This window comes from Panthera leo, chromosome A2 (assembly GCF_018350215.1).
Source record: "Panthera leo isolate Ple1 chromosome A2, P.leo_Ple1_pat1.1, whole genome shotgun sequence".
Classification (NCBI taxonomy): Eukaryota; Metazoa; Chordata; class Mammalia; order Carnivora; family Felidae; genus Panthera; species Panthera leo.
Window position 1 is genome coordinate 161,533,416 of NC_056680.1, and position 70,680 is coordinate 161,604,095.

The 70,680-nt window shown below is 45.6% G+C and overlaps 3 protein-coding genes across 23 annotated transcripts in view; 2 read left to right on the forward strand and 1 right to left on the reverse strand.

The window, feature by feature from the left end:
• Window positions 1-23,402: 23,402 nt before the first annotated feature.
• Window positions 23,403-45,709, reverse strand: TMEM176B (transmembrane protein 176B). Of its 18 annotated transcripts, none has more exons than XM_042927066.1 (9): window positions 31,018-31,080; window positions 30,383-30,423; window positions 28,183-28,251; window positions 27,802-28,010; window positions 25,967-26,077; window positions 25,552-25,608; window positions 25,099-25,329; window positions 24,075-24,194; window positions 23,403-23,740 (listed from the first exon to the last, which is right to left on the reverse strand). In XM_042927066.1, the coding sequence occupies exons 4-9, from the start codon at window positions 28,003-28,005 to the stop codon at window positions 23,648-23,650; spliced, it is 816 nt and encodes a 271-aa protein (XP_042783000.1). In that variant the 5' UTR covers window positions 28,006-28,010; window positions 28,183-28,251; window positions 30,383-30,423; window positions 31,018-31,080; the 3' UTR covers window positions 23,403-23,647. The 18 variants fall into 18 exon arrangements, with proteins under 18 accessions (XP_042783000.1, XP_042782999.1, XP_042783001.1 ...); XM_042927065.1 differs by having other exon boundaries at window positions 27,802-28,013; XM_042927067.1 differs by having other exon boundaries at window positions 28,149-28,251.
• Window positions 31,515-36,009, forward strand: TMEM176A (transmembrane protein 176A). 4 transcript variants are annotated; one of them, XM_042927086.1, is made up of 7 exons: window positions 31,515-31,622; window positions 32,379-32,580; window positions 33,045-33,155; window positions 34,252-34,308; window positions 34,480-34,701; window positions 35,240-35,347; window positions 35,712-36,009. In XM_042927086.1, exons 2-7 carry the CDS (start codon window positions 32,383-32,385, stop codon window positions 35,751-35,753), a joined length of 738 nt encoding a protein of 245 aa, XP_042783020.1. In that variant the 5' UTR covers window positions 31,515-31,622; window positions 32,379-32,382; the 3' UTR covers window positions 35,754-36,009. The 4 variants fall into 4 exon arrangements, with proteins under 4 accessions (XP_042783020.1, XP_042783021.1, XP_042783019.1 ...); XM_042927087.1 differs by having other exon boundaries at window positions 32,383-32,580; XM_042927085.1 differs by lacking the exon at window positions 31,515-31,622 and adding an exon at window positions 31,651-31,797.
• Window positions 45,710-69,065: 23,356 nt separating the features above from the next.
• AOC1 (amine oxidase copper containing 1) overlaps window positions 69,066-70,680 on the forward strand; it is a 6,061-nt gene continuing 4,446 nt past the window's right edge. Inside the window, exon 1 of the mRNA XM_042927667.1 lies at window positions 69,066-69,082. The gene's annotated coding sequence lies outside the window, so the exon portion shown is untranslated. The remainder of the gene's footprint in view (window positions 69,083-70,680) is intronic.

Here is a 70,680-nt window from a genome sequence, read left to right on the forward strand (position 1 = left end):
GAGCCTCCCTCCAGGCGTGCGGCTGGTCCATCCCCAGACTCCCGGTCCAGCCCCGGGCTCACACAAGGGGTCTGTGTCATTGCCCAGTAATCCAGACTGCATCCCACCTCTGTTGCTCTACAGGGGGAATAAAGCTGGAGAGCTGGCCCAAAGGTATTTTATAGCAGAGATGAAGAAAGGGTTTTGTTAAACATTTACTCACATGGAAATGTTTGCCAAAGAAATTCCTTGGAAAGTGTTCAAAGGTAAGCTCTGTTTCTCCCAAAAACTGTAAAGGAAACACACAGAAGACTTGCCAAGAGAGGCTCATATTTCCCCTACTCTCTCCCATTTTATCAAAATCATCCAACTAAATGGAGTTTTCACGTTACTCAGGATTCGCTGAATGTCTACTATGGATCAGACACGTTAGTAGTAGAGGGAGGCCTTTCCCAATTCTAGGAATAAGAAAAGAGAAACCAGTTCATCTGTTCTCAGTGCCCTGTCCTCAGAAGAAGCATGGTAACAGGAAAGATCTGAGAGATTTAAAGATTTTTTAAAAAGGAATATGGAGAATTCTTCATTAGTTCAAATATTTCCAAGTGTAGTTCCAAAAGAATTGAAGCATCAGGAAATTTGTAGGTTGACATTTCTGAAATCCAGAGATAGGGTGGGCTTCAGGACTGGCTGGTTCAAGGCTCAGGTTTGTTCCATCTCTCTGTCTGCTTGGAAGTGTTGCCTTCAAGATCAGGATGGATGCAAGATGGCTGCTGGGGTTCCAAGCATCACGCTTACATCCAACAACGCCTAAAAGAAAAGCAGCGATGTTCTGAAGAGGGCTCTGCACTGACAGGCTAACAGCAGTGAGTCCAATGTGGGGCTTGAACTCACACACTGCAAGATCATGATCTGAGCCAAAGTCAGACGCTCAACCGACTGAGCCACCCAGGTGCCCCTGAATGTCCAGTTTGAATAAGAGTTATCCAGATTGAACCACAGTACTGGGTATTCAAGTCAGGCCCTGCTTTTATGTCAAAGCAAGTGTGGGTCTGCTGGATGGAGATCAGCCCCAAGAATTTTCTGTCATCCTGCCATCCATGAAGGGGCCTGTCTAATCAAGTGTGATGGTTAATCTTAGGTGTCAGCTTGGCTAAGCCATAGCACCCAGTGATTTAATCAAACACTGATCTAGGTATTGCTGTGAGAGTATTCTTTGGATGTCCTTAAGATTGCCTGCCAACGTGGGTGGGCCTCGTGCAATCAGTTGAAGGCCTTAAGAACAAAAAGCAAAGTTTCCCAGAGAAGAAAGAATCCTGCCTCAAGACTTTAATTTCCTCTCCTGCCTGAGTTTCCAGATTGCCAACCTGCCCTACAAATTTTGGACGTACCAGCCCCCATAATTACATGAGTCAATTCCTTACAGTATATGTATTCATATATATGTTCTATTGGTTCTGTCTTCTGGAGAACACTGACTAATACATCAGTCTAGCCCAGTTCCCCCTATTGAAAGTTGGAGAAGGAACAAACCTGAACATAATTCTCATCTTTGTCTGGTTCTTTTCAAGGATGGAGTTTGAAAGATGGAGTTTTTCTTTTGTTTTGTTTTTTTGTTTTTGTTTTTGTTTTTGTTTTTGTTTTTTTGGAAGACGTGATTGCATGGGTGGTGGCAATGCTGGAAGCTGATGTTTTTGAGATAACAGCTTATTTTCGATGTTGAGGATTTTGAAACCAAGGTGCTCTGTTTTCCCACATACTGACTGCCCTTGGATCGTCTTCGGTGGTGGTCTCCAGAGGGGGAGCACGGCCAGGAAGGGGGCTGGTGTGCATAGACTCGCAGAGAGAGAACCTTGGAGTCAGGTGACATCATCAGTTCTTTTACCTGTGGGGGGGGGGGGGGGGGGGGTGGGGAGGAGGGACAATGCACTGCGGGGTCCCTAACACGGCAGAGACATGAAGCCCTCTTTGCCCAGGACCGCAGGATGGAGGGACGGTGGGACTCAAGGGGCTGCACCTGCCTGGACCCCTCGGTGATTCTTGCCCCGTGCGGGGGGGGGGGGGGGGGGGGGGGGGGGGGGGGGGGGGGGTGACCGCCCTCGGCCCCTAGCCCGGAAGCCAGACTGAACGGAAGAGAAGTGAAAAAAAGAGTCCCTCTCCAGGCCATCTCAGGCTTTCTCAGCTTCCTCAATTGTTTAGGCGGAGCGGGGGAGGGCGGATTTTTCCTTCCCCAGTCACAGTGCTACTCCTCCAGTCCAGCTGCCATCTGGGGCCACACGGCTGTTGCCTCTCCTCCCCACTCCGTCCCCGCCCGTCGCTGTGCCCTGGGGGCCACTCAGTCCCCTCCAGACATCAGGCTTCCCCCCTGCTCAAAACCGTACTCAGGGCTGCCCATCCAGCCGCCACTCATCTCCAGCCATCCGTCCTCCCATCAATCCGTTAATAAATGTTATTAAGCACCTCATCCGCTTGGTGGACGGCGGGGGGGGGGGGAGTGGGGGGGGTTACACCAGAGCTCCTTCCTGCCAGGAAAGCACCTCTAAGAGAAGGAGAGTGGAAGGGGGTCCCCTGCATCCCCCTTGGGGAGCCCTGCGTCCTGCAACACTCCAGCTAGTGGTCAGAGAGAGCGCAGGGAGAGGAAAGGTGGAGCCACCTCTGGGGGAAGTGCAAAGTGATCTGAAACTCACTGTGGTTTACCCAGAGTAACAGTAATGTCATCCCTCCTTCCCCCACTGGAAGGGCTGGAGACCGTCCGCGCTGATGTGGGAGCAGAAGCAGGTGCATTTGTAGGAAACCGCCAGTGAGAGGGTAGAGGCTGGTCATCTCCCAGGAATAGAACCCTGCTGCTTATAACTACATTCTGGCTAACGATGAGGTTTAAATAAATTTTTAAACAATAGCCTGTGTTTATCAGAAAAAAAAAAAAAGTTTTACCTGAGCAGATCACTTTGAGCCATACCCCCTGAAATCTTTTTCCCTCGCTTTAGAATGGAAACTGTTTCCACCAAGTTGGGTGGTGTATTCAACAAAAACAAGTGATGGAAAGGAAGATTAAAATCAAAAGACAAGTTTTCAGGGGTGCCTGGGTGGCTCAGTTGATTAAGCATCCAACTCTTGGTTTCTGCTCAGGTCATGATTCCACAATTTGTGGGTTCGAGCCCCACATCAAGTTCTGTGCTGACGGTGCAGAGCCTGCTTGGGATTCTCTCTTCCTCTCTCTCTGTCCCTCCCCCCACTCAAAATAAGTAAATAACCTTTTTTTTAAAAGGCAAGTTTTCAGCCTGTTTTTCAAAGGGCATCCTATGAGTTCCAGGGGAAAAGTAGGGGAGGAAGTTCAAGCATCTTTCCTTGCCCAGCAGCGGGGAGGGCACCCTACATGTGCACCCAGGTATGGGTGCAGCAGGGGCTGTGTGTATATGTGGAAACGCTTTTGCACAAACACAGGAAATAAGCTTGTATCACCAAAGGGCTTTTCATTGCTCTGAGCTCATTCTGTTCAAAATTTTAGGTTCTGAAAAATATAATATCAGTAATATTTTCAGTTTGCTCTTATTGAGGGCTTTAGGGTATATAATCCTTGACCCTAATTATTTAAGAATAAAGATAAGGTTTAGAAAGATCAAATGTCCAGATTGACACAGATGTTACTGGTGGACCTGGGACAAGAGGGACAGGGATAGACAGAGACAGAGGACAGAGATAGAGGGAAATGGGGAGAGACAGAGATAGGGAGAACCCTGTTATCTGGTGGGCCCTGGGATATTTTGCAAGTTCTACAGAGGGTGTCTGAGCAATCTTCCCCTCCCTCCTCTCCTGTGCAGCTCTCTCATTGGCTTCTGGTCTCTTCAAACACACACACACACACACACACACACACACACACACACATGCGCACACACACACGCAGTGAGAGAAGAAAAAACTGGCCGCCACAAATTCTGTCTGGTGAGGGCAGGTGTTAGACCGTGTCCCTGGGAACAGGAAAAGAACAACAGGTGTGTTTCCTCAAAAAGCCATTCTCCAAGTGACCCAGAAGCCCTCGGAGACTCCAGAGGAGAAGAGTTTTCTGTTTTGTTCTGCTTTTAGTAACGGCTGCATTCCTTTCTCCCCACCACAGCTTCACAATGCTTCTGTGCAAAACAAGTTCTCTACCCAAGTTAGTCAGGAGAATGGAGACCCAGAGAAGCCTATCAACCTCTGAGTCACCCCAAACCAAGCCAGCCGCTGCCTTTCACTGGATCCCAAATGTAGTGGTTCTGGGAGAAATAAAACGTTCAGACTGGATATGCATCTCCCTATCCCTGCCACATACCTCTCTGGGATAAAGATAGTTTCTTATACGTAATTCGGGATGGCAGTGAAGGCTGAGCTCAAGGCCAGCATCTTGCTGAGATGGTCTCTGGCTCTGCCCTCTCTCTTATTTCTCTGCCAAATGCCCTGCACTTGGGTTGCCGGTGCTCTGACCTGAGGGGTAAACAAGGTTTAGTAGGTTTCTTCCCACACAGGTGGATTCGTACATGCACAGAAACCAGGGCGACATCCGGTCCCACCCCACGGTGTGATTGAGGCAAAGCGACAAGCACTGAAGGGGTCAGGGGTGCTCTGGGCCCCTCACGCTGCCCTGGGCAATGCTCCACCTCTCCCTGTGCCCACTGGCCCTGCTGCAGAGCACCTGAGTCCTGGGTAGTTTAAACGCCCTTCTGGAGACATCCTTAGGTTGCGTGGGGCAGAGTTCCACTGGTGGCTTGCACGTTTGAGTTCAGACTGCTTCTTGAAGAGCACCTAGAAGCAGGAAAATGAGACACAGGTAACTCTTGGTTCTTGGCTTAGTTTAGAGAGAAGGGCAATCATAATGCAGATAAACACAATTCACATTTTGTGATGAAAGCCATGCGTGACTTACAAAATATTCTCCCATAATAATATTGTAGTCTTCACTTCCCAAATAATAATGGCTATTACACTGAATGGGGTGGGTATTTGCCCTCTTGCTATGGAGGACAGAAAGGCATGTGTCTAATGCATAGAAGATATCATTTTCTTTCACCAGCTAGAAATACCTCTGATATCTCATTTTTGCCAAGATTAAAAAAAAAGAAAAACAAGGCTCCTCCAAAACAAAAATAATTATTAGTTTTTAAAGGTTTATTTTTTTTAGAGAGAGAGAGAGAGAACAGGGGAGGGGAAGAGAGAGAGGGAGACAGAGGATCCAAAGCGGGCTCCACGTTGATAGCAGAGAGCCCCATGTGGGGCTTGGACTCACAAAACACGAGATCATGACCTGAGCCAGAGTCAGATGCTTAACCGACTGAGCCACCCAGGTGCCCAATAATTATTTTGAATAGAACTTTATCAGCTCTAAACTGCTTTATCACGAATTTTATTTTATTTTTATGACTGAAGCCAACTCATTTAGTTGCCTCAGCATATATTTTGTAAATAGTTAACATGCAAGAAAGGGACCTTGCTCAAAGGTATCAAATGCATGGTTTTCATGGTTGAGGTGAACATGTAAACTACCCAGGCTAATACTCCTGTGTCTCCACCAGAGACAGAAGACTGGATCTCAATCAGCTACTTTCTGTGCCTCAGAGAAAATACAAATTAACCATTGAGGGAAAAAAAGAATCTTGATTCTGTATTTAGGCATTTCCTCAGCTACTCTGTAGACTGAGGTGGGATGGCCTTCTATTTGGGACGGTTTCCTTTTCCTCTACACATTCTCTTCAAAGACTTGGTTGATTTTTTTTTTCTGTTAAATTATATGTATTTTTCTAGTTGATTCAAGAAAGGCCTTTATTTCTGATTCAAGAAAGCAAAATATCAGCCACTCTCTGTTACACCTGCTAAACAATCTTTTTTTGCCCATTTCTTTTCTGCATTCAGAGTTTATAGCCATTCGGTCTCTTCTTTTCTCTCAACATTAATTCATGGAATTGCAGTGACAGCACTTCAAACACTGGTGAGAGAAATGTCAGCAATAAAGAGGGGGGGAAATTGTTCCTTTCCTCCTACAGCTACAGAGAAAAACAGCAAATATTTGGTCCTACAAAGAAGTCTGTGAGCTCGTCATTGTTTGAAAATTGTAGCTCTGTCCTGGGCGTCACCTCCAAAAGTCTGGAGAATTATGGTTGTTCTTCTTAATAATAGTTTCCCTATCAGTGAGATGTATACTGAAATCTAGTGATTCCTGAGAGATCTAAATACTTAACAAAATTTCTTGGACAGATCCAAAAGAGATCGCTGATATTTCCCTCTTCTATCACAGGCACGCAGGTAATACAATAAAACAAAATAGAATAATCAGAGTTTGGAAATCTTAATGTGGTTTAAATTCACTGTGTGCTAAGTAAAACAGAACTGTCAATGGTTGTCAAATGTCTTGCAAATACCACCCCCTGCTGTTTGTCATAAGTTAGTTATGGTGCATTTTTAACTAAGTCCAGAATACAACTGTTTTCTTTACGGTTTCTGTCACTCTTAGAAAGTCCTCCCACTCCCACTTCCTCCCTTTATTTAAAAATATATTACTGGGCACCCAATGGACTAAACAGGTGATGGGCATTAAGGAGGGCACTTGTTGGGATGAGCACTGGGTGTTATATGTAAGTGATGAATCACTAAATTCTACTGAAATCATTGTTACACCATATGTTAACTGACTGGGATTTAAATAAAATTTTAAAAATAAAAATTAAAAAAAGGATCAGGAAAAAAGAACGAATATAAGCTAAAATAAACAAATAAATAAATAAATAAATAAATAAATAAAATAAAAATATACTACTGGGCACCTGGGTGGCTCAGTCAGTTAAGCGTTCAACTCTTGATTTCAGCTCAGGTCATGATCTCATGGTTCCTGAGATCAAGCCCCCCATTGGGCTCCCCACAGTCAGCTTGGGATTGTCTCTCTCTCTCCCTCTCTCCGTGCCCTTCTCCTGCTCATTGCGCATTTTCTCTCTCTAAATAAATAAATAAATAAACTTTAAAAATATATATATTACTTATGTCCATGTAAAAATCTACATGGACATAAGTAATATATATATATATATATATATATATATATATATATATATATATATTTTATGGCATCTTTATATTTATAGCTGCTTTATTCATAATTTCCAAAATGTGGAAAAAAACAAGAGATCTTTCAATAAGTTTCACTTAATACACTGTGGTACATCAGATAATGTAATATTGTTCTGTTTTAAAAAGAAACGAGCTATCAAGCTATGAAAAGACGTGGAGGAAACTTAAACGCAGATTACTAAATGAAAGAAGCCAATATGCAAAGACTACATACCATATGCTTCCAACTTTATGACATTCTGGAAAAGGCAAAACTATGGAGACAGTAAAAATCACTTGGTTGCCAGGGTTTGGGGGATTGGATTAATAGGTGGGGCTAGAGGATTTTTAAGGCAGTGAAACTACCTTGTATGATATGATATGGTGATGGTGGATACGTGTCATTATGCATTTGTCAAAACCTATACAATGTACAACACTAAGAGGAAACCCTCATGTAAACTGTGGACTTTCATTAATAATAATGTATCAACACTGGCTCATCTATTAAAACAAATGTACCACACTAATGATAAGCATATGAATATGTGGGAACACCAGCATTCAGGCCATAGAAAGCATAAATTGCCTCTGTCAGAAAAGAAGAAAGTTCTCAGAAAAGTAATTTTGCATGCACCTTAAGAAACTAGAGGAATGAAAACAAAACAAACCCAAAGCAAGCAAAAAGGCCAAAAAAGGATAAAGATGAGAGCAGAAATCATGAAATTAAAAACAGAAGAAACAATAGGGAAAAATCAATGAACCCAAAAGCTGATTCTTTGAAAAAAGCAATAAATTAATAAAGCTCTAAAAAATATTTGCCAAGGGGAAAAAGGGAGAAGACACAAACTACCAATATCTCCAGTAAAAGAGGAGACATCACTACTGATCCCACCGAAATTAAATAGTCATTAGGGATATACTATGAACACCCCTATACCCATAGATTTGACATCTTAGAAAAAATACACTTTCAACAGTCTTCACTTCTTTGAAAGACACAAACCACCAAAACTCAGTCAAGAAAAAATAGCCTAAATAGTTATATATCTCTCAAGGAAATTAAATCCATACTTTGAAACATTCCGAAAAAGAAAAAGAAAAAGAAACTCCAGGCTCAGATTATTTCACCATCTAATTCTATCAAATACTTAAGGAAAAATAATATCAACTCTACACAACCCTTTCTAGAAGTGGAAAAGAAGGGAATACTCCCCAACTCGTTTAGGAGGCCAGCATTATCTTCATACCAAAATCAAAGAAAGACATTACAAGAAAAGAAAATCCTCATTTATGTCTCATAAACATAGATGCAAAAATCCTAAACAAAATGTTAGCAGGTGAAACCCAGCAATATCTCAAAAGGATGAAAATGTGTTTCATCACAGAAATGCTAGGCTGAATCAATCAGCATTCAAAAATCAATCAATGCAATTCACCATGTATATAGACTGATGAAGAAAAATCATGTCATCATCTCATTAGATGCAGAAAAGAATTTGACAAAATTCAAGAAACATATTAAAACTCTCTTACACTAAGAAAAGAATTTCTACATTCTGATAAAGGGCATCTACCAAAAATATTATATTATAGTACCATGCTAATATATTAATATATTATAATGTATATATTATATTACATTGCATCGCATTACATTATATATAATAGTGAAACACTGAATGATTTAGCCCTAAGATGGGAAACTCAGCAATTTTGAAATTGTAGAATACTATGGTCCAACCAATTAGCAAATATACTGCAGCTAACAAGAGCCAAGTTTCTCACTGTCAAAGCAAGAAATTACAAATGAACAAAGGAAGAATGCTAGAATAAACCCTCTTGCTGGACTGGAGTCAGAAATACCAATATGAATTAGTGACTGTTATTTTTTAATAGAGAAACAAATATATGTGTGTGTGTGTGTGTATGGATCAGTAACACAAACATCCCAGGAGGAACAAGAACAGTCAACACACAGATCTCAGTTTCCAAAACCATTCTCCAGTGAAAAGGAACCAGGACTCCTTAGAGAAGTAGCTGATTCCAGGGCTGGGACAGGGAAAATACAAGATGAGCCTGAAGTGTCTTATAGTGTCAAGAAGTTAAGGAAGTGAGCTATTTTCAGAAAGAGTTGTGTTGTGTAGAGTTGATGTTTTTTCCTTAAATATTTTATAGAACTGAACAGTGAAATAATCTGGGCCTGGAGTTTCCTTTTTTTTGGAATGTTTAAAGTATAGATTTTATTTATTTCCTTGAGAGATATAGGACTCTATGAGGTCATATCAAAAGGATACAACAGGCAACCTGAAGAGTTCCCAGTGGCCAAGGCCTTCTTTTTATAGATAGAGTATAGCTAATAAACACAGAGGCATGATAAAGTATTATTATTTTGCAACACCAATAAATAAATTAATGGATCTAGGCAATGATCATCGATGATTATAGGTATCACTAAAAGAGATACAAGTGGACATCACATGCCTCCAGGAGGAAGTGTACACATTACTCATAAGTTGCAACGCATGGACCTTATGTGGTCCATAGACTATAAACCAAATATATACTTTGAATATCGATTCAAATAAAATGCAAAATAAAAATCATGACAATTGGGGAAGACTGAACACTGCCTAGAAATTTAATATTCCATATTCACTTCTTAGATGTGATATTAATAAAAAGAAGAGTCCTACTGCTTTAGAGTGATGTGCTGAAATGTTCACAGATGAAATGATAATATCTAGTATTGGTTTTCAAATAATCGGGAGAGGAAGGGATAGGGTTTAGATGAAACAGGATTGCCATGTATGGTAGTAGTTGACGTTTAATGATGGATACTTGGATGGATACTATTTTTTCAACTTTTCTCTATATAGAATTTTCCACTCAAAATATATTGACAAAGTTTTGTCAAAGTTCACAAAATTTCCATTTACCCAAACATTTTAGATATATTGGGCTAAACAGGATAACTTCCAGTCTCTCAGTGAGAAAGTAAGAGAGACAGTACAGTAATTTGATACATCTTGGTAAAGCTTTTTTGGTATACTTCCCAGAGACTGCGAAATCTCATGTCTCCAATGACTGGCTGATAAATCCTTTTGCAAGTCAAGCAGTTTACACTATTTTGTGTTCAACAAAAAGGAAGGCAGATGTATCCATTAACAGACAATTAAAAATTAATGGCAGATCGCTATTGTAGTTTTGGCATTCATCTTGGAAGGAGTACTAAAATTGAGTGGCATTGCCATAACGAAATTGTTTCCATTCCTATTTATTTATTTATTTATTTATGTGACTGAGGTTTCTCAATGCCTGCATTGGTTAAAACAAAATATTGGAATAGAATTAATCTGAACATTGCCCCCATTCCTGCAAAGAATAATAGTCATGCACATATACATATGAAAGAAATGGGGGGAAATGTCATTCATCCCATTGAGAGATGCATTTCCAAAATAGAATTCTGGGGTTTGTTTTCTATAAATGTGGTACGTTTGTGTTGCTTTGATCAATTGTGTACAGATAACAGCTAAGAAATAACCAAATACAGAAGACATACTTCTGTATTTCTAGCTACATAAGCTATTCAAACTTAAAGCTCTATGGTCACATCATTTTCTTCAATTTTCATATATATTTTTATAGCAGAAATGTAGGTGACTAGGGTGATCAGAATTTCCCAGCATAAAAATCTATTATAATGAAATACAGTTCAGTGGGGCAGGTAAGTGAACAGTGAAGGAGAAAAAGGAAGAGTGTAAATTTTCTGACTATTAAAAAAGAGTTTGCACATGTATTATGTATTTTTTATTTTTTTAAATGCTTCTTTCTTTATTAAGAGAGAGAGAGAGAAAGAGTGTGTGTGTGTGTGTGTGTGTGTGTGTGTGTGTGTGTGTGCGCATGAGTGGGGGAGGAACAGAGAGAGGGGGAGAGAGAATCCCAAGCGAGCTCCACGCTTCACAGAGCCTGACATGGGACTCGATCTCACATATTTTTTCATGTATTTTTTAAATAGTTTATAGGTATTCAATTTCTGTGTTTTTATATTTTTTTAAAGAAGTAGTAATATTATTTTAAAATGTTAATATCCACAATGTGCTAGAAATTGCATTCTTTGCAAGCACTCAGGATGAAAAAATTTTAGAAGTTCAGTTTAAAATGCTCAAGAGAACACTTAGAGTTTTAAAATCCTTTCAGTGAAGGAGCGTCTGGGTGGCTCAGTGGGTTATGTGTCTGACTCTTGATTTCGGCTCAAGTCATGATCTTGCAATTTGTGAGATCCAGCCCCACACTGAGCTCTGTGCTGACTGTGTGGAGCCTGCTTGGGATTTTCTCTCTCTCCCTCTCTGTCCCTCTGCAACTCATGCTGTCTCAGTCCCTCTCAAAAACTTAAATAAATAAATAAATAAATTTCCTTCAATGAATAGAAAAGCAAAAATGTTAGAAGACCATTGCCCTAGATAAACTCTTACATAAACACATGATGATATATTTTTATAAAAAAGCTCATTAAGGTTAGAACCTAGAAGCAACCCAAATATCCATCAACAGTAGACTGGATGAACAAATCACAGAAGACACATACAATGGAAAAATACACAGCAGTAAAAATGAACAAAGTACAGCTATCAGCATCAACCTGAAAAAAATCTCATATACATTATGTTGAACAAAAGAAGCACTTCCCAGAAGAATATGGAGTCTGATTCTATTTTTGTCAAGGTTAAAAATGGACAACGCTAAAAATATGTATTACAGCAACAGACATAAATTTTACAGTAAAACTCTAAATAAAATCAAGGAATGATGGTCACAAAGGACAGGGTAGTGATTACATCAGGGTGAGAGGGAGGAAGAGCTATGTGACCAAGAAGGAAGAAATTGGGATGAAGAGCCTCAAAGTCAATGCTCTATTTCTTACACTGGATTCATTGATATTCTTTACATTATACATACACTCACATACATGACATACTTAACTACAAAAATTCAACCAGATTGAAAAGCACAAAACAAGATCTGAACTAATAGAAAAATGTACTATCTTCTTGAATTAAAATACTATATTATAAAAGTATACATTCTTCCAAAATGGATAGATATTTAATGTAATTCCAACTGAAATCCCAACTTTTCGTGTGCAGAATCACACAATACTTTAAGGCCCCCACGGGATGAAAAATGCCTAAGTATAATGAAATCAGTCTGATATTGACATAAGAACAAACAAATAATTCAATATAATAATATACATAGGACAGAGTGAACCCCAGTTAATAATGGAATTTAATATATGACAAAGGCAGGGAAGTAACAGTTTATGTAGTCAGAGTTGCTGACCTGAATGGTTTTCTAACTAGAAGACAATAAAGCTGAGCTCCTACCTCACACTATATATAAATCTAAGAAAGATTAAATTCTCATGTATAAAAAAAAGCAAAAATATTAAAATAAAAACAGGAAACTGTACAATCCAAGTTGGGTATACTTTCTTAACCAAGACATGGAAACAGAAGTTATCCAATAAATAAATAAATAAATAAATAAATAAATAAATAAAAGATAGCTTTAAATATTTTATTATGACAAAGATGCCATAAATAAAGTTAAATGAGAAAAATAAAACCACCATATTTGAAAAAAGATGAAAATCTGGGCTCTGTGCTGACAGCTTAGAGCCTGGAGCCTGCCTTGGATTCTGTGCCTCCCTCTCTCTCTGCCCCTCCCCTGCTCCTGCTCTGTCTCTCTCTCTCTCTCAAAAATAAATAAACGTTTTTAAAAAATGAAAATTTAAAATCTGTTCTAAAAAGAGCTCACAAAAATCCAGGAAGTGTGCACCATATGTGTGGGCTGTTCCAAGGCACACAATAAACACCCGATCCACATATGAAAACATACTCAACTTTGTAAACTGTAAAGGAGGTGAAAGTTAAAATATCAACTTGCAAACACTGGAAAGGGTAATAATATCCACGACGGGCACAAATTAGTGGTGAGGTTAAGGAGAAGTACAAAGGATGCTTTAATGGACTGCCAGTGAAATGTAAATTATTACAGCCTTTCTGGAAAGCTTTCTGATGATATTGATTGCATTTTGAAATATTTATGCCCTTCAACGAGCAATCTTATCCAAATACTTCCTCTAAGAGCAATAAAAGCTCTGGTCAGGGCCTTCTAGCAATGCAGCAGTGTTTCCAGAGACAAAAATACAGGATGCGGAGTCAAAGTTCACCAGTGGGGAGATGAGGGGTATATTACGCAGCCATTAAAAAGGATGCTACATATGCTATTTGGATGTTCTTCATTTCCCTTCTGCTTCTCTTAGAGCCTGCTTTTCTCTCAGCTCATTTAGCCTTCTACTTTCCTCAGGTACCTGGTCAACCCTGGGTTTCTCTTTCCAGGGCTTCCTCCCCACAGCAGCAGTCCAGTCAGGGACTCCCAACCCCCAAAACAGCTCAAGAAAGGGGACCACTTGAAATCTCAGCTCTCCCAAGAGACTCAGTCATTCTAGAGAAGGGCTTTTCATGGCTTATGAGTTTTTGTGCTCTTTGGCCAGCCCTCTGGGTCCTTCTCTGTGCACGCTGGGTCAGCCCACAGATTGTAGGATGCCATGCTGTTGTCTCGCTTTAAAGAAGTAAAATGACACAAGCAGATGGGTTTAGTGAGAAAGCCAGATGGCTCGGGGAGCAGAAAGAGGATGTAGGGGAAGTCTTCCTCCAGTTTTTAGAAGCTTTTATAATATTTAATTCAAATTACTTTTTTGATTGGAGAATGTCCAAAACATAGGAACAGGTATACAATAAAAATCTCCCTCCTACATGCTCAGTTTCTCCCCCTTGAGGCAGCCAATGTCACCAGTTTTGGTGTTTCTTCCCCAAACCATCCTGTGCATATGTACATAAATATCCATACATTTACATATATATGCATGTGTATATTTGCCTACATTGTAAAGAATATATACAATCTGTTATGCTACACATATGGTTTTGTAACCCAAATTTGCTCATCAGGGAGTGGTAACTTAGGGGAATGGTGTCAGTATAATGTGACAGTCACGTTGGTGCATATGTGATTTTCTCCCTGGTGTTACATAATGTTTTATCCCACCAAGTAACAACAATCAAGCAAGTGCCCGATTCACTCCCAGAAATAGTACCCAGCTCAGGACTCTTTGAGGGCACCACCCAGCATCTGGGAGCTAGAGACTCCTGGGCACCAACTTAAATGTCAGTTACTTATCTCTGTCTCTCTGCCTATTTTTTTTAAAGTTTATTTATTTATTTTTGAAAGAGAAAGAGGGAGTGCAAGCAGGGAAGGGACAGAGAAAGAGGGAGAGAGAGAATCCCAAGCCCACTTGGCATTATCAGTGCAGAGCCTGACAAAGTGGGGCTTGAAGTCACAAACCGTGAGGTGATGACCTAGCCGAAATCAAGAGTTGGACACTTAACTGACTGATCCACCCAGGCGTCCCTATCCACCTGTTAATTGGACCTGTTTCAACAGCAAGTGGCTTTTAGGGAAAAGATTACTTACTTGGTCACATACTAAAATGATCAAGAGTCACTCTGGCTTCAGGCACTGCTGAATTCAGGCCCAAGCAATATCGTCTGGAGTGGGTTTTTTTTCCACCTCAGCTCTGACTCCACAGCTTGTCTTCATTCTTAAGTTCCTAGGGTGGACCGCCCATGGTGACAGTATGGCCACCACAGCTCCAACTCTACATCCTTCCAGGTTCAAGTTCAGCATAAAGAGCAAAAGTCTTTTCTGGTAGCCCTAAGACTTACCCTGATGTGGCCAGTTTAGGTGTGCCCACTCGTGAAACAATCACCATGGTCTCAAGGAAATGATCTGTGGCCTAATTTGGGGTCTAAGTTTGGGTTACATACTTCATCCCTGGAACTGAAGATAAAGCCCCACCATGAACACATAGCCAGACAATGAGGAAAAGGAGGATCCCCAAATGGAAATCCAGGGCCGTCCTTAGGAAAAGGGAGAATGAATGCTGAGGCCACCTGATTCTGAGATTCCATACTAACACTCACCCATTGGTTCCCAAAAAGTATTTTCCCCACCTCAATGTTTCAACCAAGAAAAGGTGGATAATTTGAGAAAGCCTCCAGATGGTTCTGATGTATCTCCTAGTAGGAATGTTCTTCTAACCCCACACTGGAAATCGCAACCCTACTCAATTACCACCCAAACATGTCCCACTAATCCCAATGCAAATTGAATGTAAGTGGCTCAAAAGCATTAGAGACTGTTAAAAAACTGAGAACAAACTGAGGGTTGATGGGGGGTGGGAGGGAGGGCAGGGTGGGAGGGAGGACAGGGTGGGTGATGGGTATTGAGGAGGGCACCTTTTGGGATGAGCACTGGGTGTTGTATGGAAACCAATTTGACAGTAAATTTCATATATTAAAAAAATAAAATAAAATTAAATTAAATTAAAAAAAAAATGAATGTAAGTGGCTCAAACAAACTCTATGCACAGCTAGAAAAAATAATCCATTCCATTTATTGATCCATCCAACAAATATTTAGAAGCTGTCCTCCCAACTCTCCCTACTATCACTCTTGTATATACAAAACAGGAAGGTTTGTTTACCGTTACAATTCACTGCTGACTTCCAAATTTACATTTACAGACCAAACTGTCCATCCACAGGAGAGTGGCTGAACTAAATGTGTTATATGCATACAAATGAATATTATTCATGGTTAAACAGGAAGGGAACTCTGACACATGTTACAACATAAATGAACTTTGAAACAAGCAGTCACAAAGAATAAATATTGTGTGATTCCGCTTATATAAGGCACCTAGAGCATAAAATTCATAGAGGCAGAAAGTAGAATGGTGGTTTCCAGGGGCTGGAAACCAGGGGGCAGGGGGTGTGGGGGTTGGGGGGAGTTAGTGGCTCATGGGGACAGAGTTTCCTTTGGGGAAGATGAGACATTCCAGAGACAGAGGGTGGGGATGGTCACACAACAATGTGAATGTACTTAATGCCATCAAACTGTATACACTTAATACTGATTAAAATGGTAAAAAAAAAAAAAAAAAGTTGTATATAAAAATAAATTAGATATCGTTAGTGAGAGTAGGTTAGGAGAAAACAACAAAGACTTCAAACCTTCAAACTTTGGTATTATTTCCTACAGACAATAAAATAAATAATGCAGTAAGCTTTTAAAGAAATATAAGACATCCTCAGTGGCATGGCTGAGGAACAAGAGAGGATCAGGAGAGCCAGAAGATTTGGGGCACCTGGGTGGCTCAGTCGGTTGACTTCGACTCAGGTCATGATCTCATGGTTCATGAGTTCGAGCCCTGCGTCGGGCTGTCTGCTGTCAGTGCAGAGCCCGCTTCGGATCCTCTGCCCTCCTGCTCTCTCTGCCCCTCCCCAGCTCATTCTCTCTCCCTCTCTCTCTCTCTCTCTCTCAAAAATAAACATTAAAAAAACAGAAAAGAGGAAGATTTGAAAAAGAAGTGAATATAATGTCTAGAGATATTTAATAAGAATTTTAAATGTAATAGAATAGTTAAAAGCCGATTGTTACAAGGACGCCTGAGTGGCTCAGTAGGTTGAGCAAGACTCTTGATTTCCGCTCAGGTCATGATCTCACAGTTCATGAGATCCAGCTCCCCTCTGTGCTGTCAGAGCAGAGCCTCCTTGGGATTGTCTTTTTCCCTCTCTCTCTCTCTCTGCTCCTCCTCTGTTTTCATGAGTGCGCTCTCTTCCCCCTCCCCCTTTCTCTTTCTCTCAAAAATAAAGCAGACTGTTATAACTTAGGCGGTAATGAGTGAACGTGATAAATAATTATGAAGAATTTATCCGGAATGAAACAAGTAGAAACAAAGAGATGAAAAATGGAAATCAGGAAGGGAACAAGGAGATCAGGGGCTGGAGTGTGAAGGTCTAATGCATGTCTCATTTTGATTTCAGAAGGAATTACAGGGGAGAACCCGAGAAAAGGACTGATCAAAGACATAATTCAGAGGTTCCCAGGTTTTAAAAATAAAAGTGTGGGGGCACCTGGGTGACTCAGGTTAGTTAGTTAAGCATTGGACTTCAGCTCGGGTCATGATCTTACAGTTCAGTTCATGAGTTTGAGCCCTGAGTTGTGCTCTGTGCTGACAGCTGGGAGCCTGGATCCTGCTTCAGAATCTGTGTCTCCCTCTCTCTCTGCCCCTCCCCCCCAAAAAAATAAACATTTAAAAAAGTTAAAATAAAAAAATAATATAAAAAGAAAAGTGTGAATTCCAAGATTCAGAATTCTTTAAAATAATTCCTCAGGAAGGCTTTTTCAAGGGAAAACAAATTCATATGCACCAACACATTTTGAAGAAAATCTTGAAAACACCAAAGAAAGGGAAAAGATTTTAAGGAGCAACCAGAATCAGTTGCATTTAGCAAAAGCTAGAATTGTATGTCCAGTGAAACTGTTTATCTTGAGCTGGGTATAATAAAGAATATTCTGATAAATACAAACTAAAAAGGTTTACCACCAAGAGACCTTTACTTTTTTTTTCTGTTTTAGTATTTTATGCATCTTTTTTTTTAATTTAAATCCAATTTAGTTAACATATAGTATAATAATGATTTCAGGAATAGAATTTAGTGATTCATCACTTACATATAACACCCAGTGCTCATCCCAAGTGCCCTCCTTAATGCTAATCGCCCATTTAGCCTGCCCCCCCAACACCCTGCCAGCAACCCTCAGTTTGTTCTCTGTATTTAAGAATCTCTTATGGTTTGCCTCCCTCTCTGTTTTTATCTTATTTTTCCTTCCCTTCCCTTCCCCTATGTTCATCTGTTGTGTTTTTAAATTCCATATAGGAGTGAAATCATATGATATTTCTCTTTCTTTGACTGACTTATTTCACTTAGCATATTACACTCTAGTTTCATCCACATAGTTGCAAAGATTTCATTCTTCCTGATCACCGAGAAATACTCCATTGTATGTGTATGTATATATATATATATATATATATATATATATATATATATATATCTCACATCTTCTTTACCCATTCATCAGTTAATGGACATTTGGGCTCTTTCCATACTTTGGCTATTGTTTTTTTTTGTTTTGTTTTGTTTTTGTGTGTTTTTTTTTAATTTTTTTTTTAACGTTTATTTATTTTTGAGACAGAGAGAGACAGAGCATGAACGGGGGAGGGGCAGAGACAGAGGGAAACACAGAATCAGAAGCAGGCTCCAGGCTCCGAGCCATCAGCCCAGAGCCCGACGCGGGCCTCGAACTCACCCACCGCGAGATCGTGACCTGAGTCGAAGTCGGACACTTAACCGACTTAGCCACCCAGGCGCCCCTTGGCTATTGTTGGCAGTGCTGCTATAAACAGGAGAGTGCATGGGCCCCTTCAGATCAGCATTTTTGTATCCTTCAGGTAAATACCTAATAGTGCAATTGCTGGGTCGTAGGGTAGCTGTATTTTTAATCTCTGAGAAACCTCCATACTGTTTTCCAGAGTGGCCGCACCAGTTTACATTCCCACCAGCAGTGCAAAAGTGTTCCCTTTCTCATCCTCGCCAATATCTTTTGTTGCATGAGTTGTTAATTTTAGCCATTCTGACAGATGTGAGGTGAGACCTTTACTTTTAAAGAAACTTAGAAAGGATGTAACTTAAGAAGAAAACCAGTATCAGAAAGAAGGCCTGAATTACAAGAAGAAAAGGAGAGCGTTCTGTTCTTAGTAAAAAAATAAGCAAATCTGAACAAACATTGAGCACACCAAAAAAATAAGATATCCAATTTGTGAGATTAAAATAAATCAAGATAGAACTTAAAATTCAAGACAAGAATGGCATGTAGCAAGGAATCCTCTAAAGGCATTGTATTTTTCAGATAGAGGATAGGATATTGATCACCTTTTGGTCAAGTGCGCAAGTTTGTTGTTGTTGTTATTTGGGGTTTTTTTTAAGATGTCAAGGGAATCCACTAAAAACAAAAACAAACAAAAACAAAACATGAAATCCTCATGAATGAGGAGGGGGCGCCTCAAGAGGGGAGAGAGAGAAATGAACTCAGCCAGAAAATACTGACGACGGCCACAGCAGCCCCTAGCGGTGAAAACGAACAGTTGTCATATCTCCTTCCTACTTTCAGAAGGAATGTTTAAAATAAAGTCCACGGTTTTTCCTAAACTTTCATGGCACATTTCGTGTGTGTGTGTGTGTGTGTGTGTGTGTGTGTGTGTGTGTGTGTGTGTGAGAGAGAGAGAGAGAGAGAGAGAGAGAGAGAGAGAGAAAGTTCTTTGGACATGAGGCTCCAGGGCTTTCTTTGTGCGATTTGAGACAATGGGGTTTGACCTTGTTCTCAGAAATGTATCTGAAAAGACTGTGTTTTGTAAGGGCCAGAAATAGTTAAGGAAGATTCCCATTGCCAGAAAGCCTTCCCCTTCCCACCGTCTCGGCGCTCTGTCTTTTGGACATACTTTTCCAGGAAGTTTTCCCATTTGCAGCAAATGGAGCAGAGGGTGGGGGAATTGCCTGGTGCCTCCCAGAGTGGGGTACAGTTCCTTCCGGTCCCTCCCAGTCTAGCATCCTGGTCTACACTGGAGCAGGGGAGCCAAGCTCTGACCAGTGAAGTTTTAAATAATGGACGGTGGGGAGCCTGGGTGGCTCAGTCGGTTAAGCATCCAACTTCAGCTCAGATCACGAAGTCACCGGTCATGGGTTCCAGCCCCCGTACCCGGCTCTGTGCTAAAAGTGCAGAGCCTCCTTGGGATTCTCTCTCTCTCTCTCTCTCTCTCTCTCTCCCTCACTCTCTGTCCCTCCCTTGCTCAAACTCTCACACACACACTCTCTCTCAAAATAAATAAACATTTAAAAATAAACAATAAATGGGTGGTTCAGTCGGTTAAGCGTCGGACTTCAGCTCAGGCCACGATCTCGCAGTCCGTGAGTTCGAGCCCCGCGTCAGGCTCTGGGCTGATGGCTCAGAGCCTGGAGCCTGCTTCCGATTCTGTGTCTCCCTCTCTCTCTGCCCCTCCCTCATTCATGCTCTGTCTCTGTCCCCAAAATAAATAAATGTTAAAAAAAATTTTTTTTTAAATAAACAATAAAAAACTAATGAAAATGAATAGGACTGGGTCTTGAACACCAAATGTGAGACCATGTGCAGGTTTTGGAATCTGGAACCTGGCCCTGATGCTGAAGGACCTCATATCCAATGAGGAAATGACGAGTTGACAAAACACAGTTAAAAGCAGTGATTAGGAAATAAAAATAGAACAATTTCCTGTTTATACTCTGGTTTTAAATCCTTCAATAAATGTAAATAAAGCTTAGGATTACTTGCCTCACCCATGTCAGGGTCATGAGGTCATTTCCATCTATATATACAGTTTCACCACCAAGACCAAGCTGTGCAAATAGACGAATAGCTGTTGGTTTTTCTAAGTAAACAAAAGCAAGGGGAGAGGGGTTTCACATCTGATTCCCTACAGAAAAGAAAAAGATTCAGAAACATCCAGGGCTAGTCACAGAGTGAGGAGAGGGAGGGCAGGGGAGGCAGGAATAGAGGAAATGGGGGAGGGGAGAGAGATGAGATGGAGGGAGCTCCACCCTCAGAGACTTAGCAACTTCCGGGGGAAGTTGCCAGACTCCGACAGTAAGAGACCATTTCATGCAACAACATCCAAAAAACCCCCCAAAAAACCGCCTCATCAAGTTGACATTTATTTACCAGAATGAAAAATGAAAACCACTTCTATCTGATCTGGCCATAAATGGACTGGTTTAGAAACACTGATGCACAGAAACTAATAGCATCTGACAAGCTCATACAAAGAACTAAAACAAAAAGATTTAATTCAAGGGGCCATGTTCCGTATCTGAATTCTCCCCAGCAAGGTGTCATTATCTATCCCTATGCTTCTCAAAATGTGTTCAGCACATGAAACACCACCTGTACATCTTGTGAAAATACAAATTTTTATCCAGCAGGTCTGGGGTGGGGCAGGGTTTGTATCTCTAGCAATCTCCCTGAGTTGCCTATGACACAGGCCAGTGCATCTGGGGGCAGATTGACACTTGAGGCAGCAAGAATATAGGCTCCTGGGGCTCCTGGGTGGCTTAGTTGGTTAAGTGTCCGACTTCAGCTCAGGTCATGATCTCACAGTTCATGAGTCCGAGCCCCGCATTGGGCCCTGTGCTGACAGCTCAGAGCTTGGAGCCTGCTTCTGGTTCTGTGACTCCCTCTCTCTCTGGCCCTCTGGCTTGTGCTCTGTCTCTGTCTCTGTCTCTCTCTCTCTCTCTCTCTCTCTCAAAAATAAATAAAAACATTAAAAAATTAAACAAACCAAAAAAAGAATATAGGCTGCCGTCAATCACCCAGTAGAACTAGCCACTCTCCCCACTGTGGTCCCCTACACCAGGGGATGGCAAACTTTTTCTGTAAAAGGTCTGCTAGTAAATATGTTAGGCTTTGTGGGCCATTCAGTCTCTGTTGAGGCCACTCCACTCTGCCTTTGAAGCAATGTGTAAACAAATGGGTGTGGTTATGTTTCAATAAAACTTTATTGACAAAAACAGGTGACAGATGGGACTTGACCCTCAGGGTGAAATTTGCCAACCCCTGTTCAGTACTCTGAACATATTTCTGTCTCATCTCTGTGACCTTTTCTTCCACAAGCTTATTTACACCCTCTATCAAAGATGAGGTGGTAAGGGGCCCTGGGGTGACAGGCACAGACCTTCCATTCTGAACCCCCATGTGCAGGGCCATCCTTCACTCATGTTAGCAGCTCTACATCTGTTCAGCACAACCCAGTGAGGCAGCACTGTGTGGTGGGTGAAGGTTGAGGCTCTGAGCCAGTCTGCCTGGATTTGAAGACCAGTTCTTCCCGTGGTCTGCTAAGGAGTGATAAATCCCACTTCACAGAGATTTCATAAAGCCACATGGAGGTACAAGGCCGCTGGCTACGTTGGAATCAGATAGCCAGACTCACTATGACTTGTTAACTCTACAGACCATAACCTGCTTTCTTACCCTTCAGAAATGCTTACACCTATATATTTATAATATATTTTTATAGGTGTATAAAGAAAGTGAAAAAAGGGTCTCCTGGGTGGCTCAGTCAGTTGAGCATCTGACTTCGGCTCAGGTCATGACCTCGCGGTCTGTGAGTTCAAGCCCCGCGTCGGGCTCTGTGCTGACAGCTTGGAGCCTGGAGCCTGCTTTGGATTCTGTGTCTCCTTCTCTCTCTGCCCCTCCCTTGCTCATGCTCTGTCTCTCTCTCTCTCTCTCTCTCTCTCTCTCTGTCAAAAATAAATAAAACATTAAAAAAAATTTTAAGTGAAAAAAAATTTTAGCTATTTTCCTTTCTTTTTATTTTTATTTTTATTTTAGAAAGAGAAAGGAAAAATGCACAAGAGGAGAGAGAGGCAGAGCGAGAGAGAGAGAGAATCTTAAGCGGGCTCCACACTCAGTGAGGAACCCAATGCAGGGCTTAATCCCACAACCCTGAGCTGAAATCAAGAGTCAGATGCTCAACCGACTGAGTCACTCGGGCACCCTGAAAATGAAAAAAGTTGTAAAAATTCCTCATATCATTTAAAATGAAAGTGAAAAATAATAGGTATGTGTATGTGTGTGTGTGTGTAAAGGGAAAGAACTAACAAATTACTGCAGAAAGAAGAGAAAGAGAGGCGGAAGGAAGGAAGGAAGGAAGGAAGGAAGGAAGGAAGGAAGGAAGGAAGAGGAAGGAAGAAGGAAAGAAGGGAGGGAGGAAAATGTCTTGTTCCAGGGGCACCTGAGTGGCTCAGTCAGAGCTTGGAGCCATCAGTTAAGCATCTGATATAGGCTCAGGTCATTATCTAGCGGTCCGTGGGTTCCAGCCCCAAGTCAGGCTCTGTGCTGGCAGCTCAGAGCCCGGAGCCTGCTTTGGATTCTGTGTCTCCGTCTCTCTCTAACCATCCCCCACTCGTGCTCTGTCTCTCTCTCAAAAATAAATAATAAAAAACATTAAAAAAAAAGTCTTGCTCCATGCCTCACATAGTCCCATAAATCCCAAAGAAAGTTATAGTCAAAATTACAGATGCTTAAAGACACATTCAATAGGTAAAAAGATTCTAAGTACAGTATATGAGAATTATTTTCACTTTACACTGAATAGAAGGAAATCGAAAAAAGGAAGTTTGCCACTTGGGATATAGAGCAGAACATAATTAAATTTAGTCTTAGTGGGACTTTGTTTCCATGTCACAAACTGGCCCTCATTTAATTCAATATGTATCAACACAGAGTAAGTCGCTTCACAGCACACTGTGTGCATAAACAAAGGGAGACCACATCTTTTCCGGGCAAAATGATTTTTCCTGTTGTTTCTGTTTAATTAGCGCTGGAGAAAATGCGACAACACCTGTTCAATGACTTGAGGCCACTGCAATGGGAACAGTGGGGAGAGGAGGAGGGCCGGGACAGTGGCCTAAAGAGAGGCAAGTGTGAAGGGCAGGTCAGCAAGGAGTCCTGGGGAGTGGGTGCTGTCCTCCCCAGTAGCGCTGGGCTACTCCCATCAGGGACATGTGGGAGCCCAGGCAGGGTCTTTGGCGGCTCACAGGATGATGGCATCCATGGTCTTCTCCTTGGAGGGAGAGGGAGGCACTGAATTCTCTCCCAGTAGCTCCTTCTCTGCCCCTTCCTCATCCTGAAAAAACCAGGGAGAAGTCAATAATTGTGGGAGAAAAGACAGGACCTTGTTCATAGAACTTGAAATTGGGAAAGGAAAGAGGAGGGGAAGGAAAAGATACAGAGGAGGGTGAGCTAGCCAGAGATCTGGGACAGAAAGGGGCAAAGGAGGGCCTGGAGAGGCAGAGGGCAGAGGCCAACCCAGACACGGTGCTGGCACATGCTCCTCGCACAGCAAAGGGCTCAGCCAAGTTCCAGAAAGCAGCTGAGCTGTGCTCCCTGATGACCCTCCATGTTCCCAGAGCTTCACCAAATAGACCCATTCTTTCCTCAGTGCATCCTCGAAAACTCACCAGGGGCTGAGAGCTCTGGCCACACAAGCTTCGAAGACCCACGCTCAGGGAAGCCAAGGATACAATGACCTGCAGGACACAGACAGCCAGGAGCAGAGCACGGATTCCTAGGAACAAGTTCTAGAGATGAAGGAAGAAAAAGAGATAGTCAGGAGTCTGCTCCTCTGATTCTGCTCTTACAACCATCTTATCAACCCAGCCAGGTATCAGACTCTGTCCAACCAACTACTTCCCACAAAAACGGAGTGCATTTTCCAACTACTGGACAGCGACAGCTCTACGCCATAGTGGTCTGCAATGTGACCTTACCACACCTTATGAAGAGGCAGGTCTATTTCTCTACCCCTTGAATCTGGAACAGCCTATAATTGTTTTTGAACAATAAAATACAGTGGAGGGTGACACTATGCCTGGCAGTTTCCATTTCCTGCCTCTTAAAATATGCACAGTGAGATACTTCCTGTTGGAACCTAGTTGCCATGCCATGAGAAGCCCAAGCCCAAGCCGCATGCAGGAGCCATTGTAGGCTCTCTGGTTGATGGCTTCAGCTGGGCTCCCAGCCATGTGAGAGCCATCTTGGAGATCCAGCCCAAATGAGCTCTCAGACGACTTCACCCCCAACTGACATCCGACTACAACTGCATGAAAAAAAACCCAAGTGAAGACTGCCTGAGTCCAGCCAACCCACAGAATGTAAAAAGTAATAACAAGTTAGTTTTAAGCCACAACATGTTGGGTGTTGTGTTATACAACAATAGGTAACTGGGACAGGGGCACACCAGGAAATCTAGAAGGGTATTCCATGATGTCCTCTCTTCAGTGTCTCCTCTTTGCTCCTCATTCCCTTTGATTCAGGGAATTCTCATGCTATGAGGGTCTGAAATATGTCTCCAGCTAAGTTAAAACCTCCTGAACCACAGACCTAGGTCCACGCTCAAAAAGCCTACATCTTTGCCCTCCGGTGCCTTAGCTCCTTGGGAATAGAGCCTTGTGATGGATCTCTGGAAGACTGGACTCTTCTCACCATCAGTATTTGCATGTAGGTTTTACATCTATCCTCTGTCCAATGTGACTTGTGACTTCTTTGCCATGTCTCTTGGTACCCAGTGGTTGTGGCAGCAGGTTCTGGGTAATCACACACATAGTTGATGTCATAGAAGCCATCACTTTGCCAGGTTAAGCTATTCACACAAAGGACAACAGCAGCCATGGCTGTGGCGACACCAGCCAGCATGAGCAGACCTGATATGCAGCCCTAAAAGGGAGAAGTGCAGGGGCTCAGACCCTCCTTATTAAGGATAGAGCCATAAGGTCCTGGCTCCAAACTTGTCTCTTCTTCTTCACTTCCTGGCCCAGAAATCCCTCCCCATCCCCCCAGTAGCAAAGATCCCAAGGTATCAGGGACCAAAGGGAAGAAGACCGAAAACTAGGGCAGAAAAACAGACATAGGAGGGGGCAGAGGACACCCAAGACTCACTGAAAGTTTTCCCCGGTGCTTCTCATAGACAATGGCCCCAGCTCCTGCTACAATAGCCTGGAAAGACAAGACACAGGAAAAGGCCTCCAGTTTACCCTCCTGAAATGACCCCTCATTCATTCCCAGGACTGCTGATTTGAAGCAGGATCCGAAGGACTGACAAAGAAAGTAAGCATATGGACACTTGTGATGGGCTCCATTACAGCTGCCCCATCCTTCCCAGCCTGGCCTTAGGGAGGGATGTAGAGAGTAAAAGGGTTTTGCTTGTCCCTTAAGGCACCTTCCTCATGGCAAAGGGCATTTGGATCCGGGTGTTTGGTTTCTTCCCCAAATCCCTGACCCAGATCCAAAGGAACTTTCTCCTCACCCATAACCACTTGCCTCCCACTGAGCTTACAGCCCCTTCCTTACTCACCACAGACCCTGCCCAGAAGGCGCAGCCTGAGGCACACAGCTCTATCCAGGGCCCTAAGCACAGCAACACTCCAAGGGCACAGCTCACAGCCCCCAGCAATATCTGGGTCACCTGAAAGACAAGGTGAAAAGCCAGGTCCCTTTCCACCAGTCCACAGGCCCCAGGAATGGCCACCCAGCTCCTACCTAGCTGTCTTTCCTCTCCTTTTCCTGTCTTGACCTCTCTGCAGCTCTGATTCTAGAAGGTTCTGGCCCCTTTACATCCATGAACCAGCAAGCATATCATGGCTCTTCACCATCCCTATGATGTGAATTCTTATCATTACATTTTCCTAAATATCACACTTTGTCATCCTACCTGATGATTCTCACTTTTTTCTCCTCATTGTCCCTTGGGAATCCCATCATCCCATCCAAGATGGGATGAAAGGACTCCCTTCAAGAGAAAAAAAGAGTTGTGTTGGCTGATAGCTTTCAGTGGTCAGCATTTTCAGGGTCCCCTCATCTTTCAAGCCATGGGCACACTCTTTGGGGATGGCCAACTGGCCACTGGTGAAGCAGGGCAGTGGTATGAGGGCCACTTTCATCCAACATGGCATCCGATAATGGGCAGTCCTTGCTCTGGAGCCCCGTACTGGGCTGGCAGAGACCTTATCGGGACTGCATCATGCTCTGGTGGCTCCCTTTGCCAATCTTGCTCCCTCCTTTTTCATTCCATAGCTGTCACACTGTGACATTGCACATTGAACTCTTGACTCAGCACCTGCTTCCTGGAGAACCCAACAGTCTCTTGGACGTCAACACCTACACATCCCGGCAGCATTTCAGATCTGTCATGTCCAAGTTCCACACCTCACTTGCACCCCCAGTGTCTTATTCTCCTGACTTCCAGGACCTCACTGCCCTGGTCACCCACACTCCAAACCTCAGCATGTTCTTGGATTCCTTTCCTCCTTTGTACCCCAAGCCCACCCACTCCCAAGTAACAGAGACATCATTTACAGATAATGTTGACTCCTCTGTTTCTTTGTCATTTCTACTGTGACCCAGGCAGGTGCAGACCCTCCACCCTTCCTATCTGGACAATTCCCAGCTGTGAGGCAGCCCAGAGTCCAGGTTCCTGCTCAGAAGCCACCCACAGCCTTCCCACCACTGATGCTGATTCAGGACAACTTCTCACCTTGTCACTCAGGGCTCTCAGCAATAGGGCCCTAGGCTGCATTTCCAGTCTGATCTGCCAGAAACCTCATTCTCTTTACTCTGACGGGACTTGCCCGATGCATACTCTCTTCTCCCTCCTTGCTCCTGCCATTCTCCTGACATGGGATTTTTTTTCTTCCATCTTTCACCTCTGTCTACATGCACTCTTCCTCCATTCAAGGTCTGGCTCACATGCCAACTCCTGCAGGTCAATTCCCAAGGATCTCACCTGCTTTACCTTTAATTCTAGTTATGCGTATAGTGATCTGATCCCCTCTGATGGATGTTGAGCACTTTTAAGTTACAGCCTAGGGATTCTCTGTAATTCTCCCTGAAGTGCTTATCATATTGCCTCACATCTGCAGGCCCTCAGTTCACATGGGTTCCATTCAACTGAGCTAACAGCCCCCAGGGATTCTTCCACCTATCCCCCACCTCCAGCTGGGACAGCCCGTGCTGTACCAAAGAAGAGGCCCATCATTCTTTTCCATCTAAGTGTGTGGGGAACCTGCTAAAACTTTCTTTTCCCAAAAAAGATGGGATACAATTAGTAAGTTCTCAAGAGGAGTCAACCCACTTTTTTTTCCATCCTATGGAAGGAGAGTTACCAACCTCTGCAGTACCTGCCACTCTTACCCCCAGTGCCAGCTGCCCATAGCTCATCCTGGCCTTGAAAGGGCTAGTGTCCAGAGGATGAGAAAAAAGCTCCTTCAGGGAGGCCCCAGCTTTGAACAATTGTGCCAAAGATGATTCCTGGTAGATGTGGATGTTGATGTGAGTGGGCTGAGACAGCGTAGAGGCCACATCGACTCCATTCACAGTCACCATATTTTGGGTCATCCTTCCTGCTGGGAAGAAGATGTATGGAAGTGAGGTCTGGGAACCAAGTAAGATAAAAAGGAATATGTCACCTGAGTGAAAGGAGAGAAAACGGTCCCTTGTCAACATCCAAAGGGTCTTTCCAGAGCAAGTATCAATGTCACCGTGGCCTTAATCTGCGATGCAAATCCAAATCACCTCTAGAGTTCTTCACCACGTATATTCTTGGGTCTCTCCCCAGAATTGTCTGATATGGTTTGTCTGGGTCTTGGGTTGGACAAAGAAAGGAATCTGAATTATTTACTTAGTATACATATTTACACATGACACTTCCATATGGTGAAAAAATTCAAAAGATATAAAAGGGTATACTTTTAAAACCCTCCCTCTCCTCTTGCTCTCCCACCACCTAGTTGCCTTCTAGTCAGAAACTAATATTATCATTTTCTTCTATATCCTACAATGACATTTTTTTGCACACAAAAACATATAAAAATATTCTCTTCCCCCTTTGTCCACAAATGGCAGGATACTACATACACTGTCTGCACAATGATTTGTTCACAGAACTGTATTCAGAAATGATCCTTTCTCACTCATTTGTCCAGCTGCAAAGTATTCTGTTGTAGGAACGCATCATGAATTTTAAGCAGTCTTCTATTGATAGACATTTATTTTCTCTTGCAAACAATAATTGTCTCTTACAAACCAGTGAATAATTGGTTACAAACAATTGGCAGGTAAATGGGATAAGCATTTGTCACTTGAATAGATACTGCCCTCTATGGAGCTACCCCATGAAATTCACACTTAGGAGCAAGATGGAAGAAGCTCCACTGCCCCTCTCCATGACCAGAGGAAGGTGTCAGCAAATCTTTAAGTCTTTTTCGAATGCATATCAGGAAAATTACATTTCATTTTAGATTTTAATTAGTTTTATGTAATATACTGCCCCCTTCCAGTGTATATCTCAGCGACATTGGACAAATTCATACATTTGTACAACCCCAACTACAATCAAGATAGAGAACATTTCTATGTTGCAAAAGGTTCTGCAATGTTCCCTGCCCAGTAAGCCCCCCAACCCCTGGCCTGAGGCAACCACTGATCTGCTTTCTGTGACTATTCCAGTATAATTTCAATCCATAATTCTCTTATTATGAATGATATTGGTCATTGTTTCCTATGTCTAAGAGCCATTTTTTTCTCTTCTTCTGTGAGCTCTCTGTTCATATCCTATGTCCTTCTCATTTTTACTGTTTTGTTTTGTGTAGGAGTTCTTTGCGTATTCAAAAAATTGCCATCTGTGATATGATTTCCAAATATTTCTTTACAATTTCACGTTTAAATGTCAATCCATCTGGGATTTATCTTGTAAGTTGGAATGTATGGGTCCAAGTTGTTATGGGGTTTTTTCCCCCAGATGGTTAACTTCTGAAGGATAAGGTCTGTTTGAAGAATATATTATCTTTGTCCTACTGGTTCAAAATGTTCCCTTGAGCAAAAATGAAATTTTCATTGGAATTCAGGGCTATTCTAGTCTTTATACTCCACCCATTGGTGTTTCTGATGAGTCGGGTACCATTGCCACAATTTTACTTATGAGTATAGGGTTTATGGAGTGCCTGGGTGGCTCAGTCAGCTGAGTGTCTGACTCTTGATTTCGGCTCAGGTCATGATCCCAGGGTCATGGGATGGAGCCCTGTGGGCTCCGCGCTGAGCATGGAGATTGCTTGAGATTCTCTCTCTCCCTCTGCCCCCTTCCCTGCTCCTCTCCCTTCTCTCTCCAAAAAAAATTTAAAAAATTTTTAATGAGTATGGAGTAAATTTATTTTAAAAAATTAAATGAGGAGCACCTGGGTGGCTCAGTCGGTTAAGTGTCCGACTTCAGCTCAGGTCATGATCTCACCGTTTGTGGGTGCGAGCCCCACATCGGGCTGTATGCTGAACGCTTGCTCAGAGACTGGAGCCTGCTTCAGATTCTGTGTCTCCTTCTCTCTCTGCCCCTCCTCCACTCGTGCTCTTTCCCACTCTGTCTCTCAAAAAACAAATAAATGTAAGAAATTTTTAATTAAATGAATATGGAGTAAATCTTTAAAAAGAGTATGGAGTAAAAATGAGGATATTTAATTGAGTCATTTCATAACCCTTCATGTTATTTTTTTCTTTCATGGCCATTTTTGCTAGGTTACTTCTCCATATGCACTTTGGAATCAACTTGCCCACCTCCAAAAGCAACCCTCCATAGTAGTAATTCTAATGGGCATCCTACTTCAGCATCAATGATGGAAATCATAATCATATCAGTAACAATTCTAACAACAACAATGATGGCAATCCTAAAGTCTTCCCTTTGTATTCTATGTTCTTTTCAGAGAAGTGCCATACTTGCACCTACCTGGTCTTTTTGGAGGTAAAAAGGACAGGTGTTTGACAGTTCTGCAGACACACAAGGAGGTTCAGACTTATTGATAGACATACATAAGGACGTCTGGCTGGATTCCAGCCAGATCTCCCCTGCGGTCCCAGGAGCCAGCATCACAGAACAGCCCTCTCTGAGCCTCCTGGGAACCACCACTTCCCCCAACACATTACAATCCCAGCTCAGCTGAGCCCCCTGCTCTACCTCTGGACCAGGCCAATCCCATGAGAACTCCCCTCCCACACCACCAGACCCCTGCCACATCAGGGCCCTCCACTTTCCAGCTTCACTCTGAAGGACTTCTCACCACCAAACCACCTGAGTCTCAGCCACTGCACTGGCAATGAAGGTAGGGTGAGGTCTGGTGAGGTGATAGAGAGCCAGGCTGCTGCAGCCAGTACATGTCCCTCCCTTCCCCAGGTCACATTCTGTCTAGGGCATCCCGCCACCCCCAAGCAGGTCCTATAGGAACTGGGAATGGGGGCAAGCAGCATCCCGTGAGATAGGATGGGGGCTTTGGGAACTGGCTTTGGAGACTCTGCAAGAGAAAAATGTCCTGTGGTGAGAGTCTCCAGGGAAGGGGCCACCTGGCATGTGGGGGCCCTGCTCACCTGCTGTCCTCTGGGAGCCCCTGCCAGCGGGTAGGAAGGAGAAGAAGAGCAGAAGCCAGGGGTAGAGGGAGGAGGGCCTGACCTTCAGCACCGCAACTTCCCAGAAAAAGGCTGAGGCAAAGGGGCCCCTCTGGGGGGGGTCCAGTCTTGAGTAGATAACCAGGCTGGTGAGGGGTGGAGGAAAGAGACTGCGCGCATGGGAGTGCACACACATACACACACACACACACACACACTCACAGCACTGGCAGATCTGTGTTCAGAAAGCACCTGCCCAGGTGGCCATTAGGGAGAGGAAAGCTTCCCAGGGTTTCCCTGGGCTGATCACCTCTATGGACTCCCAGGCCACCCACCTTGCCCCCATGCTCTCCAAGCTGGAGCCCAAGGATGTACTGGCAGCTGGAAACCCCCCACACAGGGGCCCTTCTGCCTGGGCTGTCTTCCAGAGAGGCTGCGGCTAAAATTCAGCCTGCCCCTCCTCCACCCTGCCCCTCTGGTGTTCTATCAACCTCTTCCTCCATCCTCCTGGTGCCCAGCTCCAGCTCAGCCCTCCCTGTTGGCACACTCCCTGCCGTCCCCCATCCGGAAACCCAAAGAGAGAGCAGGTGAGGCAAGCCCACAGCCAGGCAGCCCTTTCCCAGGACCCCTCCCCACCGGACTCCCATCCGCCCCCTCACAAGCCTCCAAAGCCTGGTCCAGAACTTGCTGAGGATGGTGGGAGGGAGAGACCAACTGCCTGTGGAGAATGGACTCCAGGAAGTTGGCAGGAGCAGAAGGCAGGTGTGTCTCTGTTTGATACCAAGTCAGTCTGGCCTTGACCCCCACCTCCACAGGCACACAACTTGGTCCTTCCTTGTGTGTGATGTGTGTGGGAGTGGGGAGCGCAGCTTGAAAAGGCTGTGCAGAGCTGAATGGCTGTTGGTAGAGAGGGAGGTGTTTAGGGGCTGAGGGGGGTCCCCGGGCCCTCTGTGGAGCACCTGCGGCAACAGAAGTTCACCTGGCAGCCGGTCACTTGGGTTCTTCCCAGGAGCCCAAGGGCTCTGGGTGGGGACCGCGATGGCACATGCAGGTTGGGAAAAGAGTCTGGAGAGGTGAGGAATCCAGGGCACTGCTTGGTCCAGACCTCAAGGCCATGGGAGGATGGGGGGACAGCAGGTTGAGGGTGAAAGGGGAGGCTCCAGCGGGCTCAGCATTTGCCACAGCACCAGGAGAGTTAGGCTCTGCTGACAGGACACCTCTCAAGAAAGGGCCAGGGATGTTGCTCTGTGATCAGGGACCTCCACCAATCCCAAAGGCCAGTGAAATCTTTGGAAACATTCTGCCAATGCTCTCCATGACACTACCTTCCTCCTCCCTCCCAGAAAGATGTCCACGGGCATGGGGACAGTAGAGAGTGATGAGGTGGCCCCTGGAGCCCTGCAGCCCACCCACATTGATGTGCACATCCACCAGGAGTCAGCTCTGGCCAAACTCCTGATAAGTGGATGCTCCTTGCTTCGTTCCCCCATCTCCAGCGCCGTCTCCCAGACCAGGAGCAGGAGCCGGATACTGGTGGCCTCCTGGGTGAGTAGGGGCCCAGAGGGGTGCCCATGCTCCCCACATCAGGAAAAGAAGAACTTTCTTTTGCTGTGCACACTCCTTACCAGCCTCTCTGAATCAGATGCTGAGCCAGTTTTATCTTATTAGAAATCAAGATCTCCTGTGCTCCATTTCTGACTTTTTTATGTACTTACTGGCCTTCTCCATAAAAGCTGTAGGCAGAGTGGGCTTTGGGCTAAAAGGGTGCGGGAGAGACATGGCCATTTAAAGTCCCACGTGGTGGAGCCCTGAGCCATCCTCTCCCCTCCTCCAGACCCAGCGTGGGCTGGCTCTCCCTCCTCTCTTCTCCCTTCTCCATTTCTTTTCCATGGGGGGTTCCAACTGTTTATACCTGGAATCCTCAAAGCTGCCTGAGACTTGGGGGCAGAAGGTTGCTCCTGGGCCCAGGCATCTGGCAATCAGCTCTTAGTTCTTCTCTTTTCCTCCAGGTGGTACAGATCATGCTGGGGGTGTTGAGTGGGGTTCTAGGGAGTTTCCTGTACATCTTCTACTCTTCCCCCTTGTGCAACTCAGGAGCTGCCATCTGGACAGGGGCTGTGGTGAGTGCGGCAAGGGGATGGTTGACAGGCCAAGAAGGGGCAGATTCACCTCCTATCAGAGGTGATAAACCACCACCATCAGCACCAGCAACATCATCCATGGTACTATAAAATGTCAGCAATCAAAAAGTCCCTCAGTTATTCTAGGCTGAGAATGCAGATGAAAAAACAGCCAAGGAAAGTGGTGGTCTGTCCAAAGTCGACCGGCCAGCTATCCTGGTTTCCTGCCCCGGCCTTCTCCCACCAGGTGGGCCACTTCACCCCAATTCAGCAAACATCAACCAAGGCTCTAGGACATAGCTGATTTCCAGACACTTGCATTGAGATGAGGAGGAAGAACATACTAGAGAGTGTATACTCTACAAGATAAAGTCAACTCTTCATCATTTCCTGGTGCCCTGTGCGGGCCCTGTACACAGTGGGAATCCAATAGGGGTCACTGAATGACAGTGATGAATGTCAAGAGATGGGTGTGTGCAACAAGGGCTTGGGGGCAGGTCATGGTAGCACTGAGGGGCCCTTTGGCATGCCCACACTCACAGAGTAATAGCAAAACACACGCATTTATTGAGAGAGGAGCCAAAAGTAATCATCCTCATCTACCCAAAGGCAAAACACTCAGATTAGTTCTAGAATTGCAGGTAGGATTCAAATCCATCTGTCTACCATGATGTACTAGATGTCCTGTTCTATCAGCCCGTGTTGTGGGGTTGCTGAGCACCTGCTGGGACGGGTGCCTGGACTAGAGACCACCCAGAGACTCATCCTGCACTGAGAGCTTCTCCAATATCCTAGGGCATCCACCATCTGGAACTTTCACAAAGCACCATTGCTTTAAAAGGAAGGTTTTGGAGAAGGGAGGGAGGGCTCTCCAATGTCCCTAAAACAGAGGATCCTGCCACCTCGAGAGTTTGATCCTGGCCCAACCATCACCATTAGCTTACTACAGATGACAAAGCTTAGCTCAAAAATTCAGGCCCACCTGCAGTGTGCCAGGGAAGGACCAGCCCATGGCTGGCTCTGTCTGATGGGGTTACTGGCAGCTGAAAGGCTTGTATCTGCTGTGTTAGCCCTGCTCTCATCCATCTCTCCCCAGGCTGTGCTGGCTGGAGCTGTTGCCTTCATTTATGAGAAACGGGGTGGCATCTACTGGGTGAGTTTGGGGAAGGGCAGGGGTGGGCACCAGGCCCAGAAGCTGGAGGCCACCCAACCAAGCCTTCTGCTCAAACACACATAGGCTACATGGGCCTAACCCTCTCTCCCCAACTGGGCTCCCAGAGACACTGAGTCTCCAAGGTCTCTCTCTGCCTCCTCTGCTCACCAGGCCTTGCTGAGGACCCTGCTCGCCCTGGCAGCTTTCTCCACGGCCATTGCTGCTATCATCATGGGGGCTGATAATTTCTATAAGGGCTACTTTGATTTTGGAGACTTTATCTGTGATGTCTCCTCGAGCACCTGGTACAGGGGCACCCCGCCCCCCAGCACTCCGAGTCCAGAAGAAGTCAGAAGGCTGCACCTGTGTCTCTCCTATCTGAACATGCTGAAGGTAGGGGGGCAAGAGGGAGGGGTGCAGCTGGCAGTGGGCAAGAAAGACCAAGATGGAACACAAGAGTAAGGCTGTGTTACCTGTCCCACACCTAGCGTGACTAGTGTCACCACCAATGTGGCATTAAACAAACTAGAAATAGTTCCTGGGATTGTGGGTGTTATAGATTTGTGGAAAACACAAACACTGAAATAATAATAAGTGAATTAACCTTGTGAGTGTGCAAAGTACTGCAAAGGCATTAAATGCATGTTCTCCCTTGATCCTCTCAAGCCTTGGGGCTGCTGGGGCACCAAATCGTAGCCCGAGCCCTTCACTGTCGGAACAAGGACACTGAGGTCTGATGAGAGGGGTTTCTGGCTGCTCTCTGCATGCTGGACTCGTTTACCCCCCATGCACAGCTCCTTCCTCAGCCCCTCAAGAAGCTACAGACTTGAGGATGAAGGGGTAGAGAGAGACCCTAGGTTGGAAATGCATGACAGCACAGAGCACAGATGGCAGCACTTTGGTGGTGACAGATTTGGTCCTCTGTCCCCAGGTCCTGTTCATAAGTTTTCAGGCCATGCTCTTGGGGGTTTGGGCTCTGCTGCTTCTGGCATCTCTGGTCCCCGTGTGTCTGTACTGCTGGAAAAGCTTCCGATGTAAGGTGAGTCCCTAAAGTATGCTTCTGTGTTTGGGTGGAGAGACTGTCCAGAGGAGACAGAGATGGAGAGCCCATGGCTTGGGGAGGAGAAAAGAGCCCTTACAGTGAGTCCCAAGGGGCATCATGCCTGTCTTTCTACACCATTGGTGGCCCAGTTCAGAGAGCCTCACTCCTTGATCAAGTGGTCCCCACGATAAGGACCCCAGGAAGGCAGGGAAGTCCACATCCATGGTGAGATTCTAGGGATCTTTGCGTCAGGTACCATGAGGCTAGTGTTGGATCTGGTTGGCTCCAGAACTAAGCTGCCCTGGAGGAAAGGATTTGCACCTTCTCTCCCTGGGCTATCTTGCCCCTCTGCCTCCCTTAGGAAACAGACCAGAAGAAACTGCTTCATGTGAGTGAAATCTAGCCTTGCTTTTCCTGAGTGTTCAAGCCTGGACTCTTTCTGGACTGCATGTTCCTGCCTCTGGCTCCTGGGAGAAGGACAAGACTGGGGAAAAGAGATTCTGCAGCAGCTTCAGCTATCCTGCCTCCACTGCCGTGACCACTGCCTTGCCCCACTGATCGTGACAGAAGCTCTTCTGGCTGACTCACCTTCACCATCCGGCTCTGCTTCCCATCCCTCCTGAGCAGTGATGCTAATAAATGTCCTGCTGTTGCTCCCAGCTTCTTGCACAATTCTTCCATGGAATTTCTCCTGGCTGGGAGAGGTGGAGGAGAATGTGCTGATGCAAACCTAAGATGCTCCTCCCTCTCCCAACCTTCCATCTGGGTCTGGAATCACTGGCCATGAAAGTAGCCTCTCTTTGAGGATGGTTCTGGAACTGTACATCCAAGTGCCTGTGTACAAAGGATGAGGCAAGCGGGGGCTCTGAGCCCTGCTCCCTACGATTCAGATTTAACAGAGTGAATGCTGGGCAAACTGAGAATTAGTTTTGTTTTTTGGGGGAGGGAGAGGTTGTTGTTTTTTGGTTTTTTGGCTGTTTGGAAAAAGTGAGAAACAGAAGATGTAATCATTTTGGAAATTATTTTCTTTTAAAGACAGTTGAGGAAATAGAAACCCTGAATAGTTGCCCCATGAAAAAAAATACCTAGAGCTTCTGGAAACTATATGAATCATATATTTTTAAATTCATGGCTAACTTGAATAGGCTACAATAGAAGTAGGAGCATGAATTCAGAGAGCTGAGTCTTGATATTATGATCTGCCTGTCGGGGACTTCTATGAGCACCCACACATTCAGTGCTGCCTTGGAAGGATCCATAGAACTTGGCACAAGGTTGTACTCATGGCTGTATTTATTACAGCAAAAGGGTCCACAGCAGTATCAACCAGGGGCAAAGGTGTATCAGGTAGACTCGGGAGGAGTCTGGGTTCAGGCTTCCGATATCCTCCTACCAGTAAGGGAGGGACAATAACACAGTTCAAAGGTGGGGGAAGGATAATCAACTATCCCCCAAACTTGGAAGGCACTTTGAGACTGGAAAATGAAGGAGGCACTCCATAGCATTTACACAGAGTTTTATTCAGGCTAACAGCTGCAAAGTTACTCTCCACAAAGTCCAGACCTCAGTCCACAGATTCTGTCGTGAGATCAAAGGGTTCACATGCACCTCAGATGGTTTATATGCTCCTAATTGACAGATACCCTTTTATATTAGGTCTTGAGGCACCACCCGGGCATCAGGAAAGGGAAAAACTATGTTATCTCTAACAGATGTATGGGGGGCCAAAACAAGCCTCCTCCATCCCGACATTGGCTGGCATTTCTAATCTAACAAACATGAACAAGATGGGGGACCAAAGATGGAGTCACTATTATCAGCACTCCTACAAACACATATGCAGTGTTTCTGCTCAGAGAAGCCCACTGAAGTCTCAGAGCCCAGGGTTTTTCCTGGAGGCTGTTCACGTAGACAGTCTCTCCACTTGCACAATGACCACAGTTCAAGGCTCTCAGAAGAAAAGCAGGTGTCCACCTGAAATCACATTGTACAGTCCGGGAAAGTTGATACAATGCAATTCAGTGCTTCCAGCACACAAAACAACCTTATCAATATAAGAACATTCCAAAAACCAAATTCTGAGAAGGCAGCCCAGAGCTAGTCCTTCAAACAGGGCCTTGCAAGGAGCAGCCTCTATGTTAATGTTTCCTGCTCACTGCTGTGGAGGCATCTATCAAACTCTGTAACCAAAAACTGCAGTTCATAACCATGCTAAAGACAGCCATCAAATCCTAGAGTCACTTAAATTGGGGAGTCAAAGTGAAGAATCCTGTATATAAATCTGCAATTTCAGGGAACAACTAGGGGGAAAATCCACCCTATCAAAGTATGTGACGAGCAAACTCTTGGTGAAAGAAGTGACTGGAGACCCATGAAAGCAAATCTACTCTAATATAGACTTGGGGCTTGAATTCCTACTGCTTGGGTGATCTGAGACCCTGAGAAAAGAATTCAAAGTCCTCAAGATGGTAGTGACCTTAGACACCTGTCAGAAACCAATTGCAAATTCTGTCAGGAGAAATTCACCTACATCCTTGGACCTCTAAGAATTCCTAAAAACACTGTTTCATGGAGAAAGAAAGAAAGAAAGAAAGAAAGAAAGAAAGAAGAGAGGAAGTAAGGAAGAAGAAAGGAAGAGAAAAGAAAAGAAAAAAGAAACTGAAATTCAGCATAAATTTACAAACATCAAATCAGGAACACAAATCCTTCAGTCATTGCTATTTTCTTATCTAAAAATAGCATGCTTAATATGTTTAAAGAAATTTTAAAAAGGAATTAAAGTATTGGCAAAAATAAGAGCTTGGCAAAAATTATTAGATTTTTTAACCCCAAAGACAACCTCTAGAAATGAAAATTATAGTCATTAGAATAAAAACCCTAGTAAACAAATTAGACATAGCTGCAGAGAGAAATACTAAGCTAGAAGATAGGTCTAAAGGATTTATCTGAAATGCAGCTCAGACAGAAAAAAAGAAATGGAAAATAGAGAACTACTTAAGAGATATTTAGATTTGATGTATGGACAGAATTCCAAGAGGAAGAAAGAGAGAGAAAGAAAGAGAAAAGTAAATAGAGAGAAAATCAGACAAAAAGGCTGAGGAATTTTCTGAATTAAGAAAACACAAGAGGGACACCTAGGTGGCTCAGTCACTAAAGCATCCAACTTCCGCTCAGGTCATGATCTCACAGTTTGTGAGTTCAAGCCCCGTGTCAGGCTCTGTGCTGACAGCTCAGAGCCTGGAGCCTGCTTCGGATTCTGTGTCTCCCTGTCTCTCTGCCCCTCCCCCCACTCGTGCTCTGTTTCTCTCTCAAAAATAAAAACATTAAAAAAATTTTTAAACAATTACACATTTTATATATAATACAAATATTTTGTTATATAAGAATTAAATTGCTCTGGCTCTGTTAAAATCAGACTTTAAGGCAGAGAGCATTCCTACAGAAGAAAAGGCCACTAGTAGTCAATTCAGCAGAACTTGTTCCTTCTCCCATTTTATTCATTCTCTCCCAGAAGCAGGAACCTGTACTTCCAGCCGGAAGAGCTGTCTTATAACGAGGAGGGTACCATCCACAGGCTGGAGACGGTGCAAAGGAAGACCGAAGGAGCCTGTGCCTTCCACAGCATGATTGCATGTGCCAAACCAGCCTTGGATTGCTTACCTTTTAATATCTGTCTATGAAAAAAATTATTTCCTTACTGATTAAAAAAAAGAGAAAATAACTTCTTAAAGAAACCATTTACAATAACAAGGAAACTGTAAGTTACCTAAGATGAAATCTATATATTCAAGACATTAATAAAATTAATGGAAACTGTTTATGAATACCTAAATAAAAAGAAATGCATACACCATGTCAACAGAAGGGAGAACTCCGTTCTGTAAAGATGGCTTCTTGCTCCAAATTGACTCATTAATTCAATGAAATTCCGGGGCGCCTGGGTGGCGCAGTCGGTTAAGCGTCCGACTTCAGCCGGGTCACGATCTCGCGATCCGTGAGCTCGAGCCCCGCGTCAGGCTCTGGGCTGATGGCTCGGAGCCTGGAGCCTATTTCCGATTCTGTGTCTCCCTCTCTCTCTGCCCCTCCCCCGTTCATGCTCTGTCTCTCTCTGTCCCAAAAATAAATAAAAAAGGTTGAAAAAAAATTTTTTTTTTAAAAATTCAATGAAATTCCAATCAAAAACTCAACAGCCTTTCTTAGTTCTTGCTTAGCCAATTCTCAAATTGATACAGATCAAAAGACCAAGAACAGGGACGTATGGTGGCTCAGTTGGTTAAGTGTCTGACTCTTGGTTTCAGCTAGGTCATGATCTCACAGTTCATGAGATAGAGCCCCGAGTTGGGTGCTGCACTGAGCATAGAGCCTGCTTGGGATTCTCTCTTTCCCTCTCTCTCTATCCCTCCCCTGCTCGTGCATGTGTGGAAGTGCACGTGCTCTGTCTCAAAATAAATAAATAGGCTTTAAAAAAAAAAAGACCAAGATCAGCAGACAATCTCACTGTCCCATGAAACTCAAATAAGGAGTTGGACTAGGGGCGCCTGGGTGGCTCAGTTGGTTAAGCATCTGATTTTGCTCAGGTCATGATCTCATGGTTTGTGAGTTGAAGCCCCACATCGAGCTCTGTGCTGACAGCTCAGAGCCTGGAGCCTGCTTTGAATTCTGTGTGTGTGTGTGTGTCTCTCTCTGCCCCTCCCTCTCCCTCTCTCTCAAAAGTAAATAAGCATTTAAAAAAAGGGGGGGGGGGGTGGGGGGAGGGGGGAGTTGGACCAGGTAGGCATTCAGACCAGACAGCTCCCTGGCTTGCAGAGTCAAACCAGAGACAACAGGGAGAATAATGCAGGAATGGACAAGTTTTGGGTCAGAAGTAATAAGACCTGAGCACAAATCCCAGCACTGCCACTTACTAGTTCCTCAACATTGAGTCAGTTACAATTACCTCTTGAGCAATATAGTCTTTTCACTTTTAAAATGAGGACAATTGCAGGGCACCTGGGTTGCTCAGTTAGTTAAGCGTCCAACTTCAGCTCAGGTCATGATCTCACGGTTTGTGAGTTTGAACCCCACGTCAGGCTTTGTGCTGACAGCTTGCTCAGAGCCTGGAGCCTGCTCCAGATTCTGTCTCCCTTTCTCTCTGCCCCTCCTCTACTTGCACTCTGTCTCTGTCTCTCTCAAAATTAAATAAACATTAAATTTTTTTTTAATGGGGACAATTGGGGCACGTGGGTGGCTCAGTCGGTTGAGGGTCTGACTTCGACTCAGGTCATGATCTCATAGTTTTGTGAGTTTGAGCCCCGCATCTAGCTCACTGCTGTTAGTGCAGAGCCTGCTTCATATCTTCTGTCCTGCCCCTCTCTCTGCCCCTTCCCCGCTTGCGGTCTCTCTGTCTCTCTCAAAAATAACTAAATATTTAAAAATTAAAAAATAAAGTAAAACAGAGGCAATTGTTCTTAAAATCCATGGTTAATGTAAGGATTGAGTGATAAATATAAATATAACACTGTCTAAAAAATTGGACACCCCACAGTACAAATTTGTCGAAGCAATGTGGATTACTAGAGACAAAATTGGGGAGAACAGAAAGTACTCACCAATCTCCAAATCCTCTCTCCTCTTTCCCTCAAAGGAGGTAAAATAACATCCCCAAATGGAAATACTATCCCCTCCTTTGAACTTCTAGATTTGCATTAGGGAGACCAGAGCTAAGCCATCAGTGGACCTGAACTGTGCAGGCACAGTAGAAGGTGTGGTCTGCTGTGCCTAGAAATAGCAATGGGGTGCCCTTCCTCAGAGATTAGTATTGTTCTCCAGTTTTCATTTTTCCTTTATTCCTTATAATAGGCCCCCTGGGTGTTAACTGGGCACATAACTTCTCAGAATGCAGACTAGATTTCTCAATCTCTTTTCCAGCAAAGTATGATCAAGTCACTCAATTCTAGGCAATGAGATTTAGGAGAAAGTAGTACGTGCAGTTCCCTGCAGTACCCATTGAGGGGTTGTGTCCTCTTCCCACTGTGCCCTCTTTCATGATGTTTGGAATGCAGGTGTGATAGCTGGGTCCAGAGCAAGCCTTCTTAGACCAGAAGGTGATTTGGGACTGGAGTCCATTCATTGGAGAACAACAGGACAGAAAAAGTGTAACCCATAGTACAACATACTCAATCCTGGGCTGCTCGTCTAAGTGTTTGTGTGAGAAAGAAACTTGGGTTATTTTACATATTCTGTCACTTACAGCCAGATGTTACTCTAATTAATACAATTCCCCTCAAAAGAGTGAGAGCTAAGCCTGTCTAGTCAGCATATTGTGGATAAAATCCTTCATCTAAAGAATGAGTATGTTGGGCACCTGGGTGGCTCAGTAGTTCAACATCCAACCTTTGATTTGGACTCAAGTCACAATCTGACCACAGTTCATGAATTCGAGCCCTGTGTCAGACAGGCTCTGTTCGAACAAAGCAAAGCCTGCTTCTGATTCTCTGTCTCACTCTCTCTGTCCCTCCCCCCACCTTTCAAAATAAATAAATAAACATTAAAAAAAAAAAGACTGAGTATCTCCCAGAGCAGAAGCTGGAAAGCACAACTTGATTATAGCTAATTGAAAGCTGATTATATCTTTTTTTATAAGTTTATTTATTTTGAGAGAGAGACAGACAGAGCACAAGGGGGGAAAGAACAGAGAGAGACAGGGAGAGAGAGAATTCCAAGCAGGCTCCACGCTGTCACCACAGAGCTCATGAACTGTGAGATCACGACCTGAGCCGAGATCAAGAGTCTGACAATTAACCGACTGAGGCACCCAGGTGCCCCTGGTTATATATATTTAAAGAAGCATTGTTTGGGCCTACGTGGATAACATGAGTCATAGAAGAAAAGTGGGGTATGATCAACCAGAATCAGACCAAAGACTGAAATGGTCAGGTTCTTATTTTACTTGAATTGTCTGGATCCTGTGCATGTCCCCTTAGTATCCTACCACCTGGGTATGCTGAGGACGGTCCTATCACCCCCTAAAGAAGGGCTCTGCTTTGCTCTATTCAAGCCCAGTGAGTGGGAGGTGAGCTATGGTGACCCACTGACCATATTCTTTCTGGCCCATAATACAACCCTGGCAGCAGCCTCAGATCTGGTGACTTCTACATTTCCCTAGACTTGCTCCTAACTCTGTACCGACTTCTGTCAGAAAGGGTTCCCATGACTTGCTGGAGGGCAATCCAGTCTCTGATCTTCATGCAGGGATGGCCGTCTTGACCATTCCTGACACACCCAGCTTCGTACTTGCCCCTCAGTACTTCAAAATAAAAGAATGTGTTATTTATACCTACATATCTCAGAACTAAAAAGGAAAGCAGGGAGATGGACAAGAGGAAAACCAGGGTAGGGGAATCAGGAATGGGGATGGGGAAAGTGTGTCTACAGAGAATTGCATAGAGGTCTGCAGTAGTGGTCATAGTTTCTTCTTAACCTAGGTGGTAGATGCATTATGATCATTATTATTATTATAAAAATTGCACATAAACATTTTCTTCCCCCTTCTGTTTGAATGATATAATCACAATAAAAAGTACATATCAGGACTTCCTTTGCTTGAGTTAATTTCAAAACAATATGAAATAATGACTTGTGCAAAAGTCATTCCTCAAATCTATTGATGTAAAACCTATCAGCAAAAATTGAATGGAACTTTGTTCTTCAGGATGCCCAACTCAGAAAAGTATCAAAACCTGTAGGAACAATGAGAGACAGCTGCCTGCTCAAGGATGATGAGTCCTTAGGAATGATGGGGGTGACAGGCCAACTGTGGTCCCAAAAAGCCACTCTTTTTGTCAGGGTCCATGCAAAAAATTGACGGCACACTCGAAGTGGATCATTTGAGAAGTGTTTGATAAAGGGGCTATGTACAAGGGTGCCAGCAAACTGTAGGGAACTGTATGTGATCATGCCCTACTGGGGTCCTTAACCTAGGGGGATCACGGAGGGTATCATTACTTCTCGGCCCGAAAGATGAGGAAAGGAAGCAATTGCTGTGTTTCAGCCAGACACCGAGAAAGTTGACAGAGATGGTACTTGATTTGAGCTGTCCCCTTCCCAGAGAGACACAGCCAGCCTGAGATGAACTTTCAGGGAGGAATCCTGGCAAGTAAATACCCAAAGTACCCCCCTCTGATCTCTTGCTATTGTTTCCTATTGGCCAAACCCAGTGGGAAATCATAGAACACGAGAGCTTACTGATGTGATCAATACGAGACTCTCCTTTGGGGCACACAGAAGGCTAGAGAAAGGTGGAAAGACTATCTGGGGAGGTAAATGAAAGCTATCCAGAAGAATGACTTTTGCTTGTGTGAATAAATATGGTTGAAAACTTCTCAAATTTGGTGAAAGCCATAAGCCTCAAGATTCAGGGAGCTCAGTGAACCCTACACAGAACAAACTCCAAGAAACACAAGCACAGACATATCAGGATCAAACTGCTAAAAACTAAAGACAAAGGAAAAATCTTGAAAACAACCCAACAAAAGTGACCCATTACCTACAAAGAAGAGTGATCCAAATTTCTGTGGTTTCTCATCAGAAACCATGATGGCCAGAGGAAGTGGCACAATATTTTTTGTAATTGTTGAGTACAGGCACAATGTGGAACAGAAACTGGGACTAAACAAGGTGTAGTGTAAGGGAGTTTTGGGGGTGATGGTGCTATTCTTTATCCAGATCATGGTGTTGATTACATGAATCTATGCGTGCATTAAAACTCACAGAACTGTTCACAGGAAAAAAAAAGTCAGTTTTACTATAATAATAATAATGAGATAAATTTGAGGTAATTTGCCTATCTCTATCTCAAAGTCTCAGAGTCATTTCCAGATGTATATCTTCATTTTCCCCATCAAAACCGATACCTCAAGGGGCGTCTGGGTGGCTCAGTTGGTTGAGCATCTGACTCTTGATCTTGGATCATGTCCGATCTCATAGTTTGTGAGTTCGACCCTGCATTGGGCTCTGTACTGACAGTGCAGAGCCTGCTTGGGAGTTTCTCTCTCTCCCTCTCTTCCCCTCCCCTGCTTGTGCGCTCTCTCTCTCTCTCTCTCAAAATTAAAATAAAATAATAAAATAAAATAAAATAAAAACCAAATACCTCAAAACTGATCTTAGCTGTATTTTCAAATAAACAAATTGCTTTTGGGTTTTGTTTTGTTTTAAACAAAAAGCAGGAATGACGTGACTTCTGATTTCCTGCAGAAGAGAAATCCAAAGATCCCAGGACTCTGTGAGGCTGTTGGGGCAGAAGAGGGGGGAGTGGGGGGAGGGCTGAGGAAGAGCTGTGGAGGTGACTTGTAAATGGGCCAGGTTTTCCTCAGAGACTCAGATCTGCCAGAGGCAATAAACAAAGGAGGTTGCCAGATTCTGACAGTAAAAGACTTCTGTGCAGGGCAAACTGAGTTGACATTCGTTTATCTGAATAAAGAATGGAAAGAATTTACATCCAGCCAAGCCATAAAAGGACTGATTTAGAAACACTATGGAAGAGAAATTCATACCATTTTTAGCTTGAGGAAGAAAGCAATTCACCAGGGCCTTTATTTCAACTTTGCAGTTGGTTCTTATGACGGTATGCTTTTCAAACTTAATGACTGAGTTCAAAAACAAAATTAAAACAAGATTCAATTTAAATTCAAATCCCCGAAACAGAAATCCCCCTTACAAGCCACACAGATGTGATTAACCTCGCCACCTAGTGGCTACTAAAAGTTTTGTTCAGAAGAAACTAGAAGAGTAAAAAGTAACTTTTTTTCACACAATTCTTTGAAAACTAGGAGTGCACTTTTGAACAAATATCTACTAATATCTCCATGTGGCAGGCACTGTGTATGGTGGAAGTGAAACTAAACAGGTTGGACAGTTCCCTGCCTTGCCCAACCCTGGTGACACTGAGGAATAAGATCCAATAAGTCATGACATTTTCCCCCTCCTCTATCAGGCATGTCCTTACGCCACCTGCTCCTCCTGAGCCAATTGGTCAGAATCATGTTATTACATTCCCAATGCTCCAGATATAGAGGGGGAGGGGTGCTTCCTACTGCTCTACTGTCTCCAGCCAGTTTTTTCCCTGTCCCACCTCATCTGCTCCAGGGACACAATTCAGGAACCAGATATCCCAGTTCTGAGTTGGACTCACCCTGTCACAGCCCACCCCGCCTGAGCATCCACGGAGATGTTAGCTCAGTCCTGCCCCAAATGGCACACAGATCGGCTCATTGAGAAGACCTTCCACACTCATAAGAATGGTGGGGGAGCAGCCTTCTTGGAAAGCTCTTCTTGGAAGATTGGGATCCATGGTAGAAGAACCCCAGGAGTGGTCTCTCTCCTCCACCCAACCCAGCCAAGTCTTAGGTGTCAAAGGAATCTGTCTACCCCACAGTGGAAGCATTGTGACCCAGGCCCCAGAACAGAACGTCCTGGGAACACAGCTCCAAGCCCCCACAGTCTGGTCACCTTCAGCACGAAAGACAAGACGGGTTTCTGAAACAGGACATAAAAAGTATTAGCCATGTAGAGGAAAAACTGAAAATCCAACTACATTAAAATTAGAAACTTCTGACCCTCAAAAAATAAATGAAGAAAACAAAAAGATTATCCATATAGTGTGATAAAATATTTATCAATACATGTAATTAACAAAGGTCCAGTATCCAGAATGTATGTGTTCAGTTGGACCATATGAAACCACCTGTTTTGTAAGTCAAAAATGGTCAAATACTAGAGATTTCGTATGGTTTAACCCAACAAAAAGAATTCTTCCCTCTCTCTCTTTCTGTCCTCCTCTCGCCCTGAATACATAAATAAATTCAAAAGCGGGAGGGGGGGGTGGGAATCTGGGTGGCTCAGTCGGTTAACTGTCCAACTCTTGATATTGGCTCAGGTCATGATCTCACGGTTTGTGAGTTCGGGCCCCGCATCGGGCTCTGCCCTGACAGTGAGCAGCCTGCTTGGGATTCTCCCTCCCTCTTGACCCCTTCCCCCCCACACACAAAAACTTTAAAAAAAAGAATTCTTACAAATCATAAGGCAGACAACCCAATTTGAAAAATGGTCAAAGATTTGAGCAGACACACTACATAAGAGGAAATCCAAATGATGAATAAGCTTACAAAATGTGCTCAACTGAGGCGCCTGGGTGGCTCAGTCAGTTAAGCGTCCAACTTCAGCTCAGGTCATGATCTCACAGTTCATGGGTTCAAGACCTGCATCAGGCTCTGTGCTGACAGCTCAGAGCCTGGAGCCTGCTTTGGATTCTGTGTTTCCCTCTGTCTCTGCTCCTCCTCTACTCACACTCTGTCTTTCTCTCAAAAATAAATAAACATTTTTTTAAAATCTTTTAACAAAAACAAAAGCAAAATGTGCTCAACTTTATCAATATTCAGGGCGAGGTAAATTAAAGCCACAATAACATAACTTAAAATAATCATCCATATTGGGCAAAAATATTAAAGTCTGACAATATTGGTGAGGATGTGTGGGGCAATAAACAGTTTCCCACACCACTGGCAGGAAAGTAAACTGGCACCAACTACCTTGAAAAACATGCATGAACTAGAAAAATTGAGATACATGGCTTATGGGACCACCACTGCATTCTGAGGCATACACTCAGGTACACATATTCACCAGCACCAGACATTTATAGAAACATTGTTCGTAACATTCCCAAACCGAAAAGAAGCCTAGTATCTGTCATATCTAGCGTTGATAAAATGGAGATATAAATTGTTGCAAACTCCCAAAGTAGAAAATGAGATAGCAATGAACAACCCACAACTATATGAAATTGAGCGAAATGTGCAAGATACCAAAAAAAATGCCTTCCGTGAGATTTTATTTATACAAAATTCAAACCAGGCAAAACCAATCTATAACCTCTAGGGACACACACACAGACAGCAGAACACTAGTCTGGAGAAAAGAAGTGGCTTGACAAGAGTCAGCACACATGCCTCTTGTGGAGTGAGGGAGAGGAGGGCACGTCATTATGAGGATATTGGATATGCTTTCGGGGCACTGAGCAATGACTTGATTTAGAGGTATGTAAGTTTGCTTTATAATTAATCACACAACCATATTTATATGTTTAATGTGTATTTATATATATGCTAGATTGTACAATTAAAAAGAAAGACAAAGCGCCTGGGTGGCTCAGTCGGTTAAGCAACCGACTTCGGCTCAGGTCATGATCTCACAGTTCGTGAGTTTGAGCCCCACATCAGGCTCTGTGCTGACACCTCAGAGCCTGGAGCCTGCTTCAGATTCTGTGTCTCCTTCTCTCTCTGCCCTTTCTTCTCTCTCTCTCTCTCTCTCTCTCCCTCTCTGTCTCAAAAATAAACATTAAAAAAAAATTTTTAAGAAAGATAAAGAAGTCACAGTTCTGCCAAACTCAAAGCTCTTTCAACAAATCTTAACAGGAATGCACAGTCCATTGAAGTGGTAAGTGACCTGGCTAGAAATCTATAGATTATAATCTGACTTGAAAATAAGAAATGATATGACCCAGATCCAAGAGGGAACGCTAACCGACCACCTCCTTGAAGTTCTAAAATCCCTATTTTGGATGATAAATAAGATTCAGAGTGTCCCATTACTGTGACAGATATGGATGCAGACACATCTAAATCAGGTACTCTAGTTGTTTAGAAGTCTCAGCAAACTGAAAACACACTCCCCACAATTGAGAACCACAATCTTAGAGATGAATTCATACGCGGAGCAGCACTTTCATGGAGAAAAAAGTAAAATCAAATCAGGGATGCCTCAACGTCCCAAAACGTTTAAAGCCAGAAAAAGGAAACGCAGTGAAAGAAGCTGAGGCTAGATGTAAGGACTGAATGAAATGATATGCCACCGTAGCTGGAAACTCCTCATTCCATTGCTGAATTCCTAAAGGGTCGCGTGGTTTGGATGAGATGAGAGGAATTTAGAAGCGTGGTGCTATCCCGAGTAGCATACAAGCCTATCCCTGCCATGTAGGGGAAATCAGCCCCTGGCATAGTGCCTGCCCACGGTGGGCATGCATTCAACATTTGCTGAGCGCAACCAAAACCAGAACAGAAGCATTTCTGAACTCCGCGAAGCCGCGCTACCCGGACACGAGGTGGCGCTGTTCCCCATCACGGGGTGGGAAGGCGGGGCTTAGAGACGGGGTGTGGCCATGTTCTCGTAGCCAATGGACAACCTGCCTGCTGTTCACTCTCTTGACAGCCAATGAGCAGGGAGCTGTGGCCTCGAGAGAGGAAAAGCCCCGACGCGCGGTGGGCTTTTACTCTGACCCCGGAAGCAAGGGAGCTTCTGCACTAGCGGAGGCGGGCGCGGTGGGATGTGGCCTTGAAGGACGCCCCCGCCCCTGAGGCCGTACCCGGTCCCCGAGCCCCATCCTCCGCCGCCAGTCCTGACCCGCGGCACCCTGCAGGACGAACCTCCAAGGGCTGCCCCGGGAGCACCCACCCTTTCCGGAGGGCCTGGGATCAGGCGGGGGAGGGACCACCCCGCTGCGCGCCCAGCTCGTATTTGCAATCACTCTGACCCCACTTGCCCCCATCTACGTGTGTCTACAACCCTTTCGCAAGCAGGCGACCCTCCCTCGCTCGGGAAGCCCCCAGCCGACACTTCCACCCTGCGTGTTCTCTGTAGCCCCCCCTACCTCCCCAACTAGCACGTAAACCCTGAAGTCAGGACTGGCTCAGGTGTGTTTGCATCTCCCGGCAGTCCTTACCAGAGGGCGGGGGCTCTTACACATTACCCAACTCAGCCTAACTCCTGGGACAATGCTGGTTCCCTGTGCCTGATCATAATAGAATGAGGCTTTCCTGTCACTCCATTACCAGGGAAGGAAAAGTGGATCGCAGGGGGAACAGAGTGACTCCAACTACTTCTGATTAGTCTTGTCCATGATTCCGAACATGATGTTTTCTGCCTGAAGGCGCATGAACTGAGCCCGCCTGAGGCACATAGGCTGAATTTGGGTGCTCAGAATAGAAGAGGAGGAGACCAACTAGGTTCAACCTTAGAGACTTGGTTTAGGAGCCTCCTTCCTAACAGAGCATGTGGCCAGACCTGAAGTCAAAAATAAAAGTGGGGTACTTAAAGTTTATGCTGAGCGTGCAGTAAAACATGGTCTCACTCCTGACTGCTGTGAGCTACAGAAACTAGCCCCAGGTTCTAATGGTTTCAGAAGAGAACGCTAGCTCACCATAGGAAGGCCTCCACAGAATTCGCTGGGAATGTCCAGGAGAGCCTAGATATCAAGTGTCTGTCTCTAGGAGCCCTGGTGACTGCTGTGCCAGGACTAGGAATGGCTCCAGACTTCCTCACTTGCCACTGTGGTTTTTCTGGTTGAAAAAGGTGAAGCCAGAAGAAGAAAGGAAGTACTGTGCTCTTATGGATGTGAGTGCCTTGCTTCCTCCATGCTCCGTCTCAGGGACCTAGACCCAGTCTGTGGACAGGAGACCGGGATTCCTAAGTGCCTATTTTCTTGATCCTCCAGATGTACTTCCCACCCTTTCCACCCTGCCCTGTGCCCTGGCAGGCTGGCCTTTATGGACTGCAGTCATGGACTCCCTTGTGCCATGGATTCAGTCTGCAAGTAGCCCTCACAGGTAAATGAGATCAAGGTATTCGGTCCCCTGGCTTCCTCCGTCCAAGACCCTAGTTTGACATGGCAGTGTCCTTCTACCAAAGGCCACAGATCTTGTCAGGTGGCTCTGTCCTACAAGTCTCCCTCTTTCTAGAACCACTTCTCCCTCCTTCAGGTCTAGGGGTGAACATGGCTTCCAACTGGGGTGCCTGGGTGGCTCAGTTTGTTAAGCATCTGTCTCTGGATTTCAGCTCAGGCCATGATCTCACAGTTGGTGGACTCAAGCCCCACTTTGGGATCTACTCTGACAGCTTAGAGCCTACTTGGGATTCTCTCTCTTCCCCTCTCTCTCTGTCCTTCCCCTGCTCATGCTCTCTGTCTCTCTCTCTCTCTCTCTCTCTCTCTCAAAATAAATAAACATTTTTTTAAAAAATGGCTTCCAACTGCTGCTGGCCTCAGGGTGCTTCACTGTCCCTTGATGATTTCCCTTAACCCTGCCTCACCTTTGAAAATAGTCCCTTCTTTAAAGTCTTTTCATTCCCCCTGGGAGAATGCCATCTGTTTCCTAACAGGCCCCTAGCTGACATGCTGAGTTTTCTTTTACTCTCCTTTGATCCTGGAGTCAACCTCATTCACTAGACAAATATAATATCTACAATATGCCAAGGATGCAAAGCTACACACTAGGGTTGCAAAGATGAAAGACAGAGGTTACAGACAGTCAATGTCATGGACAATGATGACTGTGTTGGAGGTCAGTGCCGGGCGGGGCACAGCCTGGGATGGAAATGGTCAAGGGGGCATCACAGAGGCACAGGCAGCCAGGCAAAGATAGGGGACAGGTTAGAATGGTTCCAGGCAGAAGCAGCATAAAGATATGGGGTGCAGGGGGGAGCTGCAGGCAGCTGGACATTGCAAGAGCGATAGGAGTCCCAGGTGGCAGTCACTGCAGAGGTCATAGAAGCCAACCTGCGGAAGCCCTTGGATCCCAGTGGGGGCATCTGGAGGACTTGGACGGGACAGTGGATGGTCAGATCTCCATTATGGCAGAGACCAACAGGCTGGAGGAGGCAAGTTTGGGAGTAGGGAGGCCAGGAAGGGTCTCCTGCAGGAAGGGAGGTGAACCATAATGCCCACAGCAGGGGGACCAGAGTGCAGACAAAAAATCAAGTGTCTGCGTGCTGCTCACAAGACACACAGGGGCGGGGGCTGCCAGAGAAAGAGGTCCCAGTCTGGTGGGACTGTCAGATGCCTGGCTGGGCCATTTGGGTGGATGGGGGGGGGGGGGGCTGGTGCCATTCTCATGATAAAGGAGGCAAGAAACCTGTGCGGATGATGTGTTCTGCTTGGACTTTGTTGAATTTGTGGTACCAATGGGATAAGCAAATGAAGACACCCATGAGGAAACAGGATATAGGTCTAAAGCTCCGAATAGCCCAGACTACAGTAAGACACTTAATAATCATTTTAAAGACATTAGAGAAATGGCATAAGCCACGAGTACAGATAAGCTTCCTACTGCAATGCTATTTGTTGAGAAGTGGACCAGTGAACAGTAAGTACAACACTGAACATTTCTTCAAAACTGACTACACGCCAGGCACTATATCAAGTACTTTCTGGCGAATACCTTTCCCTCACTTACGGTAGCCCTCACAGCAACCCTATGAGGCACTGACTGGCGTTATCCCCATTTTACAAATGGGAAACCAGCCTCAGAGAATTTCGGTGATTTGCCAAAGGCCACACAGCCAGGAAATGTCATAACTGATGGTTGACTCCTGATCTGGGCTTTTTCTACATCATTTTCCTGAATGGACTCCTCTGTGATTCAGTCTATAGCAGGATTTTATTTTTATTTCTTCATGTTGCTTGCCTCCAAGAACAAGTAAGCCATAAAGATAAGGCTAGAATTGCCTGCCCTTTTGCTACAGGCTGTGAGCTCTCAAATCTGTACCTGTTTTAGTTTTGCCACCCCCACTAACTGAGGCAGACACAGGGGGAGGAAGCCCTTCAACTAATACTAACTGCTCTCTCCTAACCGTACTCCAGATGGTTTGTGTTTCAAGTCAAGTAAACAGCTGTTCAGAAAATTCAAGCAGGGTGTGACTTGTACAGAGAGGTAAAAAGGCAAACCCACTTCTGTTACTCCCTGTTTAAAGCATTCTGTTGGCTCCTCAATGCCTCCAGGATGAAGTCCACATCCGGCCCTCATCTACCTCTCCAGTTGCACCAACTACTCCCACCACAAACCAAACAACCTAGCTGCGCAGACCTGCTCACCATTCCTGAACATTCCAGTGAGGGTCAGTCGACTGCCTTTTCCCCCAATCTTTTACTGTGAAAACTGTCAAACATACAGAAAGTTGGAGGGGAATTTACAGCACATGCTCATATATCCGCCACTCAGACTCTACAATTAATGTTTTATGAGCTCTGCCTTATCACATAGCTATCCCTCCCTCTATCCATTTTGCTTTTTATGCATTTCAAGGTAAAGTGTAGACATCTATACACGTCCTCTAAATACTTCAGCATGCACCTTATTAACTAGAGTTTCACATTTGTCTTTGGTTCTTTTTTTTTTTTTCCTCTTCAAGGCAGAATTAACATAGAGCAAAAGGTACAAATCCGAGAAGCATGTATCGGTTTTCTTGTTGTCGTAACAAATCCTCACACATTTAGTGTCTTAAAACAACACAAATTTATTCTCCTGCACAGAATTCTATCGGTTAGAAGTCCAAAATGAGACTGGACCAAAGTCAAGGTGTAAGCGGTTTGTTCCTTCTGTAGGCTGTAAGCAGACAATCTATTTCCTTGCCATCTTCATCTTCTAAAACATTCCTTGGCTCGGGACCGCCTCCTCCCCACATCCTCAAATAGCTCCAACTCTGACCTCCCACCTCCCTCTCTCGAGGACTCTGTGGTCACACCTGGATAATCCAGGATAAACCCCCCATCTCAGTGTCATTAATTTAATTCCATCTGTGCTGTTCCTTTTGCTACAAAGTTATTCATTCACAGGTTCTGGGGATTAAGATGTGGTCATCTTGGAGAGCCATTTTTCAGCCTGGCACATGCACCATTTAATGAGTTCTTACAAATGCATACACCTGTGTAACCCAAACCCCTGGCAAGCCCTGGAACATCCTGATATGCCCCAGAAAGTTCTCTCATACTCCCTCCTCACCAGTCCCCTCTCCCACTCCCACTGCTCAGGGGCAACCATGGTTCAGATCTTTTGGCCTCTTTTAGAACCTCCTACAAATGGAATTGTACAGTGTTTTGTCTTTTGTTTCCAGCTTCTTTCACTAGAACGATGTCACTGAGACTTATCCATGTCGCGGGTATCAGTATCAGTCTGTTCCTTTTTATTACTGAGCAGCATTCTATCATATGAACTGGCCACTATTGGTTTATCCATTCACCTGCTGGTGGACTTCGAGCTGTTTCCACTTTTTGTCTGCCTGTACTTTTGGACCAGCTGCTGACAGTGCTCCTTCGGCCCGTAGTAACTGCCTGCCCCTGCATAAGCTCCTCTCACACACAATCAGCACCACATTTACTGGCCTTCCAGGTCCTCCTTCAAGGTCCAGTACCTCTTTCAAGACCCCCTCGGGAGACTTTGGTAAACCACTGCCCCACCCCCGGAAAAGTGGTCCATCCCTTCTCTGTACCCCGGGCACACATCGGTCTCCGCATCTGACCATGTGTGACCCTTACTTGTCTACAGGCCTGTCTCTCCCCACTCAGGACCACATCCCCAAGAGCAGGAACCAGGGCTTTCATATCTGCACTTGGAACCATCCCTTAGGGTCTGCATGATGTCTTTCGGTCACTGTTTTCCCAGTGAGTGACACCCAGAGCGGGGTGTCCAGGTTGTGGCTGGAAACGACAATGCTAAAGAACGCAGATACCAGAAAGGACTCTCAAGGATGTGACTGGAAACCACAACGTTAAAAAACGCGGATTCTGGGAAGGACTCTCAAGGATGTTGTTGGAAACCACAATGGCAAAGAATGCGGATGCCGGAAAAGACTCTCAAGGACAAGGCAGGTTGGACAGTCTCTCGTGAGACCTGGCGGCACCGTGGAGGTCACACAACTGGAGGAGGAAGACAATGAACATCCTGGGCCCCTGTCCATGACAGCCTGAGGGCAAACCCAGGAAAAAGCTGAATTGTGGCCCATTTCCTGAGCAACAGAAAAACCCAGGGATTAGCGACACTCACAGAGATGTTCTTGGCATGGAAACCCGTAAAGGGATTAGCCAACCTGACACCCAAGAGGCACAACATAGCCAAGACCTTGCTTCTTTTGGCAAGTGTCAGAGCCCCGTGGCAGAGAAGCCTTTTCTGCCCTGAGCGCTCGCAAATCCCCAAAGCTGTGGAGGCCTACGGAAAACATTGGCTAATCAGCCCCTCCAAGTCTAGAAAACCCTCGAATTGAATCCAAAGCCAAGGTAGCCTGCTAACAGACCTGGACATCCACACTGGGCAGACCATTCATCATGTGCACTAGGAAGTCAGCGCCATGCCTCTGGGGAATGCGGTGGGGCTCCAGCCAGCTGGTGTCATTGGGGAACCTTCTCATGTACGGAACCACCAGGAGTGCCTTGTGGAGCACCGCTAAACCCCTGCTGTTGAGGGGCCCTTCAGCTACCTGCTCTGCCTGGTCCAGAATGGGGACCAGGAGCTTGAAAAGGTGCCTTCCCATGTATGGAATCCGAATTTATCCAGGACAGATTCCAGTGGCTTAAAATCAGAGATTAAGCATCTATTTAGGTGCGAGAACATCTAACCCTTACCCAAAAGAGCTAATTTTTCAGACTTGGGCTCTGCCTTCTAGGAAACATTATAATGCCATTGAGATGGTAAGAGATATACTTGAATAAATGATATACTCAAATATTCGAAGGATTTTTTTTAATAAATACAAACAAAAGCAGGAGCATACTCAACAGTGCAATGGGACTTTTTGCTGACACTCACCCCAACGTAGACACAAAAGCTTCTTTCCAGAAACCAACACGGAAGGGCTACCCATGCTGCTGAAGTGGGCTCAAGACAGGACTCTTCTACAGGACAGTGCCCATTTGCCCCCTTATGGGGCTCGACACCACTTTTTCATAGGGAAAAACCTCCCTGTTAGGGAGACAGAGAGACCTGAGTGAAAATCCTGGTTCTGCCACCGACCAGCTGTGCCTTGGGATGATGCCTGTTTCCAGAATCATCTCTAGGATTAAGTAAGGCCAATGCACATAGGGTCTCTGGCACAGTGGAGCCTGGGCCTCTGTGAGAGGTGGGTGTGGCAGTAGGTATTCACTCATTAGCAAGACACAGACCTTCCCGTGCGTGCTCTTGTGAAAGGGCCTCTCCTCACTATGGAGAGGAGCTGACCAATGGCCTCTGTCTCCCATGTCATGTCCTGACTGAAAGGCCCTTGTCCCTGCCCTGAGAATACACAGCAGGAACTCTTGCCTCGTTTCCCCTTCCCACAGCTCACTCAGGCTGACGATTGTAAAACAAAACTGCCAGATCCTGGTGGCAGAGGACAGGAGGACAAGGGTGAAACCGGGTGCACGGAGCATGGGGGGGCTGATACTGCACAGCCAAGGCCCACAAAGCCCCTTCTCCTTCTATCCTCCCTGAGCCCAGCCCCATCGTGGCTCTAAGATCTTGATTATCAGTCTGGCTATTAATCTGAGCTGGCTGCCTGGACCTCGTTCATCCCTGTACTGATGTGGATAATGCGTGATGATATATCATCTTTTCATCTTTAGCAAAAGGAAAACAATAATAGAGGTAGAAGTAGTAACGATAATAAAAAATAAGAAGTCTTGGGATGCCTGGATGGCTCAGTCGGTTAAGCATCTGACTTCGGCTCAGGTCATGATCTCACGGCTTCTGAGTTTGAGCCCCGTGTCAGGCTCTGTGCTGACATCTTGGAGCCTGGAGCCCTGCTTCAGATTCTGGGTCTCCCTCTCTCTGCCCCTCCCCTGCTTGCACTGTGCTCTCTCTCTCTCTCAAAAATAAATAAACGTTAAAAAAAATTTTTAATAAGTAGTCTCTAAGCTGGGGCACCTGGATGATTCAGTCAATTAAGCGTCTGACTCTTGGTTTTGGCTCAGGTCACGATCTCACGGTTCATGAGTTCGAGCCTGGCATCAGGCTCTGCACTGACAGCTCAGAGCCTGCTTGGGATTCTCTCTCCCTCTGTCTCTCTCTCTTCCCCTCCCCAGCTCATTCTCTCCCTGCCTCTCTCTCAAAATAAATAAATAAATGTGGGTTGTTTTTTCTTTTTAAGTCTCTAAGCTGGAGAGGAATGAAGGACCTGGGACACAAGTTCAATGGCAGAGGAGCTTGACACGCTCTCCTGCTTTTCCTGGTGCCACTTGTAGACTGGAGCATGGGTTCTCAGGCAGCCCCAGAGCTTCCAGACCCATGTGCTATAACTTCACAAATGGCTGTTTGCTTGCCTGGCACTCCTTGCTTCAGCAAATGGGGAGCTATATAGGAGGAATGGGGCAAAAAGCCCAAATCAGTAAAATAATGAACTGGAGCCAGCAAGGGTCAGGCTTGGAAGCAAAGGCTCTGAGACTTTGGCCTCAATCACCTGTTACAATTTTGCTGCTGCCACCATCTGCCTGGAGCCTCTCTTCCTGACCCCTGACCTGGGTCCCTCTGCAATTCAACCTCACCCCTTAATCTTATCAACCCTGTTCATCTACCTTCATTCCGGCACTGAGCTAGCCTGGCTGCCCTCTACCCTGTCTCCCTGCCCTACCCCCTCTTTGACCTTCTATATCCAGATTTAACCCTTGATCCTCTAAAGCAAGGACCAGCTATATAAATTGCACAACCCAGTATCAAATCAAATTGTGGGGCCCTTGTTCAAAAGTTAAGAATTTCAAGACAGCGATAGTAAAGTATAAGTTAAGGGCAGTACCCTTCTGAGTGTGGGACCCTGGAAGACCACATAGGTCATATGTCCTTGAAGCTGAGCTGACTCACATCACTCTCATGTGTGTTCAACCTAAGGGGCCTATGACACCATATAAAGATTTCTCTTCCAGTTGATCACCCCACACCCCATCTGTGTGGTCATCTTAACAGTAACCTGGTTGAGGGACCGCATCAAACTAAAAAGCATCTGCACAGCAAAGGAAACCATCAACAAAATCAAAAGGCAACATAAAGAACAAGAGAAATTATTTGCAAATCATATATCTGGCAAGAGGTTAATATCCCAAATATATAAAGAACACATACAACTCAATAACAATAAAATCTGATTCAAACCTGAGCAGACTACCTGAACAGAAACTTTTCTAAAGAAGCGCTCAACATTAGGGAAATGCAAATTGAAACTACAAGGAGATACCACCTTATACCTGTTAGAATGGCTATCATCAAGAAGACAAGAGACAACAATGTTAGGGAGAATATGAAGGGAAAGGAAGCCTTGTGCACTGTTGGTAGGAATGTAAGTTGGTGAAGCCATTATGGAAAATAGTATGGAGGTTCCTCAAAAAACTAAAAATACAGGGGCGTCTGGGGTGGGGGGGGTCAGTCGGTTGAGAGTCCAATTCTTGATTTTGACTCAGGACATGATTGCAGGGTCATGGGATCAAGCCCTGCACTGAGCATCAAGCCTGCTTAGGAATCTCTCTCTCTCTCTCTCTCTCCCTCTCCCTCTCCCTCTCCCTCTCCACCACTTGTACACATACTCTCTCTTTCTCTCTTTCTCTGTAAATTAAAAAAAAGATTTAAAAAAATAAATGTAAATACAACCACCATATGATCCAGCAATCTCACTTCTGGGTATAAACCCAAAGGAAGTGAAATCAGGATCTTGAAGAGATCCCTGCACCCCATGTTTTTTCATAATTATTCACAATAGCCAAGATGTGGAAACAACCAAAATATCTTTCACCCAATAGATAAAGAAGATGTAGGGTGTGTGTGTGTGTGTGTGTGTGAATATTTTATATTCCAATGTGTGTATGTGTGTGCATAGGCGTGTGTGTAAACATGGAATATTTTTCAGCCACAAAAAAGAAGGAACTCCTGCCCTTTGTGACAACGTGGATGGACCTTGAAGGCATTATGCTCAGTGAAAGAAACCAGACAGAGAAAGAAATATTGTATGATCTCATTTATATGCAGAATCTAAAAAATCCAAACTTATAGAAACAGAAAGGAAAATGGTGGTTGTTGGGGGTGGGGAGAAGGGGGAGATGTTGGTCAGGGGGGTGAAAACCTCCAGTTTTTACCCAGAACAAACAAGTTCCGGGGATCTAATGCACAGCCCTGGGATTATAGATAACAATACCATACTATATACTTGAAAGTTGCTAAGAGAGGAGATCTTGAATGTTCTCACCACACAAAAAGAAATGGTAGTTGTGTGATGCAATGAGGGTATGCTAAGTTTACAGTGGTAATCGCATTGCAACATTTAAGTACATCCAATCAAAGGTGTTGTGCATTTTACACTTATACCATGTTGTATGTTAATGATATTCCGATAAATCTGGGAAAAAATAGTAACCTGGTTGAAACCTCACCCTGGAGCAGGGTTTTTTTCTTAGATTGCCAACAGCAATTAACCAAAACTCTTCTGACCTCTGGACTTCTAACGTGTCTTCTACCCCCCTTTGCCACATGATCTGTTTATCCATTCACTCTGAAAACAAAACAGGAGAACCCACTGTCTGTATGCCAGGCACTGTATTGGGTTCTGTAGCTTTGAAAAAATGGAGATGCTGACTTGAGTCCCTGCCCACAAGGAGGTGGCAGAGGAGGCCAACCTGTGACCAGAGACCTGCCCGGTGACAGAAGAACACAGTAAGAGAGCCAGACGCGTGCCCTGGATGCAAAGGGAAACCACAGCTGCCTGGAGCGTGTAAAACAGGTCAAGAGAGGGCCGTGGTGCTGAGCCTTGACTGCCGGAGCCGGTAAGTGAAGGAGGAGAGAGAACAAAGGGGCCAGGAGCGGCCCCCCAAGCCAGGCTAGACAGAAGGAGCAGGGGGCGGGAGGCACTTTGGAGGTGAGTGGTGTTCCAAGAACAACAGGAAGATTGAGCTGGGTGGTCAGGGGTGTTTCATGCCAATAAATAAGTTTACATTTTACCCAGTAGGAAGCTGGAACCCCCCAAAGCAGGGAAAGGGCCACAGTCAGAGTTGTGTTCTCACAAAAGCATGGAGAACAGGTTGGGAGATCCAGGTGAGAGTCGGGGCGGGGGGGCGGGGGGGAGGCCACCTGCTTCCAGGTACAGAGCAGGAGGGCTTCACACAGACCAATGGCTCTCTGCAGGAGGGCGTTTTTGCCCCCCAGGAGATAGAGGGGTACCTCGGAGATATCGCGGGTTCCGTTCCAGACCACTGCAGAAAAGCTAATATTGCAATAAAGTGAGTCAAGGGAGGTGTTGGTTTCCCGGTGCACGGAAGGCACGTTTGCACCACACTGCGGCATGTGACGTGTGCCCCAGCACCGCGGCCAAAACGACAGTGGACACACCTCCTTGAAAAGCGACTTTATTGCTGAAACGTGCTAACCGCCGTCTGAGTTTCCAGTGGGTCCTAATCCTCTTGCTGGAGGGGGTCCTGTCCGACGGTGACGGCTGCTGACCGGGCAGTGTTGTGGGCGCTGAAGGCGGGGTGGCTGTGCAGCATCTGAAAATAAGACAGCGGGGACGTTGGCCACACCGGGTGGCTCTTCCCGTCGTGAATGATTTCTCTGTGGCGGGCGGTGCCGTTTGATGGCATTTTACCCAGAGGAGAACTTTCCCCGAACCGGGGTCTGTCCTCTCAGCCCCCACGGCTGCTTCCCCGGCCAGGCTTCCGGAACGTTCCAAATCCCTTGTGACCGTGTCTTTGCCGACCAGGCTTCCGGAACGTTCCAAATCCCTTGTGACCGTGTCTTTGCGGCATCTCCACCAGGAGGAGATGCCACCTCAGGAAGTTGCTTTCTTTGCTCCTCCTCGTCCGTCCAGGTTTCATCCTGAGATGGTGGCGACCCCGTCCCCTCTTCAGGCTCCACTTCTGATCCCAGTTCTCTTGCTGTTTCTACCGCGTCCACAGTGACTTCCTCCACTGAGGTCCTGAACCCTCCACGTCCTCTCCAGGAGGGTTGGAATCACCTTCTTCCAAACTCCGGATTATGTTGATAATCTGATCTCTTCCTGTAATCACGAATGTTCTTAATAGCTTCTAGAACGGTGAATCCTTCCCAGAAGGTTTTCAGTCACCTTCAGGTGCATCTGAGGAGTCCAAGTGTGGCTGGTGTGGCCTTCTGTCCAGACCCCTGCAACTCTCTCCACACGAGCAGGAGGCCTTGTTGCCTTCTTACCACCCATGTGTTCCCGGAGGAGCGCTTTTCATTTCCTTCCTCAGCATTTCCTTCCACTTTCACAACTTGGCTCACTGATGCCCAAGACCTAGCTTCTGACCCACCTTGGTTTTCAAAATGCCTTCCACACTGAGCTCAGTCACGTCTAGTTTTTTTTTTCCCCCTAATTGAATAAGAATTTTTTTTAATATGAAATTTATTGTCAAATTGGTTTCCATACAACACCCAGTGCTCACCCCAACAGGTGCCCTCCTCAATGCCCATCACCCACCTTCCCCTCCCTCCTACCCCTCATCAACCCTCAGTTTATTCTCAGTTTTTAAGAGTCTCTTATGGTTGGCCTCCTTCCCTCTCTGTAACTTTTTTTCCCCATTCCCGTCCCCCATGGTCTTCTGTTAAGTTTCTCAGGATCCACATAAGAGTGAAAACATATCGTATCTGTCTTTCTCTTATGACTTATTTCACTTAGCATAACACTCTCCCAGTTCCATCGCAGAGTGGCTGCACCAGTTTGCATTCCCACCAACAGTGCAAGATGGTTCCCGTTTCTCCACATCCTCGCCAGCATCTATAGTCTCCTGATTTGTTCATTTTAGCCACTCTGACTGGCGTGAGGTGGTATCTCAGTGTGGTTTTGATCTGTATTTCCCTGATGAGGAGCGACATTGAACATTTTTCATGTGCCTGTTGGCCATCTGGGTGTCTTCTTTAGAAAAGTGTCTATTCATGTCTTCTGCCCATTTCTTCACTGGATTATTTGTTTTTCGGGTGTGGAGTTTGGTGAGTTCTTTATAGATTTTGGATACTAGCCCTTTGTCAGATATGTCATTTGCAAATATCTTTTCCCATTCCTTCAGTTGCCTTTTAGTTTTATTGATTTTAAAGTGAGAGACATATGACCCTTCCTTTCACTCGCACACTTAGGGGCCACTGTGGGTGGTTAATTGGCCTCATTTACATATCGTTGCATCTCAGGGACTAAGGGGGCCTGAGCAGAGGCTGATGGATGGGAGAAGGGACAGGGGGTGAAGCGGCCAGACCACCCGTGACATGTAGCCATTAAATCCACCTTCTCATATGGGTGTAGTTTGAGATGCCCCGTAACAGTTACAGCAGTCACATCCAGGATCCCTGAACACCAATCACCAATAGCAAATACAATAATAATGAAAACATTTGAAATAATGTGAGAATGACCAAAATCTGACACAGAGACACGAAGTGAGCAAATGTTGGAAAAACAGCCCCGATAGACTTGCCCAATGCAATGGTTTCCCCCAACCTTCCATTTGTATAAAATGCAGTATCTGCATGGGGCAATACGGCGAAATACTAGAAAACAAACAGGCCTCAGCTAGTCAATGTCCCAAGACTTTTCTGGTTGTCACAACCGGGGCGGGGGGGGGGGGGGGGAGCGGGGGCGGCCGGCATCTAGTGAATAGAGGCCAGGATGCCACTAAAGGTGCCATGGTGCATAGGACAGAATTCACACACAGAATTGTCAGACTCAAAATATGAATAGTACCAGGGTCCCTCATGACCAATGACCCTGCATTTGGAAGGTGGTGGAATTCTCCCTTTGCAAACCAGCCTTCCCTAATCAGAGATAAAGCTTATGATGTCCCTCATTAGCCCAGAGATCTAATCAAGGGATTCGGCTGCCCTCCCCTGCAGCCCCCCACCCTGCCCTGGGACCCCCAGTGGAGCTGGGGAGGCCCCTGTGAAGCTCTTTCTTTCCCACTCTCTAGATTATCTCCAATTATCTCTGGTGTGCTGTGACTTTCTAGAAACAGCGTCAAGATTTAGCAATGGGAAAACTGAGCTGTGATCTCTGGCCTACCAACCCCAGACACTAGACCCATCTTCACATATTCCGCTGCCCCTCCCCGCCAGAACAGGCCTGCTGCCCCCTACGTCATCCCCAAGGCCATCAGCTCTGCCCCTTTAAGAGAGGCAGGTGGCCCAGAACTTAAAGGACTCAGTCTTTGCCCAAGTGTTATCTGTAACAGTTGTCAATCATTAACCCCAAGAAGAGAGAGACTTATTTCAGAAACCAAGGTCACCCACAATGGGGAGGGACGAGAGCCAAACACAGGGCATGATGAGCTAGGGAAAAGAGCTGCTCACAAAGCAGTGAGGCCGAATTCCAGAACTTCACGCCTCAACTCCCCCGCCTGAGTCAAAAACAGTGGCTTCACCCAGCACTCTGCCCAAGAAGTGTTCGTTTTGTCTCCGGTTCCTTGAGGTCGTTCCTAAAGACACCTCTGTCCCGCATGGTCTCCCCTGCATTCCCTCAGGCTTCTCCCACCCCCACATTTCCACAGGAGTGCACAACGTGGTCTTCACCCTGTCCACGCCATCTGGGACATCTCCACCTCTGCCTTCCTGGGCACAGTGCCCCATTCCACCTAGAACCCCCACCCTGCTCAAGGTCCCAGGAGCACACTACATCTCAGCCCCAAGGCTCCGCTCCTCCCTGACCCCTGCCCAGGGCACCCTCCTCCTCCTCAGTCCCTCATACACCCCAAGACCCCACTCAGGCTCTTATCTGTGAGCCCTTGGGTCAGCAGCCCTGAGCTCAGGGCTCAGAATTCACTCGCCTGCCGTGGACTGGCATTTGAAAGGGGGGACGTGTAAAGAGGTTGTGATGAATGGAATGATGTCCCCCAAATTTCATATCCTTCCTGGGACCTCAGACTGTGACCTTATTTGGAAATAGTGTCACTACAGATGTAATCAGTGAAGATGAAGTAGGGCAGGCCCTGAATTAAGTAACTGGTGTCTTTATAAGAGGAGGGACCCAGAGACAGAGAACTACAGAAAACACCAGGTGACAATGGGGGCAGAGATGGGGTGATGTGTCTACAAGCCAAGGAAGCAAGGGACACCAAGGGTTGGCTGTGACCCTAGAAGCTAGAAGAGGCCAGGAGGGACCTCCCCGAGGACCTTCAGAGGGAGCCTGTTCCTGCCAACACCTTCATCTCAGATTTTCAGGCTTCGAAACTGTAAGGAAAAAGTGTTCTGTTGTTTTAAGCCCCGCAGTTAGTCGTGCTTGGCTGCCACGGCCCTGGGAATGGGGTGTGAAGGGGCCGGAGCCTAGACCGGGGGAGTCTTGCAGTCCGAGGGGCATCTCTTTCTAAACTCCGGCAGAACTCACCCTCGGGCATGGCTCGTGTCACTTTTATTCTGTGCTACCTGTCCTGTGATTTACCTTTCCGTGTACACTTTGGGTTGGCCTTTACATGAAAAGGGAGATTCAGGCTTGTACGTCCCACCTCCCTGCCTGCCTACAAAAGTACTCCTGTCCTCGTCCTTCATCCCCCAGGTGGGAGGCCTGCGATGCTTCCTGTCCCCTATACCTGTCCTCTGTACCTTGTCCCCTTTACCTGTCCCCTCTACCATGTCCTCTCTACCTGTCCTCTCTACCCTGTCCCCTCTACCTGTCCTCTCTACCTTGTCCCCTCTACCTGTCCTCTCTACCCTGTCCCCTCTACCTGTCCTCTCTACCTTGTCCCCTTTACCTGTCCCCTCTACCCTGTCCCCTCTACCCTGTCCTCTCTACCTGTCCTCTCCACCCTGTCCCCTCTACCCTGTCCCCTCTACCTATCCTCTCTACCTGTCGTCTCTACCTGTCCCCTCTACCCTGTCCCCTCTAACTATCCTCTCTACCTGTCCCCTCTACCTGTCCCCTGTACCATGTCCCTTCTACCTGTCCTCTCTACCCTGTCCCCTCTACCTATCCTCTCTATCCTGTCCTCTCTACCTGTCCCCTCTACCCTGTCCCCTCTACCCTGTCCTCTCTACCTGTCGTCTCTACCTGTCCTCTCTACCCTGTCCCCTCTACCTATCTTCTCTATCCTGTCCTCCCCACCCTGTCCCCTCTACCCTGTCCCCTCTAACTATCCTCTCTACCCTGTCCCCTCTACCCTGTCCTCTCTACCTGTCCTCTCCACCCTGTCCCCTCTACCCTGTCCCCTCTACCTATCCTCTCTACCTGTCCTCTCTACCCTGTCCCCTCTACCTGTCCCCTCTACCATGTCCCCTCTACCTGTCCCCTCTACCTGTCCTCTCTACCCTGTCCCCTCTACCCTGTCCTCTCTACCTGTCCTCTCTACCATGTCCCCTCTACCTGTCCTCTCCACCCTGTCCTCTCTACCTGTCCCCTCTACCCTGTCCTCTCTACCTGTCCCCTCTACCTATCCTCTCTATCCTGTCCTCTCTACCTGTCCTCTCTACCCTGTCCCCTCTACCTGTCCCCTCTACCCTGTCCTCTCTACTTGTCCTCTCCACCCTGTCCCCTCCATCCTAGGATGATAACGTGCAGCCACTCGCCTTTCTTCTCAGACCCTTCTTTTATGTATTTACAGACATCCATTACAGAATTAAGCATGTACCCCAGTGCATAGACCTAATCATCACTGGCCATGCAAAGTCTCCCCTGTCTCTCTTATGTGTGTATGTATGTACATATGCATATATATGGGTGCATGGATGTGTCTGTACGCACATGTGTGTGTGTGCATATATGTGGGCATACACGTGCTTGTGTGTGTGTGTGTGCACGTGTGTGTGTGTCCCCACTCCACCTTCCCCAGGCAACATTTCCTGGGGAAGCGTCTATCCTTTTATTTGCATCTGTTCTTGAAAATATGTCAGTTGCTCTGTGTGCACGTGTTTTAATTTATGTAATGGTATTGTGCTCTATCATTCATCCTGTTTCTTCCTACGTTCTTTTTTCTTTAATGTTTATTTATTTTTGAGAGAGAGAGAGAGAGAGAGACCATGCGGGGCTCAAACCCATAAGCAGAACCGTGAGATCATGACCTAAGCTGAAGTCGGAAGCCTAACAGACTGAGCCACCCAGGTGCCCCTCCTCTTACATTAAGAGCCACCCCAGTGAGTGGCTGTGTGGACCACTCCGCTGCTTCCACCAACTGCACGGTGCCCCACGGTGCACACTGACCGCCTCTTGCTGGCTCCCTGTCCTGGTGATGGACACCCAGATGGCCTCCAGCTCCCATTTCCACCACAGTGTGTGTCTGAGTCCTACCTGGTGGATCTGTGGGCGAATCTGTGGCATGTAGGCCAGAAGTAGCATCCCTGAGTCCTGTAGGGTGTGCAACTATCTAGGTGCCCACATACTGGGCCGGCCCTCCCGAAGGCTCTATCATCCGCATGCCTCCCCACAGCCTCTGCTCGAGCTACCCGTTTCGCCACATCTCCACCACCTCGCTTTCTCATTTCTGCCAGCAACGGGCATGAAATGAGATCTTGTTGTCGAATAATCACATCGTTCTAATCCCCACCACATGGGAGCATCTCCTCGTGTCCCTGGACCATTTTGGTTTCCTCTTCTGTTAGTTGCCCCGAGGTCCCTTGCTTCCTCTTCCTGGCTTATTTGTAGGAGCTCCTAGATATAGTCCCTGTCACTTTGTTTTAAAAGCAGCTTTCTTGAGCTATTCACATACCATACAATCCACCGGTAAAGTTAATAATCAATGGATTTTAGCATGTTCACAGAAATGTGCAACATTTACCACCGTCAAGTTTAGAACGTTGTCATCCCCACACAAAGAAACTCCATATCCATTAGCTATCACTCCTACCCCGCTCCCCAGCCCTCGGCAACCACGAATTCTACTTTCTGCCTCTATAGATTAGCCTATTCTGGACATTTCATTTAAGTGGAAACATATACTATGTAGTCTTCTTTAACTGGCTTCTTTCATTTAGCATAATATTTTTTAAGATTCATCCATATTGTACCATGTATCAGTATTTCACTCTTTTTTCTTTTTTGTAATGTTTTTATTCATTTTTGAGAGAAAGAGAGACAGAGCATGAGTGAAGAAGGGGCAGAGAGAGAGAGAGAGAGAGAGACAGAATCCAAAGCAGGCCCCAGGATCAGAACTGTCAGCACAGAGCCCAATGTGGGGCTCGAACCCATGAAACGTGAGATCATGACCTAACTTCACCCTTTTTTTTTACGTTTATTTATTTTTTGAGACAGAGAGAGACAGAGCATGAATGGGGGAGAGGCAGAGAGGGAGGGAGACACAGAATCAGAAGCAGGCTCCAGGCTCCGAGCCATCAGCCCAGAGCCCGACGCGGGGTTCGAACTCACGGACTGCGAGATTGTGACCTGAGCTGAAGTCAGACGCTTAACCGACTGAACCACCCAGGCGCCCCACTTCACCCTTTTTTAATGCCAAATACCATTCCAGTGTTTCTCCATTCATCAGGTGACAGACCTTTGGGTTTTTTCTACCTTTTGGCTGCTAGGAGCAACTGTGCTATGAACATCTGTTACAAGTTTCTGTGTGGACATATGTTTTCATTTCTCTTGGGTATTTAGATGGTTGCTCTGTGTTTAACTGTTGGAGGAAGTGCCAACAATTTCCACAGTGGCTGCTCCATTTATATTCCCATCTGCAGTGCATGAGCGTTCTGATTTCTCCACATCCTCACCAACACTCGTTTTCTGGCTTTTTGACTCCAGCCAACCTGGTGGGTGTGAGGTCATAACTCATTATAATTTCGATTTGCATTTCCTTGATAGTTAATGATACGGGCATCTCTTCAAGTGCTTTTTGGTCATTTGTGTATCTTCTTTGGAGAAATATGTATTCATATCCTTTGCCCACTTTTTTCATTGAGTTGTCTTTTTTCTTATTGAGTTGCAAGTCCTTTATCAGATATATAATTTGCAAATCGTTTTCTCATATTCTCTGGGTTATCTTCACTTTCTTGATGGTGTCCCTTGAAATACAAAAGTTTATGATTTTGGTGAGGTCTGGTTTGTCTGTTTTTTCTTTGGTTGTTTCTGCTTTTGAGCCATGGCTAGGAATCCCTCCTAACTCAAAGTCAAGAAGATTTATTCTGGGGTACCTGGGTGGCTCAGTCAGTTAAGTGTCCAACTCTTGATTTCAGCTCAGATCATGATCTCACAGTCGTGTGACCAAACTCCACTCAGGACTCCACATTGAGCGTGGAGCCCACTTGGGATTCTCTCTTTTCCTCTCCCTCTGCCCCACCCCTGCTTGCTCTCGCTCTCTCTCAAAATAAACAATTTTTTTTAAAAAGAACTCAAAAAATGAAGACTTATTCCTATGTTTTCTTCTAAGCGTTTTATAGTTTGGCTTTTACATGACGTCTTTGATCCATTTTGAGTTAATTTTTGTGTATAGTGTGAGCTAAGGGTCAAACTTCATTCTTTTATGTGTGGTCCCTCTCTGTTCTAATCTTTACAAGTATCTTTTCCTGATCTGTCCTCACCCCATTATCCTGGTTATGATGTCCTTTGTAGAACGGAAACAGACTGCACTTCTCAATGTCAAGTTGTTCCTATAACTCTCTTTGTCTCTTTTGGACATCCTCAAGTCTCCATGGTGTTGGTGAGCCCATAATGGAGACTAACCAACCCTCAATCCTTCAGACAATGAAGGAGAAAGGATGTAAGAGATGTCATCACATCAATCATTTTAAACTTTAAAGGTAATCCCTTTCCTTAGAGACACCAAAGGCCTTCCGGAATTGCAAACAAGTAATAGGTTGACTAATTGTTTTCTCCTTCCTGATCTAGATGCCAATAAATACCAAAATCACTTGCAATACAAGTAACAGGAAGATAATGATGAGAAATACAAAAGCCACATAAGAACAAAAGAACAGGAAGTCAAGACGTAGTGATGGGGGGAATAATGACCTCTCCTTCCAAGCCGCACACTATTCCCGATTCTATTCTTTCCCTCTGACCAGAAGCTCTCTCCTTTGCCCACGTTCCCCTTACCATCAACCTGAGCTACACAGTGCTGCTCCCCTCCCCACTCCCAGGTTCCCCAGCCATCTTGACTGACCTTGTCCCCAGCCAGCTCCTCCCTCCTTTCCCCATAGAGATGGCTAGTAAGACCTTCTGACTAACTTAGGGGCTTCTCCCTCCCAAGCTATTCCATCTCTGGTTCCCTATTCTACATATGGGTCACATTCTCTGTTGTTGATGTTGGTGTCTGTCTCTACCAGCCCCTGCCTTTGTCCATGTAACTGTTTCGAGTGAGGCTGCTTACTTACTAGTAAACTTGCCCTGGTCTTTATCTCTGACCTCTGAAACTCGCCACCTACTTTTTAATTTTTTAAGTTTATTTATTTATTTTGACAGAGAACAGAGCCCACGAGCGGGGAAGGGGCAGAAGGTGGGGGGCAGAGAGAATCCCCAAGCAGGCTTTGCGTGCAGTTAGCACAGAGTTCGATGTGGGGCTCAAACTCACAAACCGTGAGATCATGACCCGAGCCAAAGTCAAAAGCTGATGCTTAACTGACTGAGCCACCTAGGCACCCCCAGAAACTCACCACCTACTTTAACAGATGACGGCATTGTGCGCGCAGCTCAAAATGGAGAAGATAGCACACAAGTCTCATGGAAGGTCCCCTGCGGCAGGAGGAATGATAGGGAGACAGATCTAGGACCATATGCTGTTTGGGAAAACAGAAGTGGACCCTGGTCACTACAGTGGTGAAGGACTGAGGAGTTTCCAGACGTGGGTCCTTGAAGGTGTAACAAGACCTTTCTTGGCTGCAGCAGCCAGAGCCCTGTGCACGTCCTCACGCTGCTTTATGCCAACTGTGGAACCCCTGAGCTGCAGTTCCTCACTTTGGTCAGCCCATGCCTCGCCCTGTCCCTCCCTCCAGGGCGGGGTCCATGGAGCCATAAAGCTCAAGGAGTCAGAGGCAAAGGCTGGTAGCGGAGGCAAGCCCACAGGGGAACACACAGGTGCGTTCTGATGGGGGATGCAGGGGAAGGGGTGAAGGGGTGACTGGTGGGGATGGAAGCAGGGGGAGAAAGGTGTGGAGGGAAGGGGCAGGAGAAACACAGACACAAGGGGTGGGTGAGCCAGAATACAAGGGGCAAGAACCCAGAGGAAATGACTCCAGGGTGTAGCACACTCGTATGCAACATAAACCGCCCAGGGGTGAGATAGGAAAGGCACAGAAAGGGCATGGATGCTGTTCTCAGGGTGCTGGGGATGAGAAGTGGGGAAGAAGGGCATGCCTCACGTTTCCCGGCCTGGGCTCTCCCTGGCTACCAATTCTCCTTCCTCCTGGGGCTTCATTGCCATTGTCCACCTCACCGGCTGCCCGCTTGGATGTCAGAGTAGAAGATTGTACCAGGAAAGGTAAAAGCTAAAAGAACAGCCAAGTTCAGGTTGAAAGGACCATGGATCTCCTCCACATCTCCCTCCTTAGCAAAGCAGAAAGAAATCTGGACCTAAGAGATTATTAAAAAAAAAAAAAAGGGAGGGGAGCCTGACCGAGAAGAGACATATGGAGGAACTTAAATGCTTATCACTAAGTGGAAGAAGCTGATCTGGAAAAGCTGTGCAGTGTAGGGTTCCAGCTGCATGACATCCCAGAGAAGGCAAAACTATAGAGACAATAAAAGGGTCAGTGGTGGCCACAGGTTTGAGGGAAGGGAGGGATGAACGGATGGAGCACAGAGGATTTTTAGGCCAAAAAAACTGCTCTGTACAATACTATAATGATGGATGCATGTCATGGCACATTTGCCAAACCCCATAGAATGTACAACAGCAAGGGTGACCCCTAATGTCGACTGTGGACTTTGGGTGACCTTGGTGTGTCCGTGTGAGTTCATAGATGATAGCAAATGGCCCACTTTAGAGAAGAACATTGTTCATTGGGAAGCTGCATATGAGTAGGGGTCAGAGGTACCCGGAAAATCTCTGTATCTTGTGCTCAATTTTGCTGTGATCCCAGAACTGCTCTAAAAAGTAAAATCTACTAAAAAAAAAAAAGAAAAGGGGCGGGGGGGTGAGCCTTGGCAAATTTAATAGCAGATCACACGCTCACCCCATGTCCTTTTGCTGGCTCTGGATTCACCCAGCAGTCCTGAAGTCTCCTGTGAGTCCCTAGGGCCCTCCCACCAGGGCCAGGGGAGAAGATGAGAAACCCAGAGGGGGCTCTAGTGGCAGCCCTGGGGGTGGGAAAATGACGTGAAGAGCCTGACACAGTCCCCCAAAATGGAAGGGGGAGAGGCATCTCCCTGAATGCCACTTGGGATGGCCCCACATGGCTAGCAGTTGCAAGCTGAGGGCTCCACCAGAAGTGTCAAAATATTCTGGATCAGGGCTGGCCACCCCGTCCGCACCCTCAGAGCCTCAGGTCTACAGCCTAATCACAGTCGAATGACTTTACATTGCCTCCATTTTTACATATGTTGGTATCACAGACCGTATCTTTGTAGTTGACTTTAAAAAGAAGAGTAGGGGCGCCTGGGTGGCTCAGTCAGTTTACCGTCCGACTCTTGACTTCGGCTCAGGTCATGATCTCATGGTTCTTGAGTTCGAGCCC

What these genes read in the sequence shown, in the direction of transcription:
- TMEM176B (XM_042927064.1), bottom strand. Translation starts at nt 28,113, where the DNA reads ATGTTGACAAGGGACCGTTTTCTCTCCTTTCACTCAGGTGACATATTC. An exon ending in CCTTCTGGGCAGGGTCTGTG is followed by an intron (nt 25,609 to 25,966) that starts GTGAGTAAGGAA and finishes TTGTCTTTCCAG; the next exon opens with GCTATTGTAGCAGGAGCTGG. An exon ending in AGCACCGGGGAAAACTTTCA is followed by an intron (nt 25,330 to 25,551) that starts GTGAGTCTTGGG and finishes TCTCCCTTTTAG; the next exon opens with GGCTGCATATCAGGTCTGCT.
- TMEM176A (XM_042927085.1), top strand. Translation starts at nt 31,763, where the DNA reads ATGGACTCCAGGAAGTTGGCAGGAGCAGAAGGCAG. An exon ending in TTGGCAGGAGCAGAAGGCAG is followed by an intron (nt 31,798 to 32,378) that starts GTGTGTCTCTGT and finishes CCTCCCTCCCAG; the next exon opens with AAAGATGTCCACGGGCATGG. An exon ending in GGAAAAGCTTCCGATGTAAG is followed by an intron (nt 35,348 to 35,711) that starts GTGAGTCCCTAA and finishes TGCCTCCCTTAG; the next exon opens with GAAACAGACCAGAAGAAACT.